At 36.7% G+C, this 72,089-nt stretch overlaps 4 protein-coding genes and 1 long non-coding RNA gene across 6 annotated transcripts; 4 read left to right on the forward strand and 1 right to left on the reverse strand.

Moving 5' to 3' along the window:
* Positions 1 to 15,550: 15,550 nt before the first annotated feature.
* On the forward strand, positions 15,551 to 26,894 carry fscn2b (fascin actin-bundling protein 2b, retinal). Of its 2 annotated transcripts, XM_058793942.1 has the most exons (5): positions 15,551 to 17,897; positions 24,343 to 24,499; positions 24,728 to 24,849; positions 24,961 to 25,128; positions 25,968 to 26,894. In XM_058793942.1, exons 1-5 carry the CDS (start codon positions 17,078 to 17,080, stop codon positions 26,171 to 26,173), a joined length of 1,473 nt encoding a protein of 490 aa, XP_058649925.1. In that variant the 5' UTR covers positions 15,551 to 17,077; the 3' UTR covers positions 26,174 to 26,894. The 2 variants fall into 2 exon arrangements, with proteins under 2 accessions (XP_058649925.1, XP_058649924.1); XM_058793941.1 differs by having other exon boundaries at positions 24,728 to 25,128.
* Positions 26,895 to 27,764: 870 nt separating this feature from the next.
* birc5a (baculoviral IAP repeat containing 5a) lies at positions 27,765 to 30,048 on the forward strand. Its single transcript, XM_058794028.1, has 4 exons — positions 27,765 to 27,972; positions 28,066 to 28,175; positions 28,355 to 28,472; positions 29,643 to 30,048. The coding sequence occupies exons 1-4, from the start codon at positions 27,865 to 27,867 to the stop codon at positions 29,733 to 29,735; spliced, it is 429 nt and encodes a 142-aa protein (XP_058650011.1). The 5' UTR covers positions 27,765 to 27,864; the 3' UTR covers positions 29,736 to 30,048.
* Positions 30,049 to 30,809: 761 nt separating this feature from the next.
* Positions 30,810 to 37,505, forward strand: tmem235b (transmembrane protein 235b). Its single transcript, XM_058794398.1, has 5 exons — positions 30,810 to 30,981; positions 31,634 to 31,690; positions 31,886 to 32,023; positions 37,061 to 37,359; positions 37,470 to 37,505. Exons 1-4 carry the CDS (start codon positions 30,810 to 30,812, stop codon positions 37,294 to 37,296), a joined length of 603 nt encoding a protein of 200 aa, XP_058650381.1. The 3' UTR covers positions 37,297 to 37,359; positions 37,470 to 37,505.
* A 2,054-nt stretch (positions 37,506 to 39,559) lies between these two features.
* Positions 39,560 to 50,633, reverse strand: tha1 (threonine aldolase 1). The gene is made up of 7 exons (XM_058794715.1): positions 50,126 to 50,633; positions 48,168 to 48,251; positions 47,760 to 47,848; positions 46,636 to 46,821; positions 46,208 to 46,345; positions 43,280 to 43,472; positions 39,560 to 41,581 (listed from the first exon to the last, which is right to left on the reverse strand). Exons 1-7 carry the CDS (start codon positions 50,370 to 50,372, stop codon positions 41,274 to 41,276), a joined length of 1,245 nt encoding a protein of 414 aa, XP_058650698.1. The 5' UTR covers positions 50,373 to 50,633; the 3' UTR covers positions 39,560 to 41,273.
* Positions 50,220 to 56,452, forward strand: LOC131551636 (uncharacterized). The gene is made up of 3 exons (XR_009273810.1): positions 50,220 to 50,314; positions 55,243 to 55,340; positions 55,481 to 56,452. It is a non-coding gene; the product is annotated as an uncharacterized LOC131551636 (long non-coding RNA).
* The last annotated feature ends 15,637 nt before the right edge of the window (positions 56,453 to 72,089 follow it).

The raw sequence follows: 72,089 nt of genomic DNA on the forward strand, positions 1-72,089 counted from the left end.
ATCAATGACCGTTATCTCTTGGCATGAATCGAATGGCAAATTCGATTCAAATGAGGAACAATTTAAGATCCAGATGTGGGCTCCCCGGTGAACGTCTTTGCATGTGAGCTTTGCCTCTATTTCTTCATTTACTGGTGGCAATAAACCTTTATGAGTGCAGTCAGGACTGCCATGGCTTTAATGGCATGTGGCATCCTCTAAAATGGGCATCTGTTAATTTAGAAACGACGGAGGGGACTGCGTGGGTTGCTTCGCCCCATAATAAGCACACCTTCAGAAGCCTTTGTCGTATTGCCTGATCCATTATTTTCTTCACTATTTTAATTTTGCTCTTAATGATTTTCTAGAACCCCTTTTCCAATTTTAGCGTGCTGAGAGTCATAATGGATTTGAACAAGGTGTGTTTGGCGCGCGCTAATCATCCCGAGCCATTTTCGACGGGTCCGTCGCCAGGTGTGGTGTCAGAACGTGCTGACCTTCCACTAACGACCCGTTCGTGATGTAATTATAACACCAACTGTCCACGCCACCACTTGTTACTGTCATTCTGAGCCTCCGTGTCCCAGCCGGTTACTGCTTGGTCTGTTCATTCCCACTCTGTATTGAACAATTCTAATCCTGTTCTGCTCACCAACAGTGTGGAAAGCACTGGATCATTACACCTGTTTAGAACAAATGTGCGATGTGGGCTGGGTGACCTGATCTAGTCTATTTCTCCAACTCTTTCTTTCAAAAGTTATATTATCGCATTGAGGGTGGTGGGTATTTTCTTTTCTCGTCTTTACTTTGCACAAAGATCCAGCATTGGGCAGGTGACTTCAATGGAGAATTACATCTTGATAGCCCCTCTAGGTGGTCGGTTTTGTAGTAGTAGACATCAACAAGTATGCACACACATGCACTGACCACACACACCTTTCGTTATCAACTGAGTACAAACCCCAAGGGATAAACGCACACATATTGTGGTGTTGGGAGTGGGGGGTTGGGTTTGTGTGAAGCTCCAATGGAAAAAAAATGCCTTTTGAAGGACCTAGCGAGGACACCTTTGGAAAGATGCAATCTACTTAATTTTGGCTCTTTTAATTGATGATCTGGATTCTTGAGTAAACAACGCTTTGATTTACAGCTGTTTTTGAAAAATGTCTGATGACAGTGGAGCCAGAGGGTTGTAAACTGTTCTGAAGTTCTGAAGAAATGCTAACCCGGCATGCCCCCCACCCACCCATCAGACAATCAGTCAGGAACAGCGGGCATGCCGAAGAAGGCTGGCAGCAAAGCCCTAAGCAGCCGTCTTGCGCATTCAGAAACTCATACGATAGCCCCCCCCACCTCCCCCTTGAGTTTCAGCCAAAACCATGCTGGCGAGAATCAAAACTTTCAGTTATTGACTTTTGCCATGGTTTGTTGAATATGTACATATACACCCACCTCACACAAATTTCCATGGAAGTCATACGTTTTCATAAAATAAGCAGCCTGAACCCTGAACCTATGCAAATAGGCATGTAAAAAGCCCTAACTTAGCCGATCTATGCGCGAGTTAGATATCAGAAGAAAATGACTATTGCAAATGGCTACGTGAATTCTTTCACAATGCTGTTTTGGCCTGCAGCATAATGTGAGAGATGATATGCACAGGAGGCCGTGAAAGGTCTCTATGTGCTCCGTTTATGCGGGGCGCAGTGCTCATAACGATTGATTTGCAGTATGTTTGGGGTTTCTAAATCTGCAACATGGTGTGTTTTATAACCCAGGGAATGAGCTGTGAGACTACTCTGAACCGAGGCACTTACTGTATTACGAAAAATTGATGAAACTCTGAATTTCTTATGGAAATGTGCCAACTTGGCTGATTGATTTCTTTATAGATCCATTAGAGGTGATGATTTATGAGCATCTTGGAAGATCTCACAAATTAAAACAAATTTAGCCATGGACAACTGATAAATTGATATTCAAAGTAATAAAACAACAACAAATAATGTTTATTTAATATTGGCAACCTGATGGAATCAAATAACAAGTATCAAGGTTGTCCTGTGGGACAACTGCGTAGCCTACTATTCCGGGTAAAGTGAATTGAAATTAACACGCAGCGCTGGGCTCTTGCTCAAGGCGACTATTCTCCTTCAGCAGCACTGTAGATGACAAACAGAAGGAAGTAGTATCAGGAGCAGACACTCGTCAATGCAAAGAAACCCTGACACTGCCTCCAATCAAAGCCGGAGGAAAAGTCATACTTAGCATGGACGGATTTGCCCCGTTTTCCGCAAATCCCGCAGCAGCGTGGAGTAATTGAAAACAGGGGTGAATAATCAGTGAAACAACTCTGTTGAAAAGCTAATTGATCTCATATGCAAACAGAATTAAGTTAAAAGCTGTTGGGCTGTGTCTGGTGCTCTGTTACCCTCGATTCCAAGCCTTCACTTTCTCACTTTTCCAGACAGAGAGGGAAGGAAACGTTCGAGATTCTGGACGAGGGACAGAGCGGATGGAGAAGGGGAAAGGCTGGATGGATACAAAGAGAGAGAGAGGTAAATCCACCCCAAATGATACATTTATTCAATTCAAGATTTCACAAAGCTTGAAGAAAGGGGGTGTCTCATAATAGAATCACTTCATCAGGAACTCAAGTGCTTGAACGCAGGATCCATCTGTTCGGTGTATCGTCTGATTTCCCCCTCCCAGCACCCTCCTCCTCCTCTTTTCCTCCCTCACCTCCCATTTGCACCACGTAGGCCTGATTTATCAAGAATTGGCTCTCAGGTATGTGTGTGTGTGTGTGTGTGTTTCTTAACAGAACTGAGGGAACGTATAACTGTGTTTCATTACCGCTGTAAGAGACGTTAAGATAATCATTCAAATCGCTCAGAGTCGAACCCCACCCGGCTGCTAATTCAATCTGCCCACAGCAAAACATGCCAAACAACATCCATTATGGTCACACAGTTAATTGGCAGAGGGTGGGGGCTCAGACTTGAGTCAGGGGGGAAGCGTTGCAGCGGACAAAAGCAATCTTGTCTTTTCACCGGTTTGAGATGGCGGAACACAGCAATGCTCTTGCAATGCTTCGTATTGTCATTAGACAACAGACAAAGACACACAGGACAATAATATAAACAGCTGGTGGGATGATGTTAGAAATATGTTTCAACAGTTCATTATGCTGTTTTTGTACTTGCATCAATATATCAAATAATTTCAGACTTAAATAAGTCTGAAAAAGTCTCTGCCCAGCATTTTTAGACTGACAAGTATAGTAATTTTTATATATAAAGGATTTATTTTTAATTATTTTCTACAATTTTATATATTGAAGTTTCTATTTATAATATTAGTAAATATTGTAATTGTGCTTCTAAAATATCACTGCATTTGCAGCTATTAAAGTTAATTAATCTGTTTAGATTTAGGTATTTAAATAATTTATTTAAAGGCCCTTGCTGTTTTAGATCCAGAAAAATACTATTCTGGTTAAAAAGCTTTCCTGTAGCTCAAATAGTAGAGCATGGTGCTAGCAACGGCAAGATCATGGGTTCGATTCCCAGGGAAAGCAAGAGCTGATAAAATGTAAAAACTGTAACTTGAATGCAATGTAAGTTGCTTTGGATAAAAGCATCTGCTAAATGTAAAAAATAATAATTGTATGATCTAGTTAGTTACATATATTAAATATAATTATCTTTAAATATAAGTCTTCAAAGTAGTTAGCTAGTATTTGTTATAAGCTCTCACATTTGTGAAAGAGACTCTTTTAGAAATGAAATACTTCTAAAAATGTACATCCACCTTACAACTATAAGGGAAGGGCAAAATGTAAAAAGTCTAAATAAAACTTGACCTCTTATATTTTGTTAAATAATTGTTAAATTAAAATGATTTGGGTAAAATTCTTGATTGAACTGAAATGTTAAATTGCCAGGACTTAAATTCCATTTAAATGAACTTGTGAACTAACTTTCTAAATTGTGTATTGTATATATGCAAATTGTTCCCATTATTCATAGTATCAATTTGTTACATTTTATTTGCTTCATGTCTTTTTTCAACCCATTTTTATAGGCTTGTTTGAACATTAATTCAACTCACCTGTTATGTTTGTTTATTTGACTAAAAATGAACTGTAATTGAATGCATGGAGATGGAAGTACCTGTGTTCCTGAAATGGTAAGTAAACCAAAACACCCTTAAACATAAGTTAATCTCTAGTTATTTTTTTAGCATTATTTATTTAATCTGTGTGTGTGTATGTGTGTTTTACACACTCTGACCCTCAAGCACACAGCACATGCTGCAGGTTTCCATCTCTATTTGATCCCGGGCACATGGCCAGCTCTCTCCTAGGTCCACAGCTAAAAACAAACAAACCTCAGTGTGCCATACACAGCTACAAGAATCCGCCACCACAACCTGTTCGCCTTCCCCACCAGGTAGTCTAGTGTGCTTCAGCCCTGTCAAAACGTCCTGCTTTTAATGGCCATCCAACACTCTAATTCAATCAGTCTTCTGACTCCTAATTTCTGCTCTTTTTCTCTCTCGCTTTCCCACCCTCTCGTGTGTCGAAGTGACAAAGGCCTTTGAATGAGATTCTTAAATGTGAAACACTCCGTCGTACAAAGCCAGTGAGGATGAGGCGGTGTAATGCAGGGACGGCCGTAACGAGCAGACCGAGGGTGACAATTAAGACCAAACAAAAATAAAAATAGCGTCACTGCTGCCATGGTATTAAAAACGGTGACATTTACAGACCTGTATTTAATTACCAGCTCATGCTGTTCGCCAGGTACCCCATTACACCATGTGATAAATCTTTTATAGCTGGAAGTGTATGTGTGTGTGTGTGTTAGGTTGGGTGGTGTTCTACACTGATGAATGTATATAGGCATTGATCAGCAAAATAAATACATGTATAGGAAGAAAGGAAGACAAATATTTGGGTAAGGAGCAGGGAGCCCCTTGAAAGGTGCATGAATGCTAAGAGCGTTTGTTTTTGCATGGTGGTGTTGCCTATTGAGGGACCGTAGCTTGCGGCTATTCACTGTCAGTAGACTTTCTGTAGATACTGCTTTTCAGCACTGTAGTTCTGTTTTCAATGGAAGTGGAGTGGATCTCGCCTCCACTGTTTTTTTGTGCCAGGGCCAAAAGCATGGAGAACATTTTAAGCGTGTTCATAGGCTATCATCACCCATATGCTTGTGGTCTTGAATGGCACGAGCATGTCAGCTGTGGCAAGTGCTGGAATTCATTCAAGCTTCTCCGCACTCTCGCATCTTTCTCAGGACAACAGATGGGAAAAGTATAAACACGGAAATTACATGCATGCAATTCTCTCTCATTCACGTTATTTTGCTAAATGGTGGTTCTAAATTCTTAATAGTTTGGTTCTTTTTAATAAAATATCATATGTCTGATTTCCACACAGAGCACCTGAGATGCATATCCAATGAGCAGATGTTTTTGTAAAAAAACATATAAAATTGTGAGATATTTAGTCATAATTATTTGAGAAAATCTCAAATGTATATTTATTAAAAAAAACAAAAAAAAAAACATGTACATCATGTACAGTCATATACTATGGAAGCTGTCTCAGAACATAAATAAAAAAAGATAATTGTGTGTTTAAAATTAGACATTAAATTACAATTGAGAGATATAAAGTCACAGTTACGAGAAATAGAGCTACAATTACATTTTTTCTGATATAATTACAAGTTTCTCTAACCAAATAAAATCTTTTCAGTGATGTGAAAAACACGTGTGCACATGAAAAAAAAAAAAAAACGGCTGTTCATTTCTGTGCATTACTTTTTCTTTTATCACCCTTTTTCCTCATTATTATCTGTTGAATTCTTAGGGAGCATCCCTCCTGCTGTACCCACCTGCCCCCCTGCATATGCCGGGAAAATGAGAATAGATTGGCCCATCCATGGATGGTGCCAGGTGGCATTTAGACCCCCGAGAAGATACGAGTGCAGTCTATCTACCTCACAGTGACAGACGTTGGGCCTGGAGAGAGAGGAAAAGAAAAAAGGAAGCAAGTCGGAAAGGATGAAAACGGAGGAGGGGGAAAGCAGAAAAACCCTAGTAGGTCCAAGCAAATGTGTTGTCCTGCTGAAGGCACGCTTGTTTTCTTGTCATTATCTCAAGCTGCTGTTGCACAGCGAGCCAGATGTACATGTGGGAGTACGCAAACGGGCTAGTGACAATAGGAATGCGCTTTTTTGCATTGCCATGTAATCTTAGCCTTTTCCTTGTTTTGAAACTGTACTTGAGCTGGATTTGAAATCCTGTTATATGGATTAGTGAACACTTAAACATTCCGGAAAAGAAAATTCAGGGACCACAGATGTGATTTTGCAACTCACACATGCCTAAAGGAAGATTTCAGATTTAACACAAGTTAAGTTCAATCAAGAGCATTTGTAGTATAATGTTCATTACCACAAAAAATATTTTCGACTTGTACATTTTCTTTATTAAGAATTTCGGGTTAAATTAAGAATATTTCAGGTTAAGTTCAGTCGACAGCATACATGGTATAATGTTGGTTATCACAAAAAATACTCAAACTTTTTTTTTTAAAGCAAAAATCAAGGCTACATTTAGGTACTTATAATTGAAGTAAATGGCACCAGTAATTTAGAGGATTTAAAAGCAGGAATGTGAAGTATTGCTATTTTATAAAAGCACTTACTTTTGTTAAAACTTGAGTTTTATTTGAGCTGCAAAACTGTTTAGATCATAATTTTTACAGTGATTTTGTGGCATTACCTTGTCATGGCAATGAAGTTACAACTACAATTGTATATAACTTTACCAAGAAAAGGTTATAAGCGATTTTCCATAATGAAATAGCATTACCATGCATATTGTTCATATCTTGTGGATATACTTTTGAAAGAGCAAATATTTCAATTCATGTGTTTAAAAAAAAGGAAATTAATTTTTGTCGTAATTAACATCATGCCACAATGGCCGTCGCTTGTATTTTGTTCTGTACCCGGAATGTTCCTTGAATTTTGATGCTTTGTCAACAGGACAGTATTGGACGTCCTGCTACGTTCTGAGCAAGTCAGCTCTTGCAATGTGTGTTGCAAAAGAATATTAATCATGCAGGGAGGATGGTGAAAGAGTGTCATGTCATTGTTTCCATTGTTGGGAAATACCTGTTTTTCATGTTCTGCAATCCGTTTTCCTCATTCAGAGCAAAAGCCATGACTTCCTGCCATCTGGGTAAGCAGTTTTTATTGTTCGAACATGAAAACAAGAACTCTAATTATAGCGTTGGGATTATGCTACAGTATGCCAATGACCATGATACCCCTGGCACAGGAGTGGAACTGTTTCTACAGGCCCAGAATGACCCTTTAGTGGCTAATGTTATATGATGGGGCTTTTTCAGGGTGATTAATGAAAAGGATGGGGAGGACAAGAGATGGAGAGATAGAAAGCGAGGGAATGGGGGAAGGGTGATCGTGACAAATCGTTTGGGGGTTCTTCAAAACAACACTGGGAGATAGATGGTGGCAGTGTGTGTCTTTCATTATCAGTGACCCCCTGTTCAATCAACGCCAGAGAAAGACGGCCACAGTCCAGAGAACAGGGCTACAGGACAAAGTATCATCCCATCATCACTCAAGTCCCCCTCTCTTAACACATACGCACACACATATCTTCTCAAACACTCGCCTCTACCCCTCAAACGACCCCACACACATTGATGAGATGTGAGGGTTCTGACCCCAGACTGGATATGCCCTCTTACCCCTCAGGACCCAAAGAAAGGGCGCCATCCATGCAGGTGCCATGGTAACACTATCGTAGCAGGTCGAGTCTCATGAACGATGATGCTGGTGATGTCATCAACCCAGTGGGTGGAGCATCCCACCAGTTTTCCATAATCACCAGCTGCCTCTTTCCATCAGCATTCAATGCAATTCCTATTGCTTTAATTCCTACAGTACTTTCATCCTCTGGTCTCCTCTAAGAGTGAAACCTCATCAAGCCCCTTGTGGCATTTTTGTAGCAATATTTCACTGTATTGTGCTTTAAGAATGCACTGTGAAAAATGTCAGTTGCTGCCTTATATTTTTAAGTAGAATCAAATTGGCTGTACAAATCATTTCAATTTAAATTATATTAAACTGACTTTAAATATCAAGTGAATTCTCATATAACTTTGGTTTGAAATTGGTTAAATTAATTTGATGAGTTAAAGTAATGGAAAACCTTATGTTGCCATGACTAATTGACCATTTTTTACAGTGTGTCCTTTGTGATTTAAAACAGTGGTTTTCAAACTGAGGTCCACTGGGGGGCTGCAAGATGGGTTATATTTAAGAGATGTATGTATGTTAATTTAAGAGAAAATAATAGTAATTATAACAATAATAAGTGTATTTTTGTCTATTATTATTTTCTGCTTTCTGAAGTATTATTATCATCACAATTATTTTATTCTACTGACAAAAAAAAATTTAAGGTGAATACATGTAACATTACTCTTACAGTGGGTAGAAAAATTACACTGTCAGCTTAATACAAGATAAATATTCTCCAGATAATATGTTAATATGGATACAATGTTTGCTTTGGCTTCAGACCAGTGACAACATAAAAGCCAACTATTTAATAAGGATCCTTATATCATGCTTAACATTTATCTCAGAGACAAGATGAATAGGTCTATAATTACTCTCTCTCTCTCTTTGTGTGTGTGTGTGTATATATATATATATATATATATATATATGTGTGTGTGTGTGTGTGTGTGTGTGTGTGTGTGTACACATATATGCCCTGGCACCAAAAAGTTTGAAACCCCCTGTTTTAACAAACCAAGATGAGGAGGAACAAGCAATGAAGAGACAAATGTTGATGAAGGGGAAAGGTAGCAGGCCAGAGACCTTCTCAGATGTCATCACCAGCCTCAATCGGGCACATTCAAACTGATAGGATGGTTGATTCGTAGTCAAAGAACGCTTGGCTAAATATAAATTAATATTAAGGGAGCTTATATTAGCAATGTACAATAAGTGGAACAAGGGCCAAATAGTGGAAATGGTTTGAGGCAGAAAACGCACACAAACAGGCACGGGAGGAGGAGAACATTTGTGGGCTAGCGCTGACTAGATAGGGTGATAGATTAAGCACTGTGCCACCCTCTGAAGCAGGTATCATCATTCAGAGTGGCAGCCGTTCGGTGAGCACTATAGGACTACCTGCTGAGGATCCTGCAGTAATACAGCTGCTCCACATAATCATAATCTACACTACACCGCTAAAACAGCCAAAGAAAAGAATAAAATACATCGAGAACAGCAGACAGAGTTTGTCAGACAAAATGGAATGTCCAGAGAATTAGGTACAACATTTAACAAACACCAAAATTGTACAGATTTTGTGTAAAGCAAATGCGAGAGAAAGAAATGTACGAGAGGAGAAAGATGGAGCGCTCTTCCTCTCAATCTCGTAGCGAAGCTGTGAAACAGATGCTAGCAGAAGCATTAACAAAAGAGCGGAGCTTCTGACCGCGAGCCCCCGCGCTTGGCAAGTCCTAGAGGTAATAATGGTTAGCAACCTGAAAAATGTTCTTATCTGAAAAAAGCCCCAGACAGTAATAAATGAAATAATTGTACTAAACACATTAATCCATGTCGGCGGCCCCAGGGGGAGGGTCTGTGAGTGTTAGAGGTAGTGAATGGCACTAACCTGCCAACAAAAAGAGTCTCTCTCTCTCGTTCTCTCTCCCTCTCCTTCTCGACCCTCTGCAAACAGTGTATTTTTTGCCCTGCCTTTCGGGAGGCAGGGGTCGTTATTAATCTTGCTGGCTTGCTTAGCTTCAGGCATCACAGCAGGGCAGCATCTGGGAGTGTGTGTGCGAGTGTGTGTGTGATGAGAGTGTCTGAGCCAGGATATGGATAATGCATGGGCAAAGACTGTGTATGTGTTTGTGTGTGTGTGTGCGTGCACTAGTCTGACTCAGAATGAGGCAGACCAAGCATCTTAAGTCATGTGTATCTCTTAATGGATGTGTTTATATGTAAATTACACCAGTGTGCATGCATTCTCATCAGTGTTACGCTGTGCAAGTCACAGGATTGTGCATGTGTGTGAAAAAGAATACAATTCAGGACATTTGACTATGATGAATCACAAAACCATCCCTTATTGCATGCATACTTGCTTAGGACAGTGGGCAAACTGAGAAAGAGAATGCATGAATGCATTTGATATAATCAAGTGTTCTGCATCTGCATGCAGCAAGGTCCATTTCCACTGGGCGGACGTGATGTAAAACCTGGTACCCAGTGGACACTGGTGAGAAAAGAACACGATCACCACGGCAACCATCACAGGAAATATCGCCATGCACTGTGGACCTTAGGCCTTGCATCCCACCAGCAAAGTACAATATTGTCATTTTATTGGAAGCTGAAGTGGACACTAAAATGGACAGGCATGTAAGGGACCACTAAGGCCCTGTTTGCATCTGTTAGAAATAGAACAATAGTAAATACAGGTGTGAACAAGTCTAAAATCGTTTGAGGTTCATCCTCTTGTACCACCTGAAAATGCATGTGATGTTATTGTATGTTTAGTGTAAATTTGTCCTGTGTTACTGAAAGACCATCCTAATGCCACAGTTTGCCAGCTGCTTTGAAAGTAATCATCAAATTGAAACAATTTGGAAAAGGTCATTCAAATATATCTAAGTATGATATTTTTTGTAAAATGTGAAATTATTTTAATTATTTATTTATTTTTTGTTGTTGTTGCTTTTGGACAGTGCCATCATCTAATGTTTTTGATATTTGTTAGTCACATGGCAAATTCAGATGATTTATGTAAAAAAAAATTTTTTGCCATAAGAACCGCATGCTTACAGTGTCATGCACCAGTTGAGCAAGTGCAGCTGAGATGCATGGGAATATTAATTGATAGCTTTTCTAGGAATTATATGGCCTGAACTACATGCATTTACATTTGGCTGATTTGTGTCTCAGATTGATCAGTGATCAGATTGCTATCAGTCTCAAATGCATCTTATAGGGCATTTACACTGGTTTGTCAAATCAGTAAAAATTCAGTAACCATGTGTAAATACCCCCTAACAGTTATGCACTTTTCTGATTCTGGTCTGATCAAGCTACTTTATATGGCCAACGTGTAATTGCAGGCGCACGTCACTTTGATGCATTCTATAATGTCCCATCTAATTTGTATGTTGCCAGCGAAATATAACCTGTAACTGGCCGAGAATAAACGGGATGCATGGGAGCAACACTGAGAGAGAGAATCTGACTCCAGTAATTCCTTGCAGCACAAGCAGGATGAAATAAAACACCCCGGGCTACACGTATGGTGTTTCCAGACAGGCAAAGGCGGAAAATATAGAGTTAAATATCATATCTAATAATCATGTTTTTAAAGGAAATCATATTAAGGTTGTTAAGAGGTGCGGCACCAAATGTCAGAACCGTGTTAGTTTCACGCGCTCTCTGATAGATGCGAAGCGACGAGCCGAAGGCGCTCGCGCTGACTCCCAACTCGCGCAGGGGTATTTCCGCAGACGGAGAACAAGAGAGGGAGAGAAGTGTGAAGCCAATCAAGTGGCTGGGGAGGGGCTTCGCGAAGTCCTCTCAGCCAATGGCAGCTCCGCAACGGTAACGCGACCCACGTGGGCCAGGAATCTTGCACTTATCAACGAACATGCATTGAATCCGCTCTAGCCAATCATCTGGGTCCGAAGTGTTAATCTCAATACGGATTGGCTGGCAGTTTCATACAGTTCTTTATTCATCTGCGTTGTTAACTCATTCCTGCCACACGTTTTTTTTTTTTTTTTGCTGTGACTGCCTCATGAAGCATTTCTCATCCAAGTCCCTTTTTGGGAAGCATTTTCTTGTCAGCAAAATAAATGGCCCGAAGTTTAGGTGCAAATTGTATATAAAACATCCATCCTCTTTTTATAATCTGCATCCATTAGGCCATAAACCATTAGCTTGATTACATTAGGATGAAATTTACATGGGTCCTGTTGATATGGATGTGTCAATTAGCCCACGCACAAAATGAAATGTTCTTAAATAAACTGTCTGATTGAATAGACGGATGTGAGATCTAAAAATACCTCACTACTGAGGGGGAAGCATAGGTCTATTCTAGGTTGTAATAATAAGGCAACAGACCAAATTGTTGAGGGCAATATTTAGCGCCAAGCCTCCCTTGCGTTTTGACTATAAATTCAACAGAGTCGTGGGAAAATGACCGTTGATTATAAAAGCGTCCGAAATCGTGTAGTAGCCTACACTGATGACTTTTAAAGGTGCATTCAGTTAGTTTACATTTACTTTTAGCATCACACCCAAAAATTAAAAAAACATTGAGTGCTTCAGGACTTTATACTGACACCTACTGGCCTGGATGCATGAAGTTTGTTTGCTAAACGTGGCTTCACACTCTGTTTTTGTATCTGTAGTTTTGTTGTTTCTTGAGCACTGGATTAGTTCTCTATAGAGAGTCAACACAATACTATTAGTTGTAGTAGTAGTAGTAGGCCTAATAGTAATCTGGTCAGTTGCATGACACAGTATGGTGGCGCCCATGAAGAAGCAACCCACCCCATGCAGAATAAAACAGCTTTTTAATCATTTTAATGGTATTTCTTTATATGTAAAACTTAGTGCACCTTTAATTGCTGTTAAGATGTAGAAACTGCTTGACTCCGGTTTCACATCTTTCTTTGACTGGAAGGTCCTGTTTCTAGAGGGGGGCTATAAAACAAAGATTAAAAATAGTCAAGTGAGTATAATCCCATCATGCTCACAGTCACAGAGGCACCAAGTCTGACAAACCGAGCATTAATCTCTTATTTTCTCAAGAAGGGACCCTGGTGAGCCCTTCAAGTCAACGTGTAAAGCAATAGTGACACCTAGAGGTCAGCGCAAGCACTGCATTTGATGGAAGGTGCTCTTTCCCGTTTACCCCTTATGAATTATGCAGCAGACATACAATTTAGCTGCTCCCGTGGTGGACAAGGAGGTCACCCACAGATGCATGGCTACTGCAGCTGTACGCTAAAGCTCTGGTGGCATCTTCAGCCATCAACCCTGTGCTGATCTGGTCTGGATTTCTCCATCTTTGTTCAGATGACTCATGCTAAAAGAAGAAATAGAATACATTAAATTTACATTTATTCATTTAGCACACATTTTCTCCAAAGCGAATTATAAAAGAGAATTACAAAGCAGAAGAGCTTAATGCAAGAGAGAAAACAAATGCAAGTAGATACAATAAAAAAATTAAATAATACACTAATGTGGATAAACAAAGAAAAAATACATAAAAATTGCATTTATTCATTTAAAAGATTTTTTTAATGAAAAACAACAGTAATACAAGCAGAAGCAATTAATTCAATTGAGGAAAAACAAGTACAAGTCATTCTAAAATACCTCATTTCAATGGAGTACTAGTGTAGATAAAAAAGGGAACAAACTACCTCAGCCACATTTTAACTGAAACATGGTATTGTTGCTCTGATGACAGGATAAAACAAGGTTACAGAGCCAAAGATGCAGAATTCACAGTTGAGCAGATGAGGGTGGGAAAAAATTGAGCATGGGGTGAGATGGAGGAGAGAAGAAGGGGAAGAGAAGATCACAGGTTAAGGGGAGTGCGGGAGACGGGATAAAAATGAAAGGGATGATGAAGAGGCCGGGTAGAGTGAGAGAGAAGAAGAAGGAGAGCAAGAAAGAAGGGTGTTACGTATATTGGTGGTATTGGGGATGGCAGGGTTGCTCCCGACAGAGCAGGGGAATAGCAGCATTGCGGTTAATAGGGTAGAAAAAGCTGGGGGGCTGTTAACTCTGAAATGTTCCTTTTTAAACTCAAGCTTTTTTCTCCTTCCACCCCCTCCCCTCCTTTCTCTCTCTTTCTCTCTCTCTCTCTCCCTGACAATCGTGCTCCCTCCCCAGGCTGCGTAGTAATGATAGCTATTTGACTGCCATCAGAGGAGCTGGGTAATGGTCTCTAAAGAACCATTTCAGACTCAACCTGGCAGCGCTGGCCTCCCAAAAACATCTGCTTGCCTATCAAGAGGTACCACCGCACCAGACACACTACACACACGTAAGCACACTCATGCACACAGTCATGCGTGGACACGCACAATACTGTGTTGCATAGAGTCATGCCTGACTTAGGTAATGGACCACGGGAATACACTTGTGAGCTGGATCCCAACAAAAATAAAAGAGGTGGTAATAGTGTTGTTGTGCTTAGACTAGATGTTTTGAATGGCGACTGGGGGCTGAAATAATACTGTCAGACAAATCTTGTGGTAATTAAATGTAAAAATGACACTAAGGGGCCCAAACAATGACTTCAGGGGATTAGTAACCAGACATTTTATGGGATGTATAATTCATCTTGAATGTTATTTACTTCCTGTTCATATTGTTTGGACAGTTCTCTTTTGCAGTGAGGACTTCCCAACATGCAAACTAGACTGCATTTTTTGTCCCTGTTGAATATATTGTGGTTAATTCTTGTAGGATTATAAGCTTCCTAATGGAGCCCGGGGACAGAAAAAAAAATAAATCTGATTACTGTACAAAACCTTATAATGCTAAACTTTCCTCATGTCTCTGGTAAATTTCTGCTACTCTGCCTCCCTCTGGTGGCACACTCTAGTACTTTCCTTTCATTCAGAAAATTTTGGATAGATACTCTGAAACGTGCTTTCCATATTAGGCATATTGTCAACCATTCGTTTTTATTTGTCTTCCACCGAAGAAAAGTTCATATATCTGGAAATCTCCTATCTCTTCAGCCATAATTCATACATTCATTCAGACATGTGGAAAAAGATATCGTCAGTGATGTAATGGGAGTTTTTGCGTCAGTGTATTTGCAGTCAGGATAATTAACCTGGCTCACAGGTCATGATAGCTTTTCTCTTTGAAAGTGTAAAGCTCCCAAATGTCAGTCAGGCTGTTAAGGGGATTGCTTGCTATTGACAAGCTCTCAGCTCATTGAAGAAAGCCTAAGTGAAGAGAGATTTGATTATGGTGACAAGGTTAAAGATGCTTCCCACCATTACTGAGTTTTGATAATATATAAACACTTGTTTTTGTGTGTGATAATTCAGCTTTTTTTCTGAAGCCAGTGGGACGTTTTTTTGACTCAGTCTTTGTAGTACTCCATTGAAGGCACATCAGTTGCAACAAGGTACTGTGTTCTGCTTGACTGGATTTTGCAGTTAAATCCTTAGCTACTCACTGTAACTTAATGAATGCAATTTCTTCTACTTTTGTTTTATCATGTCAAAACATCTGACAACAATTTAAAAGTGTAAATTTAAATGTAAGGGTCATAGTGCATGTTTAAGGTTAACATCTCTGCTTAGAGGTTCTCAAACAAATGTAAACAAAGGATAGATTTGCCAAAGCCGATAATGGTTAATGGATGTCTTATTGTTCCCGTGCTTAGAAGAGTGTGTATATGTGTGTGTGTGTGTGTGGTTCAGGCTTACCCGTCCCATACACAGTCAGTCCCCGACAGATGGAAGGTTCTGTGTCCAAGACGCGCCCAAGGAGAGGAGGAGGGGTTTGGGGCTGCTGTGGATTAGATTGGTCTAATAAAAGAGTTGGATCATTGAAAGGCAGATTAGGGGCCTGTGGAGGAGACTGTTTTTCGAACAAACATGCTTGGGATTTGAAATGGATCGACAATATGTGTAGCATTATGCAAACATGAGGCTACACGGCCAGTGAAATGCTAAGCAAACAACTTATGTGACTGGAAATGAGCTAGAGAGATGTGTTCAGTCACAGTAAATTGGTCTTCAATGGCTACATGTCAGGCATCTTTGAATAAGCATCTGTTTGTTACCTCCAAGTACACTCTCACACCCATGCACACATCGCCGTAATAAAGATGACCCACCGAGCTCGGAATCAGAGAAGTCGTGTAACTGTATCCTGAGTGTACACTGGAAAGCCGATCCCCCTCTCAGGCCACTACCACGGGTGCTGGGGGAGGGCTCTGGTTACCCAGCTTTGTGTCAAAGCGCCATCAGCAAAGAGTTAGAAACTGGGGAGGAGGACAAAAGCAGGAGCACTATAGAACGGGTGGATTACTGGGCCTCCATAAAGGGTCTCTAGTGTAAGAATACGTCCAATATAGCGAGACAGGAGAAAGGACGTAGAAAAAGAAAGATAAGAGGATAGGACAACAGGTGAAAGGGAGGTAGAAAAGGTGTTGAAGTATACCTGAAAAGCTGCACTGTACTTCAGGTGGCGTTTGTTGACCTGGCACAAGCTGGCCTGGCAAATAGTGGGCACCTTGCACAGTGAAATGCTGCAATTTCTCGAAGTCTCGGAGGAGAACGATTTGTCTGTTTAAGGGACGCACAAGTTCTGAGGATGTGACTCAAGTAAAGTGACTTAGAAGAGGACAAGGAGGTGACAAACTAATGAGATGTAAACCCGATGGATTGAGACAAGTAAAGCATCGAGAAGTAGAAGTAAAACAGTGCGACTCAGTCTGGAGCATCTCTTTAAGAGATCAGCAGTCCCAAAGGCAGCCACTGGAGAGGACAGAAAAACGCAGGTAAATTGAGAAGGAAAGGGAATGAGACGGGGAAGAGAGTGAAAGAGGCACAGAGGAAAAGGAACCGTTGGGATCAGGGTGACGTCAGCGGCTCTCTGGATTGAAGTGTTGAGTCCTCCTGATTATAATCTGATCTGATTAGGAAACACAGGGGAAAAAATCTCCAGAGCCTCTGCAAGCTCTCCGGGGAGCAAGACGCCGTTTTTATTGAGCGGAGAGGCCAAGGACCAAGAACAAAACCAAAAGAGGAATTTAGGAGCAGTCTACTAAAGAAAGTTAAGGCCTGTATCTGAAAAGAGTTCGCTACACTAAGTGGACTTCACTTTACTCTTCTCCAATAGGAAGCAAATTAATCAGGACAAGTAGGGGAGCTAACATTGTAAGTCTGCAGGCTCTTCAGCTTCTTCTCTGGACTTTCAATACTCTCTGGCTTCCATCTGGGTTATAAGCCAGGATGCCCTCCAATGGCAGTAAAGCCCTCAAGCTACAATTCGGGCTTATTAATTATGAGAATCGCTATCTAACAGCGGAGGCCTTTGGCTTCAAGGTGAACGCTTCAGCTCCGAGTCTAAAGAAGAAGCAGATCTGGACTCTGGAGCAGGATGAGCAGGACGGTCAGGTGGTCTACCTGCGCAGTCACCTGGGGCGCTACCTGGCTTCCGACAAAGATGGCAAGGTAAGCTGTGAAGCTGAAACCAAAGAGAACGACTGCCGCTTTCTGATTGTAGCACAGTCAGACGGGCGCTGGGCCCTGCAGTCCGAGCCATATCTGCGCTTCTTCGGAGGTTCAGAGGACTATTTATCCTGCTTTGCTCAGACCATTGGCGAGGCAGAACTATGGGCCATGCACCTGGCCCTGCACCCACAGGCCAATCTACTCAGTGTGTCCCGCAAACGCTACGCCCATCTAGCATCTCCAGAGGGAGAGATTGCTGTGGACAGTAACATCCCTTGGGGTGTGGATGCTCTTCTAACTCTTGTGTACATGGATGGCAAATATTGTCTTAAGACCAGTGACAGCCGCTTTCTGAGCAATGATGGGAAACTATCCTCTGAAAATGGCCGTGGGACAGGCTACACTTTGGAACTGAAATCAGGCAAGTTGGCCTTCAAGGACTGTGAGGGGAAGTACTTGACCCCCATGGGGCCCACTGGAACTCTGCGCTCTGGACGCTGCTCCAAACCCGGCAAAGACGAGCTGTTTGATCTTGAGGAAAGCCATCCGCAAGTGGTGTTTCAGGCTGCCAATAACAGATTTGTTTCCATCCGACAAGGTAAGTGGTGCTACTTGAATTTCTTTTGACGTTCAGGAGGTCCACATGCTTCAGCGACTAGCCTCATTTTAGCTGTAGAATTGAGTCGATACAATCTTTAAAATTAACTTCTGTCTCTATTTACTCACCTGTCGTTTCCAAACCTGTGTGGCTAAGTCTTTTTTGTCTGTACAATGAAAGACGCAGGGTCTAATGTTGTTTTGGACAATATTGAGTTTTGTTGTATGGACAAAAACAGTTGAAACGTTCTTCAAAATATTGTCTTTTACGTTCCACAGAAGAAAGCAAGTCATACAGGTTCATGAGAGTGAGTAAATGATGGCAGAATTTTCATTTTTTGACTGAACTATCCCTTCAAAGAAGATTCAAGGGAACTCTCAAAATAAGGTTTGTCCCTGTCCCTTAGCACTCCTGTGGCGTCTTGTGTAACAGATGTGAGTCCTCATTACATCTATTAAGTACCTCTAATACCTGTTGGGTAACCAGATATAGAAATCTAGAGTATGGAGTTAAAGCATGTAAATGTTGATTGTAATGGAAAGATTCTGTGAAAAATGGAATTTTCAGACTGAATAATATGCTAAACAATATGATTTTAGTAGTCTGAGAATAATTTGCACTGTTTTGCTGTCCGTTTCGGTCCTCATTAGTGATATTATGTGCAAGCACACCAGTGCATGAAAATACCCTTCATGCAAAATTGCAGCTGCATTGCAAACTATGCATACATAGTCAAATCTATGAAAACTAGCCTGGAGAGCAGGTGAACACTGAGTCACGCCCATGATCGTGACCTCATAGAAATAATATACGGCAGCTGTCTTTTCAGCTGAGTAGGCCAATATTAATCTGCCAGACGTGGACGATTTTTATTCGCTGGCTATGTGCTCTGCTAACAAACACACTGCATAATCGTAGCTTCCTGTCTTGACTGAGCTACTAAGTTCTATAATGTAAATCTTGCATGCTGTAACATTATCCATTATCTCCAGTGCAGAGCTCTTGGTAAGCATTTTGAGCCACCTGCAATAGATAAATTAATGGAGAAACTGAATGGTTTGAATATCCACCATAGGAAGCTGGGTCAGTAACAGATCCTGTCCTCTCCAGTACACTCATCCATCTCTCTCTCTCTCTCAGTCTTACGCTCGTTTTCATTCTCACAGATTTGCATGTGTTTGCACAGAATTTTTCACAGAGTGATGCACTTGAAGTTAGTATTTTTATATAACAAAATAGGAAGAATATGCTCTGATATACTCACATGCACATGTCCACATGCATGCACACACTAGTGGCAAGGTGAGATAAATAATTGAGTGGACAGGGGCATTTCAATGATGGTGGAGTCTGCTTTCAGAAACACAAGCCTTCCGCCGCATTTCTTTATCTGGGGACCATGCAATGCGCTGGGCTACAATGGGGACGCAAATCAGAGAGTCCTTCGGGAGCAGTTGGGTTTTGGCCCGACAGGCAAAAAAAACCAATAGGGGGAAAAGAGACAATGGAAAGTGTGAAAGTATACAGCAGAAAAGAGAACAAGACAGACAGGAGGAAGAAGAAAGATCAGGCACAAAATCACAATGAATAGAGACATAATGCATTATGGGTGTGGACAGGTGGACGGTATGGCTTTTTTTGTCATTGTTACTGTTAAAATATCGTAAATCAGACTTTAGCAGCAGTTCCTCTGAGGAGGACATGATGTTGTATTGTCAGTTTAGTTTACTCATGGGATAGAGTCATTTAATGTCATTCAAAAAGTTAGTTTGTGGTAGAAAAGCATGTGCACCAGCACAAAGAATTTGAATTAATTTTACCAGCTAAGTAGGTTGCAGGGCAGCTATTATACAAATCCTCCAATAAATTGTGAGGCCTTCAATGTTAGCAGCTGAAGCCATAGTCAAAAGCTCTGGATTGTAATCAAAATTAAGATGTGAGATATTTGAGTCACACATTATGAATCCTACATGGTGTGTTTCTTTTGCTTCAAATGGTTCAGTGTCGATTCAACATTAGGAAATATCAAGTATCAACATATTACCAAAAAAAATCCAGGCATTTCATTATGGGTGAAAAAAGACAGGGAAAATGACACAGGCCAGATGGAACATTTGTTCTTAATGAACGAGAAGCATCTCTCCCCATCTATTGCACATTCATTCTGTGCAAAAAGCAATTAGGTAAAGTAATTTTGCTAATGGATGAAGCAGTTCATTTCTTTTAGAGAGTCTCTACATGATGAAGGGAACCAGAGATGCCTTCAGACAGGACTGCCAATCAGCTCTGCAGGTCTGACGTTCATTAAACCCCAGGCCTCTCGCCCTGGGATGCAACACAAATTCACAGATGATCTTTTAATCAATAATGTGTAGTAACATTGCATGGTCGTTTTTCAGAAATATCGCTATTATTGGCTGAGATATGAATGTTTATTCGCTTGCTTTTGTTGTGGTGTACTTTTTTGCAGCAGCTATGGTGCATGTTGTGTGGCACACATTCTTGAGTCGGAAAGATGGCATGCACTCAGACGGGTGGATCTGTTACCATGTTCTTCATCACCTCCACAGTGTTCCCTGGAGCATTCTAATCCGGCCTGGAAGGTGAAAAAGAGATGAGCACAAAGGATGAGATATAGAGAAAGGAAAGGAAAGGAAAGAAAAGAAAAGAAGCTAACAAAATGTGAGACAGTGGATTGTGGCATCACTTTACCATTAAAAATTAATCTCAGACTGTCTTGGCACATTTGGAGATCACAGCTTTAGTTTTGGGCCGAATACTTCTAAGTCAACAGAACATAGAATGGGATCCAAATGTTTGGGACCACTAGTGGAAATGCTTATATTTTGCATTTTTACAATTTAATCTTTTTTTAAAAAAAAATTTTTTATGACAAATTGTATTATCAACATGAGTGAATGCATGCACTCCAGATGTTTTTAATGTATTTACTTTTCCAGATTTCCAATGTAGCCTCAGACTTTTGAACCCCAGTGTATACATGCATGTTAAACCAAAACCTATGCATACTGTAGTCACCTTTTGTAGTGTTCTCTTGTGTTCTCCAATAGGTATTTGACCTGGTACGCATGCAGCAATGTACTTGCCCCAGTTTTGAGAAGGCCCTCTCACTGTCTCCACTGTCTCTGTCTCTGGGTACTGTTACCATACCACAGAAATGGGTTGGTAAATTGAGAGGGAGCATTCTGTGATGGGAGTGAGGTCATTCGCAGGAGTTCAGGATTGAGCTCAGTAATCACAATGCCGTGGATGAGGAATGATCAACAGAGGAGATAGAGTGTCCTGCCCCAGCTGGCCTCTCTTCTTCTATTTTTGGTGCAAAACTAAAGCAGAGTCAGACGTGAAATTGGAAAATAAAGTGTAACGGGCCGCAGAAATGAAAACCGCTGCAGCAGAGTGATGTCTGATCTGAGAAAGAGAAACATCTGAAGCTGTTTCTTTTTCGTTATCCCTGATTTTGTCTTGATTAGAAACGAGACTTTGTTTTTGGCGACTTTGGCTGGTAGTTGTGGTTCCATCAAAAACAATGCACTAACACTGTGTTGTCTTAATCCTGCAAACCACATGTTTCTATCACTTAAATCCATTAGGAATCGGATTATAGAGCCCAATTCCAAAGTAAGACCAGGTAGTGTCTATTGATGGGCCAAGATAATTTGTAAAAGTAGTCCATGCAGTGTGAGAGAAAATGATAGGCAGAGGGAGAAACACAAGCTCACAGATAACCTAAATCCTAGCAACAACAAAAAAAAAACATTCCACGGTGGAGTGATCGATGGCAGCAGATTCTGCTGATAGGCCTGGTTTCTTTCCCAGCATGTCTCAGGCACCCTGCAGAGTTCCGTTGAAGCAATGGTATTACTTCAGCCTCCCGACTGGTTTTCCTCGGAGATGGAGGATTGTACATACGCTACTCCAAAAAGCTGCTTACTGGGCCCTACGGTGCAACTTTGTGTCTCTTTGCATGCTGAGAATTAGGAGAGGTTACAGCATTAGAAGGGGAGGGGCAGGAAGGATGACAGGGTGGAGGGAGGAGGGGGTAAGGTGCAGGATCTGGCCTGTTAAAGGCTTAAGAAAATGATCAAGGGATATTTTCGGATACATCCACTTTGAGCCTTAGCCACGACAATCTGTCTTGCACGATGCTGTCGGTTTTGTTTGATTATGCAGTTCAATCATTTATTTGCCCTACCAGACAAAAGTTCTTATCTTGAAAAGCGTTTGAAGACCTCTTAAAGTTGGTTGGCTGCCATCTTTGAAGAAGTTCAAATAATATACAATAGTTTTATTGATTTATTTACCAATTTTATGATAATTAATTTAGATATTTTTAAATATGCCTTATGATTTTAAATTACTTGCACTACCAAAAGTTTTAAATAAGGTTTTTAAATGTTTTTGAGAGAAGTCTTTTATGCTCGCCAAGGCTACATTTATTTGATCAAAAATACAGTTAAAAAGTAATATTGTGAAATTAAACCAGAATATTAAATTGTACCACATTAAACCAATATATTATATTGGTTATAAACAGTTTTTGCTGCTTAATAATTTTGTGGAAACCATGACACATTTTTCAGGATTCTTTGATAAACAGAAAGTTCAAAATAACAGCATTTATTTAAAAAATAATCTTTTGTAACATTATAAATGTTTTACTGCCATTTTTGATCAGTTCAATGCGTCCTTGGTGAACAAAAGTAAGAATTTCTTCTTTTTTTAAAACTCTTACTTGCCTCAAAATTTTGAATGGTAGTGTATCACAAAACAAACATCGAGCAAAAGTTGTTTAAACATTGATAATGATAAGTATAAGATGTTTCTTGTGCACCAAATCATCATATTAGAATGATTTCTGAAGGATCATGTGACACTGAAGACTGGAGTAATGGAGGCTGAAAATTAAGCTTTACATCACAGGAATAAATTACATTTTAAAGTATATTCAAATAGAAAATTGTAATAATATTTGAGAATAGTACTGTTTTTACGTTTTATAGGAGACTTTATTTGAATAGTAGTGCATATACATGTTTCATTTCAAATAATACTTTTAATAAATAGCAAATAACATTTGAACTAACCTCAAACTTGAACTATTTAACAGTCTCTTAACCTAAACAAAATTGTGAATTGATTGACCGTACTTGCGATTGCCACTTGCAAGTAAAGCACTCTCTTGGTTCATTTGTGTCCTGTTTTGAAGATGTTTCTTGAACACAGCTACGTCTTAAATTCTGGACTAATGAATGCCATGACAAAGTCCCAGAACTAATTGGCATAGAAACCCAGCGGGGTGCAGCGAGGCCTCTGACCCTGCCAAGGTCGCGGTTTCTATGCCAAGGTTTTATCGGTGCAATGGGAAAGATACAATCACAAGCGGTTTTGTCCTACTGCACTGAATGGTAATGTGTTGTTTGCGAATAAGAATGCATAAATGTACTTTAGATACATAGACAAAAATACACAAGGTTTTTTTTTTATATAGAAACACACAAAGTCTACATCTGTTAAACAACCCAATAGCTTAATCAAGATGAATGGCTTGGATATAAATAATGTTTCAGACCACAGCCAGTGGTCTTGTTGTGTAAATGTTAACGTTACAAATAATACAGTGACTCGGAATGAATCTGTCATCGTGACTGAATGAGTAAACCTTCTCATTTCAAAACATCAGTGATCTTGCATTGAAATAAAGGATGTTTATAGACAGCAGAGTGACATGTTTGGGCTCCATTAACTATAGATGTGAGTCTTAAATAAACATGGTCCGCTGTAGACGTTGCGCCAGAATAGGGCTCAGAGTCAGGTTGATGCCTGTTGTGCGTGGCAGTGAAGTTAATCATGCTGGTGCTTTTTCTCCCTTCAGGATTCCAAACTAGGGGAAAGTTCAGAACAAACACACGCTATCTTGTTTAAGCAGATGTATTTGAAACGTCCTCGGAAAAGCATGTTACATATTGTTCTAACAGTCAACTTAAAAATTGTTTTCAGCATTGAAATCATTAGATATATGGTTTTTTTCCAGCATGGTTTTTGAATGTGACACTGAAGACTGGAGTAATGGTTGATGAAAATTCAGCTTTAAAATATATTCAAATAGAAAACATGTAGCATCAGTGAGCATAACTTCTTTCAAATCATTAAAAATCATTAAAAATTCTTACTGACTCCAAACCTCTGAACTGTAGTGTAAGTTCACATAAAATATATGAATTGAAGGTTGAGAAATATGTTTTAACTTATAAAATATCAAATAAGACTGTTAATAATATGTTTGAGGCACAATTCCAAAGCTTTATTCTGAACATTATTTAAATAAATAAGCCAAAATGCCCTGCTCTCCCATATATGCCTGTTTTAAATGAAAAGCAATGAATAACAGTTTTGTCTTATGTTCTGTTTCTCTGTGTTTCAACAGGAGTGAGTGTCTCAGCCAATCAGGATGATGAGACAGACATGGAGACATTTCAAATGGAAATTGATAAAGACACAAGAAAGTGCAAATTCAGAACTAATGAAGGGAATTACTGGACGCTTGTCACTCATGGAGGCATCCAGTCAACAGCCACAGAAGTGTAAGATTTAGCTTTACTTTCAAAATTTTCTATTCTTTTCCACTTATATGAGATATGACATGAAGGCAAGCAACATTACTATTATGTAACTGTGATTAAATGCATCCACAACATCTGTAACACAGCAGTAATATAACAGAAATTGTAAAGCCATTTAATTTACTCCTGTTCTCTGTGGGTGTACATGTTTTATTAACACTTATATATACAATCTTCCACTGTGTGCAGCGGTGCCAACACCATGTTTGACATAGTGTGGCTCGGTCGACGGGTGGCACTGCGAGCCAGCAATGGAAAATACGTATGCACCAAGAAAAATGGCCAGCTTGCTGCTGTCAGTGACTCTGTGGGTGAGTTCATACTGATACTACCCACAAACAAAATCAAAACATCTAAATCAAATCTAATGTTATTTGAGAAATGTACAAGAATACAGTATGTCGCCCTGTTTTTTCCTTCAGGTGAGGACGAGCAGTTGATTTTGAAGCTGATCAATAGGCCCATTCTGATCCTGAGGGGAGAGAATGGTTATGTTTGCCACCACAAGAACTCTAATACGCTGGATGCCAATCGTTCAGTTTATGACATATTTACACTGCAGTTCAATGACGGCACATACCACATTAAAGGTGAGTTTTAATCTGACCACATTGTCCATCATTTTTATTCTGTATGTCCTGTAATAAACCCGAAAGCAGGTTTCTGGAAAGCAAATAACAGCTTTTATTCCCTGGAATTGATTTATGTTGTAATTAGTTGTCAGAAGTGTCAAAAAAATTAATCTGGTGAAACTGATTTTCAAGGGAACTAGTTACCTGTAAGAGGGTGTACAGTATTATCTTTTAACCATAAAACTAGAATAAATTATGATACATTATGAACATTATGATGCATACCAAATGTTAAATAATAAAAATAAGAGAAACATAGAACTTTTTTTAGGTATTGTTACAGTTTTACACCCTTTATGAACTTCTAGAATCTGACTCGATTAAGTCATTATTAAATGTAATTTTATGACAATAAAACAATACATTATGATATACACCAAATGTTAGATGATGGAAAAATAGGTATATAGAGATTTTTTCAGTCAATGTTATTAGTAGCTATACAGTAACTTCTTGTGAAACTGAATATGACTCGATTAAGTTATTATTAAACGTAATCTGTGTCAGAAATGTCCAAATATATTTAATTAATTTACCAGGTGGAAATTATTTTCATGGTAACTGATTTATCTACATACAGTATTTTCTTATAACCATAAAAGAATAATACAATATTATGAAATATACTAAATGTTAGGTGACAAAAAAGTGAATTTCAACATTCAACATTTTAAATATGCAAAAAATGTTTAAATAGAATTTTTAGCACTTTGTCATTTTTTCTTGTGCTAATGAAATTAACCAGGGTTCAAGTCATTTATGTTATGAAGCTGAATTTATGTATTGAATTCCAATAGGTGCTGGTGGAAAATTCTGGTACGTGTCCAACAGTGGCTTGGTGTGCACTGATGGAGACACACCTGAAGATTTCTGCTTTGAGTTCTTAGAGCATGGACGGATAGCTATAAGGGGCAAAAATGGCAAATATCTGCGTGGAGACCAAGGAGGCAATCTCAAAGGCGATGGAGAGAATGCAGACAGCTCGTCCCTCTGGGAATACTGACACCATGTGGACATTTAAGGAACTGTCACTCACCTGTGTTAAACTCTTGGATTTACAGATGTGAGAAAACAAATTGGTACAATTAAGGTTTAATATTTGGACAGCTGTTTTCCCATCAGTCAGCATTTTATGTAGAGTCAGTATTCAGCATTACGCATGTATTATTTACCATTTCTGGTTTATAGTCCTATACAAAATGAGCCTGTATAAACAGAATACAAACATGACAAGAACCTTTATCATACCAGCTCACTTTTGAGGTAATGATCTAACATAAAACTTGCAAAGCATGCTATTACTGTGTGAATCACTTTTAACATCTCTGTTCATTTTCAAATTGACAAATTATAATTTATTACTGTTGTTTTTGTTTATTACTTCTTTTTTTTTACTTTAATGACCCATTATTGTCTTGTCTTTCATGCTATTATTTATTATCATGTCAATGTTTGTCAGTTCCAGTGAAGCTTGTTTTATTCTCTGGGGTTACAGACTGCTGTGTTTGTAATACATGGACAAACGTGGCATTTAAATATATTTAGGCCTGGTAAATTAACTCTTCTTGTTGTGTCTTTAAGCTAACTAGCAACTGACAGGGAAGCCAAGCAACCAAGAATAGAACAGGATACACACTAATTACTCTGTCTCACCAAAATGAAAGGTACCAGGATTAAATTAATTTTATTCCCTATTGTGATTTATTTGCTTTCACTTTCTTAAGACCACCTGGAAAGGTTTTACAGTTATTACAATAAAATCCTGTCTCTTAATTCTGGAGGAATGAATCTCATTTACTGTAACCTGGTTTTAGGTGAAACAAATGGATTGGTTCTGTTCTAAATTTAATTGGCTGCCGAGGCATCAGAACTGAGTCCTAGGCAAGCAGTATTTGCTGTATGCTTTACACAGTACGCATTACTACCGACAGAGAGAACCAGTATTGTTTGTAAAGACTTGCATGTCTTGCTATAGAAATAAACTGCTGGTAGCTACAGTCAATAAGATAACTATTTGAAACCCAATAATTATTGAATGCTATTGTTAACCAGTTTCAGAACAGCAGCCTTACAGAGAATATAGTAACCAGTTTCCATTGAAATAAAGTAACTGACATGTCCTCCATTTAGCTCGTTTAGGATTCCCAAAGTTTGCAACAGTGCACTGTTCTCTAAGTCAAGTCAAGTCAAGTTGTATGCTTTTAACTATGCTTTTGTAAAGTAACTATGTAACTATGCTTTTGGTAAAGATACAACCGAATCCTACTGAAATTCCATTCAGTATTGTGAACAGTTGTTGAAAAACATGAAAAGGTCTCATGTGTCTTATAAACGTTTAACACTTATGAGCAAGACACAAAAACATACTGGCCATTTCACCAAAGAGCTCTAATAAACCACGGTGCAATCTCTGTGCAAAAAAGAAAAAAAAAAAGAGTAAATTACGAGTTCCATAAAATGAAAGTTACTTTATTATGAATATTATTATATTATTAATAACATTATAATGTTACATATAATAATTCATATGCAGTTATGCAGGATATTCTCGATCTGCGCATGCGTGGAAGCTGTAGCCAATCAAAACTCGCGCTCAAAAATTTAAACTTTAACCGGAAGAACAGACAACAACAAGCAAGCCAAGCGTGTGTCTGCGTCCTTTATCTTATTATTTTACTCTCCATATTCCAGAAAATGGCTCTTAGTAGTGACGACCAGACTAAAATGTTCTTTTATGAGAACAGACTTCAAACATTCGTTGGTTGGCCGTTTGAAGAGGGCTGCATTTGCACTCCAGAAAACGTGAGTAAACCCTTTGATCCGTCAAGATGGAAAAAAATGGTTTTGTAGGTGCTGAAATGCAGTGTTTTCATCTTTTATACTGCTGTTCTATAGATGGCCAAAGCTGGATTTATTCACACCCCGTGGGAGAATAGTCCAGATACAGCGCAGTGTTTCTTCTGTCTGAAAGAGCTGGAAGGATGGGAACCTGAGGATGACCCTGAGTGAGTCCGTGTCTGTTAAACTTTCCACTATTGCATTAGAGAGCTGAGAGAGGCTTTGTCTATGTAACTTAATGAAATAAAACTCGGATTTAAAGTCAGGGTTATTTGATTTATTAAATGTCATCAGTTCTCTTGTTATGTATTGTTCCTGATGCGCTGTGGTTTTCTTGCATGATCAGGAAAGAGCATAAGACACATTCTCCAACCTGTGATTTTATCTTGCTGAAGAAGACTGTGGATAGTCTGACAGTGGAGGAGTTTCTGAAACTTCAGAAAGAGAGACAGAAGTTTATCATCGTAAGTATGAGCTCACTGACAGATAATGTAGTTACTTTAATTTATATAAAGCTTTATACAATACATTCAGTTTCAAAGCAGCTTCATATTACTAAGCTGGAACATAAAAGTTCATCTTCTAAACTTCACCAATTATGAAACAAATTAATTTTTTAGCTGAAAAGCAGCTCTACAAAAAAATAATAGTGTCATTATTCATCTCAAATTAGTTTAATGTTTCAGTTCGATATGTGTCATATGAAAATGAGAAATGTTGCCTTCGCAACTTTTATTTATTATAAATTTTAACTGAAATAAAAGTTGTCAAGGCAACATTTCTCATTTTCACTTAGTTTATCTTGATGTACTAAAATAAATAACATTTAATATATCTAAACTAAATAAGAAAATGATAATCACACAACAAAATTGCTAAAACAGAAAATATAAAATAAAAACTAATTCAAAATATCAATAAAAACTACAATAATATCTAAATTATACTAAGATAACCCTGTGTCAGTTTTGCAAAATTCATCAATTGAAACAAGTTAAATTCAGCTATAAGCACCTTTACAGACCAATGGTGTCATTTGTAAGGCAATAATTGTCATTCATCTCAATGTTCAATGTTGATTCAGTTCAATATTTTGAAATTAGTGTAATTATCCAGCTTAATTCAGTTCAAATTTCATTATCATCAGGTAATGTCGGTGCAGTTAAATCAATGAATATTAATTTATCTTAAAACCACAACTCAGCAAGCCAAAAGTGACATGGGCAAGGAATCAAGTCTATAAGGTGACAAGATTTTATATATATAATTTTTCTATGCCTTAGTTTTATAAACTTACCCCTCTTACGGGACATTTAATTTATTATACTTTAAAATGTTTTATTTCTAGGGATTTCCTTGATTATTATGTAAACAACTTTTAGACATTGTTTTAAATGCCACTCAACATTTATCCTAATTTTCCCCAATAGTAATTGAATGAGTAACATAGATAGTTGTATTTGACTTATATTTTCTTTGTTGATAAAATGCATCTTATTTGGAGTCTCAAGTAAAAAAAATTTGCAACAGAACTGCTTCTTCAAAATTTCCATAGCTAAATATTAGTATGTTTACTTGATTGTCATTTACATGCTAAGGGTATGAATGAAGTAACATGTTTTTTAATCTTTCAGAAAAAATCATGTAAACAGGCGATTGATAAATTTGAAGAGGTGGTGAAGGTCAAGAGGGCCCAGATCATCCAGACTGCGATGGGGGAGGAGTAAAGAGTTTCATTTTGCTGTGGTCTAATTTTTTTGTGGACCTCACTTTCTACTTTTCTTTCTTTTGTACGTCATGAAACGCTGTATGTTTTATAAATGTTACCTGTTGAAATTGTCCATATACACATTCCTCCTTTTATAGTATTTATTTTAAAATGATCTTAATAAAAAGACTCTCCCATGGCACCTGTAAAATGTTTAAGGGACATTTTTTCAGTCTTATCTCTTGTTCTTAAAGTCTTTTTGTTTGTTTGTCTGTTAAGTATAAAAACTGAAATAAAAAATCTTGTAGCCTACCTGTAACAAGAGTTTTCTTGGGAATGGGAAAACCTGGAAATATCAGAATTTTCAGGTCTGGAGAAGGCAATGGGTAATGGCAGCTTAGCTCTAAAATATTACATTGTCTAAATTGCTTTTATGGTGCACTCTCAGAAATAAAGGTACTGGGGCGGTACCTTTTCAAAAGGTACATGTTTGTACCTGAAGGGTCCATTTTGGTACCTTAAAGGTACATATTTGAACCTGATAGGTGCAAAAGTGTACCTTTTGAAAAGGCACCACCCCAGTGACAGCATTTGTGCCTTTATTTCTGAGAGTGTGAGACAAAACATTCTAGGGAAACCAGTGTGAAAAGACTGTATTTACAAATAGATACATACTTGTATGCATTTGATATATATTTTGAATAATAGATGTTTGAATAATGTCATGAAGGGTGTTGGTTATGCACTGTACGTCATGTGTCCTCTGTACCAGTCATGCGTAATCTTGCGCTCAGTGTTGGTTGGACACGGACTGCACACACCGGTGAGAAATAAATGTCCAAGCAACCCACCTTTTTTCTTAACGCCACAAACTTTTCTAGTAATAACACCTTTCATGTCATCTTACGTTGTCCGCATCTTGGATGGACAGCCAGCATCACTTATTCCAGCTGTTGGGAGCGCGTGTGATTTATTCCATGAGCTCCTGGGACCCATCAGTTTAGCATCTGATCGCGTCGCGCGGCCAAATGGTATGGTTTTCAGCTTAGTTTTTGGGTTGTTCTGAAGCGGAATCGCATATATTCTGACAGATATGAAAATTACATTCGGTTTCGTGGTCGTCGGCGGGGGTTTAACGGGTGTTCTCAGTTTCGTCTCTTTAGCGCTTGCCATTGGAACTGAATACTGGTACATCATCGAGGACAAGCGCACGAACCACACCGACCCGGCGCGCATTAACTCTGGACTTTGGGGAGTTACAGATGGTATGACTCTCAATTTCATTCTCAAGTCTTTACTCGTGAGTATCTGTGATTTGCCTCTAATCATAGTCCGGTTATTTTATTAACTGGTAATATCTTGGGCTTTAACTGGTGTGCGCACTGTTCATTTGACCAATGGATTTCCAGGACTTTTCCTGGTACAGCTGGATAAGTATTACAAATTAATTTAATAGAGATTGCACCCACAATACAACATCTAGCCCAATAATACGTTTAAAACTGACCATTTAAATTGCATATAAAATAAATTATTTAAATCTCTAACTTTCTTGGCGCTTGAAGGTTCTTATGCAAGTGCAACCCAAATTGTCTTTTGGCGCCTCAGCTATCTGAAACACCTTTTAAACAACACACTAGCTACTTTTCAGTTATATTTGTGATGTGTAATTTTTTATCGATCTTTAGTCACTGATCGAGCAGCTGTTGCTATGGTTACCTCCTCAAGCAAAATCGAATTTTGTTAGTTCTGAGCAGAAACATAGCGCTACGTAGACCTTATTTGGTCACTGAAATGTTTGAAAGCGCTGCTGAATAGGAACTACAGCCTACAAAAAATAATATTTTGAAGAGTTCGAGCTTTACAAGAAGTGCGGTCATAATTTTCACCCTGGTGATTTGCTTTGTGTTTTTGTAGATGTCCAAAGTCATGCAGAAGACACTGGATATTCAGAATCAGAAAGGCAGATGAAAAGTGAGTGTTGTAAACCCTTTTCATAAACTCCCTATAAAAACTGCTTATTGTGCTGCAGTGTTCCATCATGAAATCCGGCTATAAATGTATCACTGAGCCATAATTTTGTACATTTGTATGGATAAGATGTTAGTTGGTTTAGTTATACAACAAGTCATTTCTGTGTGGATAAACAGCTATGATTTATTCATTCAGTCATGCATAACGTGATTGCCATCTTGCTGCCCTTGAGTCTGGTGATGCTGGTTTTTGGAGGTATCTGTGGTCTCGTCAGTTCCCTGGCCAGAAGCCGGACACTCCTGATCGGATCCGCTTCATATTTCCTCCTCTGCAGTAAGTTTGACCCACTGAATGCCATGGTTACCTCAGTAAATCTCTACTGTTATAAAATCAAAGATACCAGTTTATATGCTGCCTGCAAAAAAAGTTTGTCAGCAGAAAACACAAACTTCTGAAATGCATTCATAGGTGAACATACAATACAATTAATAGCTTTCAGTCACGTGACCGGCTCAAAGAACTAGAGGACAAAACATCCATAGAACTGCAGCACAAGCCTGTCAATTTTCCTTCTGTTTCCAAGCCGCAAATATTTAAATCACCCCTCAAAAGAATAAAATAAAGATACGTGAACAAAATGCAAGTTTTGGCCATTTGCAATCCATATTATATGCACCTGCATGCTGCAATATTTCAATCACTTAACAGCGCAACAAAACTTCATGAAAAACACTTAAAGTGCCTTAATGTATTCAAAACAGCGACATTAAAAGAACAAATTCAGTACACACCTTATTGGTTACTTTATATAAGCAAGCAGATGAGCCCATAATATGAACGTAATGTGCTAAATGGTTCCATATTTTCGTTATAATTTTGTTCTCCAGGTGGGCGTTCCTGTAAGGGTGTGACGTCACGTGAAAACTATCAATACAATCAAAGTCTCTATAGTCTTTGATACAATACAGTTGTAATTCCTTTTGAAAATAGTCCGAAATGTCCTTCCCTTGTCTCCACTACTTTTTGAAAGCTATTGTTCTGTTAAAATAGTTTGAGATAGGGTTGTTTCACGTAAATACAATCCTAATTAAATGATATATACATTCACTTGTCGCCACCTACTGGAGTAGCATATTTATAGAGTTAGCTATAAAGTTAGATTCTCTGTAGAAAAAGGAACTGCAGAAATTGAGTACATTTGCGTAATTTTTAGCGTGTTCCTAATCTCAGGCAAATTCAACTTTTGTCTGCAGACTGATAGGGTACAACACAGATAAACAAAGTTCAAGTTTAAACAGTTGGCTCTGCAGTTCTCTGAATGACATTGAAGAATGGAAGACTGGAAGACTGAAGGCATTACTCACCTGGAATTATTGTAATGTCAGAGTCTTATGGGACTGAAGTTATTGCGGTTCATCGTTTTCCTCTCATGAAATTGATAGGATAATAGAGAACATCCCCCCAGCTATTTCTATGATTGAAATGGGCAATCTTAAGGTGAAAGGGAAAGGTGAAACCAAAAAATATCTGGGTTGATTTATGTAAGGAATAATACAGCCTTCAGTAATTCTGACCGTGCATCAGTCTCTCATTTAAATGTGATTTTATTTCTTTTGTTCTTTCATGAACGCATGCTTGAGCAGAAGAAAATAAAACAGAATAATAATGCATGATGAGTACAACCAGAGCTCATTTCCTGAGACCCCTGTAAGAAATCCCAAAGCAACTTAAGTATCACAGGCAGGAGAATTTTGCTTTGATCTTCAAAAATACACACATAGGCATTGTTGAAACATAGCTGGCTTGCTCTTTACCCCGACACTAAACAGCATCTCAAAGCCACTATCTGAGAGTGTTCTCTCATAATGTAGCCTGAAGACATATGACTTGAATAAAGGTTTCCTTAAAGGAGTCAGCCAATGAACCCCAGCATTTATCACCGTGGTAATAAGGAGCGCATGGCAAGTGTTTAACACAGTGAAGCATGGAATGTAAATGTGAGGGTAAAATTTTGGCGCCTGCCTTGTTACTTATATTATCTTTATTTTTTTGGCATGTCCTCTATTTTTTGGATTGGTTATCACAGACAAGAATGCATGGTAAAATACGGATGCAATTTGAAAATATTTTTACATGAGAGAATTTCACATGGACTGAATTAGATTAATGTTCTTCCTCTCATAAGGTGATGCCTTTAAAGTGATAGTTCACCCAAAAAGAAAATTTTCTGAAAATGTGCTTACATTTAGGTCATCCAAGATGTAGATGAGTTGGTTTCTTTATTAGGAGAAATTACATCACTTGCTCACCAGTGGATCCACTGCTGCGAATGGTTGCCGTCATATGAGAGTCCAAACAGCTGATAAGTGAGATCAGGAACCGTTATTATGGATTATGTACTTGTATTTTGGCCAGAAGCGACAGTTTAAAATTAAAAACACAATGGATTTGATTAGAAATATGCAGCTTTTCACTTCAGAGGACATTACTTGATGGACTAGAGTCCTGTGTATTATTGTGATGCTTTTATCAGTTGCTTGAACCCTCATTCTGATGGCACCCATTCACTGCAGATGGTCCATTGCAAGTGATGTAATGCTAAATTTCTCCAAATCTGTATCAATTAATAAACCAACTCATCTACGTATTGGATCCTTGAGTGTGAGTAAATTTTCAGCAAAGTGAATTTTTGAATGAATACTCCTTTAAGAATATCAGTGCATCCATTCACCATGTTGTGATTTGTGACTGTGACATACACACAGTGCTGTACAAAATAATCAGTAGTTCCTGGATAGTACAAACTGTTCTAAATGAACCGTTGTAAGATCAGAAACAAGTCAGTTTGTTCCTGTCTAGACTCTTGCCCATGCTAATTAGAAACTGTGTTACACTCTCTGTTTATTGGCTCTTAATTTTATGTGCATATTATGGCTGATGTGGAAATCCATTCTCATTTTGTCAGTGTTTAATTAGATGTGATTTCTGCTGCTGTTTATCCACATCAGCACATTCTGTTTTAATGAAGATTTGGTAATAATGGCTCACGTCTTGGAATCATCAGGCACCACAGGGTGCCACAGGAAGCTAGTTTGACTTCCTCCCTGTTTACATAGCTGATGCTTCTCTTAATTTTGAGAGTGGGTGTCGTATAGTCGTGTGTTTATGGCTCTCTGCGCTTACAGTAAGATCAGTGTTTAGGGAGACAAACTGCGCATCTGGAAGAATGTTTTTCATATTCAGTTCTGGTTCAGTTGATTACAGAAAAAGATTAGCAGTTTTTGGCAGCTCAGAATATGGGTTTATTAAAATAAATCACTGTGATAATGCAAACATTAAATTGGGAGCTTTATTAGTAAAATATGAGCTTGAATGAGTGGGAATAAGATCACTGGATCGAGACAATGCAAAAAATGTTATCAGCATTTAACAACTGAAAGAGAAGCTTACTATTAAAGACCTGAATCAGTAAAGTGAAGCAGCCTTGTTTTTTTACTTAAAGTATTTGAAGACTTATGTCACACTTAAAAGAATAGTTCACCTAAAAAATGAAAATTTGTTGAAATGTACTTAAGCCTTCCAAGATGCATAGGAGTTTGTTTCTTCAGATTTAAAAAATTTAATGTCACATCACTTGCTCACCAACAGATCCTCTGCAGGGAATGGGTGCCATCAGAATTTGTTTTGTGAGGCTAAAAGCTGCATGTTTGTAATAAGCAAATCCATCATTAAAACTTTAAACCATCACCAAAATACCATAATCTATAATAACACTTTCTTCAGTGAAAAAGTCCATCCCCTGTTGTTTTCTTACATCAAAATCACATCTTGTTCTGTCCTGGCTGGACTATTGCAATGCTCTCTTGGCAGGTCTTCCAGCCAGTTCTATCAAACCTTTACAATTAATCCAGAACGCGGCAGCAAGATTAATGAGCCAAAAAGAATGCACATCACACCTCTGTTTATCAATTTGAACTGGCTACCAATAACTGCTCGCATAAAATTCAATGCTTTAATGTTTGCCTACAAAACCACCACTGGCTCTGCACCCCTTTACCTAAATTCATTACTTCAGACTTATGTGCTCTCTAGAAGCTTGCGTTCTGCAAGTGAAAGTCGCTTTATTGTACCATCCCAAAGACGCACAAAATCACTTTCACAGACTTTTAAATGAAATATTCCCTCCTGGTGGAATGACCTGCCCAACTCAATCCCAGCAGCTGAGTCCTCAGCCATCTTCAAGAATCGGCTAAAAACACATCTCTTCCATCTTTATTTGACCCTCTAACTCTAGCACTCTCTATTCTAATTCTATTTTTTTTTTATTTAAAGCTTTTCTAATCTTTTTGTATTCTATCTATTTGTTTTCTTTTTATTTATTATACAGTTAACAAAAGCAAAAAAGGCCTCTAACACTATGCTCTATTCTTTTTCTATTCTATCTGTTTTCTTTTTATTTATTATATAATGATAAAAAAAAAATCTAACCTAAGCTAACTGAGACTTGTTATAGCACTTGCATATCATTGCTCTTTTGTTGATTTTGATTGCTTCCATTGTCCTCATTTGTAAGTCTCTTTGGATAAAAACGTCTTCTAATTGACTAAATGTAAAAGATTTTTGTTTAGAACTGTCTTTTCTCTTATAAACAGGACTTGATCTGTGCACATTTCTCTCCCAATTCAGTCGAGATGACTTTTTCACTGGAGAAACTTGTGGATTATTGTGATGTTTTTATCAGCTGTTTCGACTCTCATTTTGATGGCACCCATTCACTACAGAGGATCTTTTGGTCAGTGATGTAATGCTACATTTTTTAAATCTGTTCCGATGAAGAAACAAATTCATCTACATTGTGGATGGCATTTAAGCTGTACTTAAAAATATATGAATGTAATTGCATTAAACAAAATATCAAACCATGCGTTATTTTCTGTTAAAGCAATATAGCATAAATAAGTTTTTCATGCAAAACATTTCATGAAAGTTGTTATAGGTACAAACTACCAGTCTTTATGCAAAAGAAAATGCTGCCTGCATTTAGGCTTCAGTTCTCATGACTGAATACAGATATGATTATGAATGTGGCATGGAAGACATCAAATCCATCACAGCCCACGTACATCCAACGTTCTATTAACTACTTGTCATTGATTAAAAGAAATTGCCAAGCAAAAGACTGCTTACTGTTTTTAGCCCACGTCTAAATATGTAACTGTCTTTTTAAAATCCTTCTTTCTAGAGTACACCACAAAGTGAAGAATATCTTGTAACCTCTGATAGAACAACAAGGTGTAGTCTAAGTGATGCTTAATTGGTTTTATTTGTGTGTGCGTGCATTCATGCGTGCTTGTGCATGTGTTTTCTCAGGTCTTCTCACTCTCTCTGGGGTGAGTTTGTACATCAGGTACTCTCAGAAGGCTCTGGAAGAAACTGAAAGGCGGATGGGCCGTGAGCAAATGGCTCAAGTGCACACATCATTCGGCTGGTCTATGGGCATGGCCTGGATCTCCTTTCTTCTGGAGGTGATCACTGGTCTTCTCCTACTGCTGGCTGTCAAGCTGGTGCCTTTAACCCAGTATGAAGAGTCTGTCGCTCCCATATAGAGACTCACCACCTCCTTGAACCATACATGTCCATTTCAGGCAAGGTAGTCAGTATTTGTCAAGGTAAGGTCTCCTCTCTATCTTACATTGTTAGCAAAAACGCAGATGTACATTAGTGGTCCAAAGTTTGGACACATCTATTAATTTCTATGATGATTGTTTCCACATTTTAGAATAATAGTAAAGTCATCAACACCATTAAATAACACAAATGGAAATAAATTGAAATGGAAAAAAGACATTCATACAAAAAGCATGTTTTCTATTCAAGACTAATTTCACACGCTTAAGATCATGAAAAACATTTCTTTCATTGTCATTGTGTTTTTAATCTGAGCTTTTACATTTTATATAGATCAATTCAAAGGCCAACTGTCTGGCTCATTTTCATATCTTTTGTTGATAATTGCTACTGTAATTGCTAGTAAATTTTTATGTGTTTGCACAGCTGTAATGTATTATCTTTTATGCTGAGCTTCTGCTTTCCAGTATTCGTGTTTCACTGTTGTTGTTTTTTTTAACTTGCTGTTATTATCCTTGATTTTACATTATGTACGGACCATGTAACAGGAAGCGTGACCTAACTATGTTTTACAGCCATCCATTGTTCATTAAATATGTGTAGTTTATCAAAAGGCTTTTCTGAACAAAATTCCTTTGAATTCTACAATTTGATTTGCCTTATATTTGTCTTCTTTGATGTTACTCAGGCTTCTGAAACTTCACATTTCATGATTGTGGGTTTGAATGTTTTACCTTTGATCTTTTTATGAGTCAGGCTGTCCCTTTAAGAAAATATGTGTTAAGATATATCATATCTAATCACAGTTATTTGTCTTCTCGCATTTCTATCCATCAAACCCAAACAAGCAGATTCAATTTGCAATGCCAAGAGACATCTCACAATCCCTGCAAGCTGAATGTATTGTGAATGCTGTTGTTCTTAAAATACTGTTCTCGTAAACTATGTTTTGCTTTTAATACAATCTTTTCATTTTAATGTATGTTTGAGTGCTTTGCACTTTTGATTAGTAGCTCTTGTCATGTAGTTGTTACAGATTTCAGGGATAGTACTTTATGGAAATATCTTGGGTTGACTTTATTTAAATTTTTATTATCATGATTTTGGTTTATGGCAACAGTGAGGAACATTATGCCTTTAGATATTCATCTAGATTAAAGCTTAAATGAATTGTCTGTATGTAAGTTTTTTTTTTTTTTTTTACTTTTCTGGACCTTTGTTTTACAAAGATGTTTAAAGAATAACATATTTGTGCACCAAAAGGCTGGGCAAACATGACTAACAGACAAATAATAATAAGCAGGGACAACTATAATATTTCTAATTCTTAGCATACACTCTGTTCATACGTGGAAACACAGCTTTAACAGATCAACAACAACAGAAGAAATGTGACTCACAGTAGTGACTCTAAAAGTGCTTTTGGCACAATTGGATGAATTTATGAATCATAAAGAATGCATTGTCTTAAATGAGCACCCCAGTGGGTTTAATTTTTTTTCTATGCAGGATAACAGTAGCCATAGTCGTCAGAGGTCTGCTTTAACACTTTCATAGGGTGACAAGCTCTGGCAGAGGCAAGAAATCTTCATTTTCAGGTGTGGAAAGAAAATTGAACAAGTGAGTGATGAGACTGCCTTTAAAAAAAAAAAAAAAAAAAGTGGTATTAATTCTTCTATCCAAACTAAAATTGATTATTGTTCATTTGTCTTTATTATTTGTGTGAATTACAGCCATTTCATTTAAAGACCAGGCTGGTCTGAAAGCACAGATTACCAAATGCTGCATCCCAAACATATGTAAATGTTTTTGTTGAATTATTCACAAACTATAAACTATGCTTTGTTGCCATCCCTATTTTTGACATCTTTTAGATGAAAAAAATTGAGTCCAGTAATAGCACTCAAGCCCTCACTGAATAATTTTGAATTTCTGTTGGAGCCAATCTGCTTTTGTGGCCTCCTCCATAAGTAGCTGATTAGTCCACCCCATCAACCGTACACGGCCCCATCAGAGCATTAGCAGACCACACAAGGCTGAAATTAATGTTCCTTTGGGCTGGCCTTGTGGCTTACTCCATAATGGCACATGCAGTATTTTTCCATCATGAGATGTTTCACCCATATGCAGTCAGTCTATCAATGTGCCTATCGATTCTCTGGTATTTATGCAACCACATGCAGCATATATTTTTCTTTATTAAATACAACCAATAATTAATTCCAATAAGCAGTCAACAGTTTTACTATTTAAGTTTTTAAATATTTCTCTCATTTTTCATTCTGTGGTGTAATTTCATGTGCAGATTTATTATAACAGACTTCACACTTCACAGAAAATAAATACCGCAAACAGGCCAGTCTCACAAAGCCACTCAAATGTCCACATTTCACCATAGAAATTAAGCCTATATTTATGAGCATACAACATTTGTAATGTTATTTTTAGCACATTTTTACCCCCAATTCTTTACCATAATGCACTTAACATTTTACTATTTCCATTAATGACAAATCTCTTACTGTATAGTAATTGTTAACTTCTTTTTATTTTTCAAAACAGTACTTAAAAATACATTTACATTTGCATAAATTCAAATCATCCATTATGCATTATGTTTGAGTGTCAATTTTTCAAAATTTTGATTTTTACATAATCCGAAAGCTGAATAAATAAGCTTTCCATTGATGTATGGTTTGTTAGGATCGGACAATATTTGGCCGAGATACAACTATTTACATATCTGGAATCTGAGGGTGCAAAAAAATCTAAATATTGAGAAAATCACCTTTAAATTTGTCCAAATAAAGTCCTTAACAATGCATATTACTAATCAAAACTGAAGTTTTGACATATTTATGGTAGAAAATTTACAAAATATCTTCATGGAACATGATCTTTACTTAATATCCTAATGATTTTTGGCATAAAAGAAGAATCGATAATTTTGACCCATACAATGTGTTTTTGGCTATTGCTACAAATATACCCCAGTGACTTAAGACTGGTTTTGTAGTCCAGCGTCACATATATGGTAATGAGAATATGAAAATAAGAATCTGCTTTGCATTACGAGAATATGAAAACTATGAAATGTGCTTAACTGTCATGAAAATGTCAAAAACAAAATCATAAGCAAAATGTAATTTTTAAATTCTTTTTATTTTAAAATTGGCATATAACCTAGACACTTTCCTGATAGGTTTTGTGAGAATCACCCACACTCATTCTATGAATGTTGTGCACAAGATTCTGCATAAATTCTGTAATTTCTGCAAGGCAGAGCAAGATATTGGCTTGTCAGCTGTGACACTGTTTACAATGTCTTAACGGTAAATTTCGAGGGCAACTGGAAACGGCAAATAAGCAGCAGAATAAATGAATATGCCCAAAACCAGTTTAGGGATATGTCATTTAAAAAAATGATGTAGATCCAACCAATTCATTCCTCGCGCATGCTATAGCAATAAAGTTAACTGCATTATCAGCCAAGACTAGACAGTGGCCCTAAGCTCCTTCCAATATCAACAGCAGTAAATCTTTGCATTGTCGTCATGACGATGCTTCTCTAAACGACTACATCTTATCCTTATGGGGAATACCTATATAACACTGAATGATAAAAACAATAAAACTTGCCATAATGTAGCTTTTTAAAAGGCCTCAAACAGCTTCTGCTGCTTAAAGAATGCATTTAAACAAGATGCAAATGTCAGTCACAATAGTTTATTGTGAGAAACCATTAAATGTGTGTACGATATGTACACACCAAGTGGGTGTACTATACGTCTCACCACTGAATTAAGTGGGTAAGTCTTGGCAGTCCAACTGGAATGCAAAGTAGCGAATATAATTATGCTTTGTTTTGCAGTTTTACAGTTTTAAAATTGAAAAATTTAAAACACAAAAGATTAGTGTGACTGTGAAGACACCTCTGATTGGTCAAGGGCTCTTTTCATGCTGCCTTGATAGACTTGAGCTTGTGCTGTTGGGCCACAAACTGAGCCTTCAGTATAGCCAGCTGAGTGTCTTCCTCGCTGATACCCAGATGCCACACAGCCCTGACTGTTCCCCCAACGTGGGGGAACATCAGAACCTGGACTCCCTGGCCCAGAGCCTTCACCTCTTCTTCATCTACGCCTGCCATCCGCTCGCAGAACTCTGTGGGGCTCATCTGGGTGTCCTGCAGACAGAACCTCAAAATGTTGGTTTCCACAGTGTTCAGATCCAACTGGTAAAGAGGAGGGTCACACTGTAACAATGCTACAAGAGAAAAGGGAAAAGACATTCCGTCAGAATTTTGAAATGGAACTTTGGATATTTAAATTTGGCTCAGTGGAACACAGAGGGGAAATTTAAATAATAAAATTTTAAATGCACTGAATGGGGACTGAAACGTTCAAGCTTCAAAAGGGGAACTATGTCCATATATGTGCATTATATTCCAAGGCTTCTGGAGTCATACAATAGCTTGTGTGAAAAACAAACTATCATTGCGCTGAACTTAAGGACCAAATCTGTTCGATTTGTCAACAGAAGCATTAAAATGATCTTTTTTTGCCCTTTGAAGCTTGAGAAAGCCCCTGTCTGAAATTGAAAATAGGAAAGAAAACAAAAGTCACCTTTTGTCATCCCTGTAAGAAAGAATGTAAAATGGGTTTCTAAAAATATGAGGGTGACTAAATAATGACTTCTATTTTTGACTGAACTGTTCCATTGAGTTTATTTATTTTAAAAGCTTCATTTCTGACTAACTTGTGTTTTCGTTTTATGCTTTAATTTTGTTTCTGATTTCTGAAAGACCCACTGTGGTAAAAATCAAGTTTGTAACATTAAGTGTTTTTTCCAGTTATTTAAGTGTATCATCCTTGTATTTAAAGTGCACTTTCTTCATTTTCGTTGTGAACTCACTACTCACACCATTTATACACGGTACAGAATAATGCATAAGTATGTGAATTGGGACGCACCTATGGTTTATGTAACATTAGCTGTTTGATAATGATATCAATTACCATTATGTGTCTGATGTTGTAGAGAGTGATAAATAAAATACATTGACTTGTAGACAACCATGTATAATTCGCTCTTCCTCTTCAGTTTCAAACATGTATGGCTGAATCGATCCAATATTGCAACTTGTCATTGTGTAGCGTTTACTACTCAAGTTAACTGAGTGTAAGTGGAGGTGGGGACTAGTTTGCATATTCATACTTACTTGTATACGAAAAGGGAGTTACGTTAAAGCCATTATATGGCATTTAGAAATTATTTTCATGAGAAAAAAACTTTTAAATATCATTTTAATTATGAAAGATGAGTTTTAAGGGATAAAATTGGTGACTGCAGGGAGACTTTAAATAATCTACGTTACTAAGCATTATGGCAAAATGTGAACAGGTGTAATTAGATTACTAACAAAACGGTGGTGCTAATGAACTAATTCCAGCTACTGTGAATAAGAGTATTTTATATGCTTAATATATTCCTTTAATTCTTTTATAATCATTATGGTCTTACATTAAATTGGAGAAATTAAGGTTTATGCTTCAAGGTTCCCTTAAAACTTTCAGTAGCACCTGGAATCCCTTCTTGAATTTCATTAAAGGCTTGCTCTGTCCCTCTGATACAGATTCGGATAGTACTTAAGAAATGCCTTTCTTAGTACATCTCAGAATGCTAATTTTTTCTGTTATGTTTCGTTTTGTTTTTCCTCCCTGGGTAGGGATGGTTAAGGTTTGGGGTTTGATACGGTAAGGACATTTTGTTGTATGTTGATCAGTTTGATGTAAGTGTATTTCATGCTGTCCTGATAAAATGCAAATTAAAAAAATTGGAAATATAATTATTATGGTCTAAGAAAAGGTCTTCATCATGCAAAGGCTAACTAAATCATTACTCCTACGTTGCTTGTGTAGTGTCGTGCTGAAGGGTTGAAGGAAATCTATAAGGTTCTGTCACCTTGAGCAAAGCTTCTGGCGTTCCTGTGGTCCTCCTTCAGTCTGCCAATCATGTCTGACAGGGCAATTTTACCAGCTGCTGCCAAGACACCCGATTGGCGCATTCCACCGCCAAGTGCCTTGCGGGCACGTACTGCTCTCTGTATGAAATCTTTTGACCCACCTAGCATGGTGCCCACAGGTGCCCCGAGTCCCTGCCAAAGAGCAAATCAGATCAGATTTTCAGCTCTTCACATGAAATTTAATAGACAGGGACAGAGAAAACAAAGAAAGAAACCATTCAGTACAGTACAGTTCAGATATAATTATTGTATTAAATGGATGCATGTTTACTCACCATCCACCATAATGCACTTAATAGGGGGCTTTCACACAAAACATCTTTTTTTGTTAAAAAATCATTTTCCTAAAAGGTTCATGTCATACTTTTTGCACTGAGGTAGTGTTATTTTAGTATCTTTTATATATTATTACAGTATTTATTAGTATTTTGAATTACATTTACATTACATTTAGTCATTTAGCATATGCTTTTATCCAAAGCGACTTACAAATGAGGACAATAGAAGCAACCAAAATCAACAAAAGAGCAATAATATGCAATTGCTATGACAAGTCTCAATTAGCTTAACGCAGTACACGTAGCAAGGGTTTTTTTTATTTTTTATTATATGATAAATAAAAAGAAAACAGATAGAATACAAAATGAATAGAGATGCTAGTGTTAGTTAGTTTTTTTTATTTTTAAGAAAACAAGCAGTTAGTAAATGAATACAAGTATGAATACAACTTGAGTACAAGTCTAAAAGGGGCACGTTTTTTTAAAGAATAGAATTAGAATAGAGAGTTAAAGGGTCAAATAAAGATTTAAATTAAGAATTGCTTTTATTTTTTTTATTTCTATTTAGTTTTTTTTTGTGTAATTATAGTACTTAAACTTTAGTTAGCTGCCAGTATTTTTAAGTTGAATTATTTCACGTTTTATATTTTCTTGTTTTCTTTTATTTTTAGCTTTATTTTTATGAAAACTATGTTTAAAACTTAAGTTAAAAGGTTTTATAAAGTAAAAATAACAACAATATTACCCTGAAGTCCACTCTTTTTTTTTTTTCATGCCAAAAACAGTCAATTTGTTTTTTCATTTTCCACCCTCTCTCTGAATTTTAAACTTAAACGTAATCATGTGATCTTAACATGTTGGTTTTTATAAGGCAACCTGCTACATGTAAAATAAAACCTGCCCTCTGTGAACACCCCAATATGTCTTACAATTATATCTGTATTTATGAATAAAGTATGAAGTACATTGCACAACAAAAATGACAACTTACAAATCACTCAAATATAAATGCATCAAGTATAATCAAACAGCTGTTATAATATATGAGCAGGCACACGTTTATAAATGACACCTGGAATACATATGCTTGCTTTGTCTCTGAACGTCTGTATAGTCAGGACAGGCAGAAGTGATTTGATATTCATATCGGTGGTCTTTGTCTATAAGCCCCAATTACATTTAATGTCTTTCAGGGAGAGGGAAAGAGGAAAGTTCTGTGACGGGAGAGTAGCCTATTTCCAGCTAGATGCAAACAAGTTCTGTAATTAAAATGCAAATACGCTTGTTGACATCTACTCCAAGGATTTTGTTGAGAGTGATTAAGTTTTACTTCAGGGTCTCTTCAATCGACTTTGTGTGTATGTGATGATCTGAGTTGTGATGTTGAGTTCATTCCACGGGGAGTAATGAGGAGGACATTTCAAATCCTAGATGATACGATGTGATTACAGGTGTGTTATCAGAGGAAAGTACCATCACATTTGATGATATGAATGAAATATGACTTGATAATCTGGATGTGTGAGACACCTTGAGGGTGCAGGTTATAAAGCATATGAGCACTGACTTTAACAAGGTCATTTTCAATGCCTCTCACCAAAACTGATTTCTCCTGCTTTTGGTGGAAACTCTACAGATTCTGTTTTTCACTGCCCGGAGTTGTTTTGTTCAAAATTACTGTGCTCTGGAAAAGCACTTTCTACTAGAGCATGAAAACTACTGCTGGTTTATAATAAATACATTTCTCTATTATGAAAATCTCACTACTGTTCAAGGTGAATTTGTTGCTGCATTTTTCTGTGCAGTTTCAATTTTCAAATTATGTTCTCTTTCCTCTCACATAAAGATTTTATTGGCCTGCTGGCAGCCATAATAAAACAACCTACATTGTGCTGAAGTAAAGACTAGTCATTCCCAGAAATTAATCAAAATAAATACACACACTTCTGTTCAAATGTTATGTGTGTGTATATATATATATATATATATATATATATATATTTTTTTTTTTTAAATGTAATTTATTTATGTGGTGGCAAAGCTGAATTTTTATCAGTCATTACTCCAGTCTTCAGTTTTACATGATCTTTCACAAATCTTTCTAATATAGAAAGATAATAACATTTCTTATTATTATCAATGATGAAAAAAAAAGTTGTGCTGCTTAATATTTTTGTGAAAGCTGTTTTTCCAGGATTCTTAAATAGAAAGTTCAAAAGAACAGCGTTTTATTTGAAATAGATTTTTTGTAACAGAGTTAAGTTTTTGTAACTTTCAACTGTAAAACTTGATCAGTTCAATGCATCCTTGCTAAATAAATATCTTTAAAAATAGTACTGACCCCAAACATTTAAATTGGAATATTTTTAAATAATTAATTATACTACATCAACATGTTGAATTAACATATGTCCTATTAATATTCAATTAGCTTTATATCAGACATGCAATGTCATATATAGCAGATCTGAATGAATTAGAACAGCTATCCGAGCTTCTTATATAAAAACAGCCATACTAGAATAACAATAATTGTATTATCATACAGTGGACCATAAACAAGCACGGTTAGAGAGTGTGAGGGCTCACCTTGGACAGACACACACTGACAGAGTGGCAGTGCTGCAGTATAGCAGAGGGTTGGATGCCCAGAGCCACAGCTGCATTCATCACCCTCGCTCCATCCATATGCACAGCCAAACCAAACTTATCAGCCACAGACCGAAGCTTTGAGTGAGAAACATATACAGTTATGCATGTCCAATGCTTCTACATTTTTTTTTTTTTTTTTTACTTTTAACATAAAAGTGTAACGTGGATTTGCCTCATTTGTCAAATCTGATTAATAAATCAGTCTATGTTTAATCACTAATTTACTAAATGAACATCACCAGGAGGTGTAAATGGAGAGATTGTGTCCCATTGCTCTGCCCCAAGTTTAGCCCCAGATGTCTGGCTGCCTTAACATATTCTCTCTCTCACACGATTAATGAACTGATGTTTAACCAATATCTAACCTCCTGCAGGAAGGAGAGTGGGAGGACGCGGCCTCCCTGAATGTTGTGCGTGTTTTCCACACAAACCAAGCGGGAGCGTGGGTAGTGTGGGTCAGGGTAACCGTGACGGATCTTGGAGATCAGCTGGTTGAGGTCAAAGGTCCCATCGCCAAGGGTAGTGACTGTTGCAGAATGGATGCCTGCAAGCTATGAACAAAAACAAAAGCACATTGTATTTCAGCCTACAGATAATGTGGTATATAGGTGCTTCTTCAACTGAGGGCACATTTGGACTTTTCGAAAATAAACTCTTTTAAAACACACATTTCATACCCCCACTAGTTAATTTAGTTGGTTTGCCAACAAAGTTCAACAGTAAAAATACTCTACCATTGAAAAGTTTGAGGTCAGTAAGTTTTTTGCTTTTATACTTCTATTCAGCAAGGACCCATTAAATTGATCAAAAGTGACAGTAAAGACTTTTACAAAATGTGTTACAAAAATGTTTCTCTATTTCAAACAAATGGAAAAAATGCATCAAAGTTTCTGCAAAATATTAAGCAGCATAATTCTTTTCAATACTGATAATAAGAACCTTTTTCTTGAGCACTAAAGCAGCATATTAGAATGATTTCTGATGATGGCTAGTGAAAATTCAGTTTTATCATCACAGGAATAAATTACATTTTAAAATATACTAACAAAGACAATCATTATTTTAAATCGCAATAATTTTTCTAAATATTACTATTTATTATTATTATTAATTATCAAATGAAGTCAGCCTTGGTGAGCATTTCTTTCAAAACAAAAAAATTAAAATAAAAATCTTACTGACCTCAACCTTTGAAATGGCTGTTTAAATGTATCACAGAACAGATTACATTTTTTAAAGCATCACGATAATTTCCACCACATCTCCAAATTATGATTGTTTTTAATAGCATTCTGTGGTGGAAATTACATTTTAATATTTTGGAATAAATTGGCAGGGTCCATTATATGCTATGTAAATAATGTTGTTGTCAGGCAGTATTTAATTAAAAATTATATTTATACAGGATTACAAGAATAACAAATGGAATAACATGAGAGACAAAGAACATATAATATGTAAGAGACAAATGCCCCCCATTTGTTCATACCTGTGCACTTCCTCCCTGTTCGTAAACGAGAGTATGAGAGAGATCACCTACTATCATCTCATCACCTCTTTCTCTGCAGTGCACCATAACTGAGACAAAAAAAAACAAATATGAGGGCAACATATGTGTTGGGAAGAACAGCTCTGCTATATATTACTGCAACATCTGGTCACTAACAAGAAAAAAATTCCAAGAATAGTGAGCTATTTCTGTGAGCTACTGCACAAATCAATAACATTTTTGAAATATCAGATTTTAATAGCCAGAAGCAGCTCTCAGGCAGTGACAGAGACCACAGTGACACTGGAAAACAGCATTATACGTGTCCATTTTACCTCAAAGCTTTTACCAAGTGACAACTGTAAACAAGTTTTATTAATAGCCCTGGGCAAAACCCTGCAATCTCACCTGCAATCAGGTTACTCATCGTTCCTGTGGGGACATACAAAGCCGCTTCCATGCCAAACATATCAGCAGCTATTTTCTGCAGTTCTACCAAAAGAATGGGGAAAAAAATATCATGCATAAAATACCTAATGCAAGAACATATGTAAACAGCCGTTTTGCGTATAGCATATATAAACACTGCTAGTCAAAAGTCTGGACTTGCAAACTCATTTTTTAAAATATATTTAATAGTACAATGATCAAACTATAAAAAATAAGTATGAAAATTATGTATTTACAATAAATAAATAAATAAAAGTATCTTTTTTCATATTCAAAGCAGTTGGTGTACTAATAGATTTGAACATCATGAGGTGAAACCGACTTTCTTTCAGTCTAATTCGTCCAATTGAAAAATAAATAAGTTTAAGTTCAAGCATTACTGTAAAAAAAAATCCAACTTTCAAAAAGTTCTACTAAAAAATGTTAAAAACAAAGAATTTTTAGTAGAATCAGTTTAATTTTTTATGTGAACCCAACAAAAATACTCATATCGCTAGCAAAAGTTGTTTTGTTTACCTTACTTAGATACTTAGATACAAGTATTTGTTCACAAAATATCCAAATGTTCTCCCAACTTTTCAAATTGAGTCATCTGAACAAACAATTTTACATTAAACAATATTGCACAAGTTCTCAGCATGCATTGCAGCTTGAAATTACTTTATGTTAATTATTATTAAAATATTATCATTGTTTTACTGGCTTAATTTATGCTGCTGCTGCTGCCACTGTCAGTTAGCTGTCATGTGGATCAGAGTTCATATTTTACTGATTTAACATTTGTTCATCCTCACCATGGTTGAGAATCATGTGCTGAGGTTAGGGTTCATCTCATTGCAAGTGCTGGTTTTAATACATTTGTCTATGAGCATAAATGTTTGCCTTTAGTTTTAAGAGGCAAATGCCACCCATATTATGTAGTGGGCTTTGAAAATAAACATAAATCTAAAAGAAAGAGAACTGTTAAAAAGATTAGCATTGCTAAATGCTAAAAAATATTTGGCTGATCTGACAGATGTTTTAAAACTCAATAAACTGACTTTTATTCATTAGATGAAAATGTTTTTAAGTTGTCAGTTGCTAGTTGAGTTTTCATTTTTATTTAAGTTGAGAGCAATAGGTTGCTAGGTCAACATTTTTATTTTTATTTTTTTACAGTGTATCCTTAGGGCAAAGGTTAACTGGAAACATGAATCTCATTATTTTCATATACTATATCTCCTTAATACAATTTAACATAACTACTTTCTATTTTAATAAATTTTAAAATGTAATTTATTCCTGTGATGGATGAATTTTCATTTGGTGCTCAAGAAACATTTATTATTAATGTTGAAAAACAGTTGTGCCAATATTTTCATGGAAAAAAAAAATCATTTTTCTCAGAATATACTTTGATGAATGTAAAGTTCAAAAGAACATTTGAAATAAAAATCTTTTGTAACATCAAAAAAAAATGACTGTCACTTACATCCTTGTTGACTAAAAAGTATTAAAAGTATTAATTCCTTTTTTTAAATAAATATATAAATAAAATAAATAATAAAAATATTGCTGGTCCTCTTGAAAGCCATGTACAAAGTATTTCAGTAACTAAAAAAGGTGGTTAACATCTTGTAATTCTGAGAAACATCGTATTATTAGCTGATGAAATGTAAGTAATTATTATTTAACAGAAGATGCAAAGCATAGCCTGCATTGTCTGTAACTGTTTTACAGTGTAACGGATGTGTAACTCTCTCTCGTGGCCATTATAGGAAAAGCAGGGAAAATGCAGACCATGCTGCATCTACCACATCCGTTTTTATGTATTTAACAAATGAATCACAATTAAGCACGACTGGAACCTTTTAATTTATCAGAATATGAGTCTGACATAGCAGAAGCACGCAACTGACTGTGTGTCAATCTCTAACCGTTAACCGTAGGGTCTTCCCCGAACACATCGTCTCCGACCTCTGCCTCGGCCATGGCTCGGCGCATGGCTGCTCCGGGTTTGGTGACTGTGTCGCTGCGGAGGTCCACGGTGCGAACGGCTGATCCCGTGACCACCTGCGGGGACCCATAGTACAGCCGCACCGGACCCACGTGAAAAACTCGACTAGGTTTGTGGAGACAATGACGGAGCAAACGAGCTGGAACCGTTAGTGTTTTGGAGCTCATGTCTTCTACTTTGCGCTGTAATGTATCGGTATATTCCGCAGTTCACAGGCCTTATACTGAACTTTGTTTTACTGTATTCGATAATCATTGATGTAAGCGGCCTTAGGTTTATAGACATGAATAGTAGAAACTCGAGGACATCGATCAGTTTACAGCAATCCTCTCAAAACTACAAAACTAGTCGAGGTTGTTGAGTCAACCACTTGCAGTGTACAGTCTGATCTGTAATATTGATCCCGGTGAAAAATCTTGTAGCCTGACCCATACTGAGTGATGGACAAGAAAAAACAGTTTGTATTTAATACAGTGACAAAAGTTACATTAACTTTGTCCACTTGTGGGCGCTCAAGTATAACATTTGTAGAGGCTTAGCGCTATTAACAGTTATTGAGGACTAAACTTTGGCTTGTGGATTTGAACGTGTCTGAACTGCATTTTGTAGTAGTATATTACATTTTCTTTGCTTTTCTTTTGCTATGTATCTAATTTATCATATATTGACCTCAAAAAGTATTTGGGTACACTCAAAATGCACTGCATTAAATTAAAATACCATAAAGCGGCTGTCAGCACAAGCGCGTAGTCATCAAATTTTGTGTAAAGTATTTAAAGTTAAAATGATGAACTAACGTTAAATCTATGTTTACTTTACACCTCTTTGTGAACTTGGGGACTTTGAGGAAACTAACTTAGTTCTAGGAGAAGCTCTTGCGTCAATTGTTTGCAGATATCTTGTTGGATCTAATGCAATGACATCCTTCAATGACCTTTACATGTGACTTTTGGAATAATATTTATTTTTTTAAATGCTCACCATGGCTACATTTTTATTTTTTTGGGGATGAAAAATACTGTAAAAACTAATGTAATTCATTCCTGTGATGGCAAGTTTCATTTAATGTGTGCGTTTATATATATATATATATATATATATATATATATATATGTGTGTGTGTGTGTGTACACACACACACACACACATGTTGGTATTTGTGGTTTACGGGAACTCTCCATAGGCGTAATGGTTTTTATACTGTACAAACTGTATGTGCTATTGCCCTACACCTAAACCTACCCCTTACAGGAAACTTTGTGCATTTTTAGATTTTCAAAAAAACACCATTTAGTATTTTGGGGACATAGGCAGTGTGCGTCATAAACCACCTTAAAATTGTAATACCTCTGTCATACCCATGTCATTAAACAAATTTGTGTCCCCGTAAACCACAAATACTAACCCACACACACACTCCAAAATGAAATGTTTTCAACAACTTTTCTATTATTTCAACAAGATTTGTATTGTTTAAAGTTAAACAAGTTTATTGTTTAATATTAGAATGTAATTTGAACATAATGCATAACATAAATTAGCACGTAATACACTTAGAAGACAGGGACGTTTAACAATTTGGACATCTTGACTGCATATCATGCTTCTAACTCATATGTAACTAGAAACCGTTAGACTTAACAGTGCATCCACCTACATGTGGCCACTAAAATATTCACATCCCATTAATAGCTCTTAATTGCAAATAAAAAATAACATCACAACTGGTATGTCAGCAAGGCTCCTGATTCCGCTGATGCTCTAGTGTCACACTCACATGCTCAGTGCCGTGAGTAACACGATCTTATTTACACTCGCTGCACTCAGACCTGAAAGGCCTGTCCACCCGCTGCAGTGATGTCATACGGTCAGCAGCGGAGGTTTCCTGGCCTTTACTGGCTGTGTTTCCAGCAGCTGAGCTCTGCCAGGCCGGCTCTAATAAAACCCTGCGGGAGGTGTCAGGAGAGGTTGTGAAAGTGAGTCGAGCAGCTGTCTGGGTTTCCAGTAAGAGGCAGGAGGGTGGGGGCAGGTGAGGGCTGGGGTGTGCCAGATGGCACCCGATTCTTACATTATATTCAAATGAGAGCATTTGTCATCCATCCCATACCAGGCTTCTCTGGCTGTAGGGCATGGCTTGTGGTGCAGCGGAGAGATCTGTGTGTGGCGAGAAAACTCCCATCATGATTTCTTGTGCATTCCCTATGTTTGAATTACTTCTTAGTTTGATTTAACATAACCTTTGAGGTTAGTAAAGGGATTTTTTTGACACATGAGGAAATTGTTTGGAGAGCTCCACAGGCTGATGTATTGTTTGATGGCGGTAAAAAAGGATGCATCATATATCACAGAGTGCCGACTTAAAAGTGCTAAATAAACATGTAAAGTGGGATTGTTTTTAGGCACAGCACGTTGTACCTTAATGTATCAGCGTGTGTCTTTATATTTATCTTTTACTGCAGCTGCTGGATTAGTGCCTGTAAATGAGCTGCATATGATTTTTTTTTTCTTTTTTTCTAGTGTGTCTGAAGAAACAGCTCCCTGTTGTGAGAGAAACTGTTGCAGTAAGAGGAGGGTTTACTGGAAGTCAGTTTGAAAGAGTTCCCTTCATTCTTCTATTTTTTTTACCACGCTAAGATTCTCCTGCTGATTGCATTGCATATTTCCCCGACCAAAACTATGCACGCATAGACTGTATGTTATTGTAAATGCTGCATATTTACTCTAGTGGAGTGGGCTGGGAAGATGTTTCTCAGAAAAACTTGAGCAAGTGTTTAGACCAGCAATTTGTGTATTTCATGATTTTTATATACAGTACATGTTCTGGGGTTTTTGTGGCCATTTTCAGTTCAGTGCTGATAAGCACTGTGCCTGCTGGCATTAGCTTTGTGCAAATATTGAAATGGTTTCCTTTTAGGAGTAGAGGCCAGCTTATCTGGGTTACTTCATAACAATGTCTGTCAGGAACAAAACGTGTTTTCAAATTAATTTTCAAATATTGTTAGGTTTTTCTCACTTTTTTTATTTTACAAAAGTATTTAAAAATCAGTTGTTTTTGTCATGTGATAATTATTTTCAGCTAGCTTTGTTTCATTTAGTTTTTTGTTTACTTTGCAGATTTTATTAAAATGTGTTTTCATTGCAGCTTTTTTCTGAGTAGTTTAGTTTTTTGTTTACTTTGGATCCTTTCTTTCAGGATAGGAAATTGTTTTCATATGAAACATTTCATCATAATTTTGTTTTGATTATTTATTTTTTTATTTTTTACTTTGTATATTTTCTTTCTGTTTATAAAAAATGTTTTCGTATAAACTGTTTCATCATAGTTTATTTAGTTTGCACATTTTACAAAAATGTTTTTTATATGAATTGTTTCATTGTGGGTTTTTTTCTGTGTAGTTTTGTTTTTGTTTTGTTTTGTTTACTTTGGATCTTTTCTTTTAGGTTAGGAAAATGTTGTCATATGAATCATTTCTACTAGTTTTTTGTTTGTTTGTTTACTTTGCATATTTTCTTTCAGCTTATAACAGATGTTTTCATATGAATTGTTTCATTGTAGTTTTGTTTAGAATTTTGTTTACTTGGCCTATTTTCAGTTTTTTTTCAGTTTACAAAAATGTTTTTAAATCAGTAGTTTTCATCTTATTTTTTTAGTTTACAATAATAACCCTCTTCTGACTTACACGGTTTCATTTTTAAATACAGCTAATATTAGGTTGTTTGAAATTGTGGTCGAGCGTACAGTCAGTTTGACAGTTTGACATGCAGCTGTCATCAGATCCATCACTAAACCTAAAAAGGACAAAGCCAGATACTGCCTAGGGCTCATCATTTCCCGGTTTGAGTCTTAAATGAAGGCACAAGCTAAACATAGAGTGCAGGATTTAGCACAATCATCACAGTACTGTGACATCACAGGCCCTGGGATCTGTAGCTCTATTTTGGTGGTGTTTACAGCAACAGTACAGACAAAACACAAGCTGGACATGCTGGTCAAGTGAAACACCAAAACCAGAAGATCTAATTCAGATTCCACTTGGATTCAAAACCATTGTATTGTGAAATTACAAAAACTATGTCCTAAAGTTCTTTTTCCACGTATACACATTGTTTATATTTCTTACCGGCCATGAAACTTTATTTTGCATAATTCTTTTATTTATTAAAAATATAGATCTATAACCTTATGCTATAGGATATTTCGGATGTTTTTTGTTTTTTTTTGTTTACAGGTGTAAAGCACCTGTTCCAAAATAAAAAGGCCCATTGTAATGTTGTTTCTAACTGGTCTAACTGGTTTCTAACTGTAAAATAAAGAATTCCTACACTGTAAAAAAAATAATAATAATAATAATAATTAAAAAAATTTATTTAAAAAAGAGAAAAAATATGTCATTAAATGAAACAAAATGAGTATACCAAATTACTCAAATAAATGTTTAATCTTAATGATATACTAATAGAGAAAGAGACAAAGAGAAAGCCACATCCTGATTCAAAGTACACACCTGGCACCAAAATAATGTAATCAAACATTTAACATTAAACCCTAATGTACATAAAGTAATGTAAAAAATGTAAATTATAAGATGACTTCTTTTTTTCCCTTCCAAAAATTGGACATTTCACAGTATTTTACTGGAAAATTACTGGAAATGTCCCATCAGATCTACTATAATTTTTCACCATACTTAGATACTTACTATATATTTTTTTTTTTAATTTGTTACAAGTGATAACATGTAAAGTAGAACACTTTCCCATCATTTGTCAGATGTTTTTAATATATAATCCAAACGACTAAATGAATATTATGGCATAGTTTAGGATTAACAATGCATATAAGACTGATTATGCTTAAGCTTTATACCAGTTATACTGGTATTCTTCCTATATCATGTTACTACCAGTAAAAGCAATGCACCCACATGCTGATTTTATAACTTTCACCACTTCTGCTCCTTCAAACTGTGCTTTTATTGTTTACTCATGTTTTTTTTTTTTTTTTTTCTTTAAATACCATTGCTTTCTTCCTGGTAGAAAGTGGAATCCTACAGCAAGTGTTCCAGTAAAAGCTGGAAGGATCACATGTCACAGGCTGTTTTGATGAAATTGCACTGAAAGTCTCATGAGTACAGGTGACTGTAATTCAGAGTCATGCTTTAATCCATTATTGTTAATCTCGCTTTTATTGGCAGAACAATCAGAAGGGAAATGCTGTTCTTTGTAATTTTACTGGAATCACGATTTGTATGTATGTGTGTGTGTTTGTGTGCAGGTGTGTTTGTTTGTACAGGCTGAGAGAGAGATAAAGAGAGTGAAAGCGAGCCTGTCATTTGATCTGGTGTGGTACCGTGTGTGATAAGGAAGCCCGGCGTTGCCGTTGGACACAAGTTTTCCATTTCCTCCCAGATCCTTCAGGCTCATCTGCATAATACTGATACAGCGACGTGATGCGACCATCACAAACACAGCTGCTGCATCCTGCTTCTGAGTGCAGGAACTCGGGATAACAAAACTGCAGCGACAGACAATAGAAGCGACATTCAAGAAGAATTGCCTGTCAACCTGCATTTGCTCTCAGCTGAGGAGGCACAGCTGCTGTGTGTGTGTGTGTTTGTGTGTGTGTGTGTGCACACATGTCTATATATGCACTGTCCTATATGTCTTAGAAATATGCCATTCCGCTCTCAGCTGGACCGTTTTTCTGACATTAAATTGGATTAGCTGTGAATGGAGGGAGAGACAGAGAAATATTGACTCCTTCTCGGAAAGGAGAGAGAGGGCAACGCCTTTCCAATAACCATAAACCCTGGGGCTGAAAATAGACCATACAAATGTGTATATCACAAATGAGCTGCTGTTGTTTGCGGACGGTGGGTGGTGTTCTTCCACTTTCTCTTTCAAGGGTGCAGTCTGTCTCTCTTAAGTCAACACACTCTTAGTAATGACCTCAATCAAAAGAGAATACGGTAAATGAGGTGTTACTCTCAATGCTTGGCACCAGAGCAATGTTTGCAACACACACCTCCAATAAAGTTCGCTCTTATCTTTGGAATTGCCATGTAGCCTGATGTTCGTTGTGATCCGTGGATGGTGTTATAGATTTCCTAATTAGTCAGAAGATGTTGTTTAATGATGCATGTGGTCAGAGGTCAGGCCTTCTTGTTAAACTCAACCATATACATGCACAAGCACAATTATATGATAATATAATATACACTATTACTCAAAAGTTTGAGGTCAGTGCTTTATTTATTTTTATTTTTTGGATGGAATGAATACTTTCATTCAGCAAGGACACATTATATTGATCAAATATAAAATCGATAGTAAAGACATTTATAATGTTACAAAGATTTATATTTCAAATAAATGCTGTTTATTTGAACTTTCTATTCATCAAAGAATCTTGGGGGAAAAAACTTTTCCACAAAAATATTAAGCAGCACAACCGTTTTCAACACTAATAATAATATAAATATTTCTTGAGTGCCAAATCCGCATATTAGAATGGTTTCTAAAGGATCATGTGACAATGAAGACTGAAATAATGGCTGCTGAAAATTCAGCTTTGCCATCACAGGAATAAATTACAGTTATTTTAAATTCTAATAATATTTCACAATATTGCATTTTTATTTTTTATTTTTTTTTGTGATGACTTGTTTAAAAAAAAAAAAAAATCAACCCAAAACTTTTGAATGTTTTTTTTACATTTTTTTTTAATTATATTGTATCTTGTTCTTGTTCTTTATTTATTTACATCCCTGAAGGGCAAATGGTTGATATGAATTTGTTACATTATTCAGTATTTTTCATATTAAAGCTGAAGCGTGTCATTTCTGTTTAACTAGTGTAACCAGTGAACAAACAATATGTGTTAACTTGCACAAATAATGGCCATGTATTTTGGGAAGTTACACTAAAAATAGTGTATTTATAGTTAACTCTTAATATTAACTTTAAAAAGGTTATTTTTGTGATAATAAATACGACACCTTTTTTCAGTGTTCTTAGTGTAGATGTTAATGAGAATTCTTAAGTCTTTTAATATATTTTGCTTAAAAAATCCAAATGAAATCCTAAATCTAATTGCTGTTTGGGTAGTTTTACGTACGAAAGGCTCGACTGTTTTTGGATGTTTGCATTCATTAAAACAAAACACCTAGATTAGTCTAGAAACATTAAAGGTTGTACCACCTCCCTTGTAAGCTACCCAGGATCAACTTTGTAACCTAACGTCCATCACAGACATCCTGAGGCTTGTGGTACCTTTGTTTTCAATTCCGTAGAGGAAGTCAAATCTCAAGGATTTTTGGTAATGCTCAAAAATGCCTTTGTTTTGCTCACTCTTTTACGGTTAGGACATTCTGTCGAGAAACTATGATTATGACCCGCCTACAGTCACGTGACTTCTTGGCTAATGAATGCTTGTTGCACATGAGTACAGTTTTTTGCAACAGACCAGATATTGTGGTGTAAAGCTGCTTCATGTCCCAAAAGTGACTGTAATATTTTGAGGTCCAAACGAAACTGCTTACGAATAATCTACATGGCTGACTTGGCGTTTCAATTTCTGTCAAAAAGGTTTAGAAGTGTGTGCCAAATTTCACCAAGTTTGCTGGCTAATTTTAACCTAAAGTGACAATGTGATGGGATTATGCTATTTCCCTAGTTTTCGTAAGCATGTTTTCTCAAGGCTGTGCCACAAAGTACATTTTACTTCCCCAGAGCTGGTCTGAAACTTAGGGCCGGCAATACAATGCTTGGCGCCTTTGAAACTCTCTAGAGTCTGAACAGCACTGCTAAAACAGGCTTTATGTATGGATGGATTACATAAACATTGACAATCCAGTAAAATTGACAAAAGTAACTCTGACTTGGCATAATTTGTATTGCCTTATAAAGTTTGCAGACTACAATCTGCTAAGTGAGCCACATAGATTTTCCAATTGTATGTTCTCGTTTTTCTGCAAAATAGCTTCCATAGAAAGTGAATAAACATCCTCTATACTTCCTCTTTGTAAAAAATTTTGAGCAATAATTTGCTTTTTTGTTTCTATACATTTCATAATCAGGCTCTTTCTTATGAATTGGGAAGTGGAAGAAGGACTCTTCTTTGAATTCTTGTATCTGCCTGTCCAAATTCTTTTCTCAATGCCTTCCACCCTACGAAACCTCAAACTTGCAAAATCCAAACAAATGAAATGAAAAACAGGTGAGTGCAAACATGCAAACTAGGCAAGTTGGGTCAGTTGGTACAGGATGCACCACTATATAAAAAAAAGAGGTATAGATTGGTATTTTATTAATATTAAAGTATAATAAAGTAACCTTACGTGTCAAGTGTTTATGGTTCAGCCACTATTGCACCATTGTATTCGGTCAGCTCGAGTATTGCATTTTTGAGAATCAGCTAATATGTAATTGATATTTAATAGCAGAGAAATCGGCTGCAACGATCTAGTGACAGCATAACTGATTTTTTATTTTTACATTGCACAACAACTTAGTGGGTTTTCATATATGTGCAAGATGTGTTTTTCTACCTGTATGGTTTTATTTAGTGAGTTTGGGATCTTGTGATCAAGTTCTATATATCCTTTAAAAATCTCTTTTATTCAGTGTGATATCTAATCATGCAGATCCCGTATTTAGAGATTCTCTGCCCCATTTTGCTCAGACTTTTATATGTACTCTCCTTTATTCTTACCTTTCTCCGCTCATGTGTTCTTTTGCCAAGAAATCCATCTTCAAATATCCCTTTCTGACCCTATTCCTCTTGACCCTCCCCACTGTCTTTCTTCTTCTCCCTCCCCCCTTTTCTCGCTCTCCCCCTCTCTGGAAAGTCACATGGTTTCCCTGAAGTGGAGCACCATAAAGCGTGGAGCGCAGGGGGCTCACTGCCCTCATTTATTTTCATGCTCTGCTTGAGCAGTCCCCTCATTGGTCGAGACAGTGTCATGTGACATTTTGTGTCTGCCTGAGGTAAAGTTGCCAGGTGCATTTATGCAGCACGTACCAAAACTTTCAGGGTATGTTCTGTATCGCACTGCAGATTATTTGGCATTAAATGGAGGGTATTGCATTTTCTGAGGTGTGAGTGGCAGGTAACTTGTGCATCTGTGATTTGCTGGTAAGGAAGAGGAAGTTACATAGGGGTGTTAGTATTCAAATAGCATTTAGTTTTAGTGGCCTCAAAAGACTAGAGTTGCACAGTTTGTCCACAACAGCAAGCAGCCTGTATGCTAGGAATCAAAATATGCTTTACAAAGGCAAATAAATGGAACATTCCAGGAATCTGCAACAATCATGCCATAGAATAGAGATTAAAACCAGTTTGTCTGTTGTTCAGCCTGTAAAGACTGTCATTATGCTATTTGTGCCACTGAATGTAGCTTGACTCACTCCTGCTAATTGCTTCCCGAGAAAAATAGGTCTAGTTTCTCATGCTGTTACAATGGAATCAAAGAATTGTGCCGTTTAAACAATCATCTTTTCTTTGAACACTGGAAATCTCAGAGATGTAATTTAAAGGGAGTATAAATGAACTGGAAAAATTCTGCGAAGGGAGAGTTACAAAGGCAGGTTTCTGTGGCCCTCAGTATATCCTACTGATAAGTATTGACAGGCCATAGGCTGTGGTTTTGTGATGAGGTATCATTTTACAAACATGGAAGTCGGGTTTTGGCCCAGCCGTTTACAAATCTTCCGGCCATACGCTCCTCAGATGGAACTGCATTGCAACCAGCAAACCAACATGCTTGAGTGGCTTTTTTTCCAACACTTACTCATATTTTTATTCCTCCCTTCTTCTCAATCTGTCATGGTCAGTTAATGGTCTTCTGATTTTCTTCCAGGAATTCTTAAATATTCTGTGTTGGGTGATGCTGTTATTCCATATTTATTTCTGTGTGTCGCTAATGGCTTTATCACATCATTTGTAAAATACCAGACATATTAAGCATTATATCACAGACTCCGAAGCTGTGTACAGAGATATTATGATAAGTCACAGGTGATCATCTGGCATGTGTACAAGTACAGCTAAAACCTTCAAGCTCTTAAATTCCTGTTATTCTCCTAAGGGATTCAAGCCCTAGGCCAGGGGATTCCTGAAAAGACAGATACAAAATATCAATCTAATCCAGTTCTGTAGAAACTGTGTTTAATAAATGATGGAACAAGAAGAATCTGTGACCAAAACAAATGTTAAAAACAAATCAGACAACTTTTGGAATCAAATGAAGCAGCTGCTGCTGGGAAGTTGATTGCTGCAGGCCACATTTTAACAGGTTTGCTTAAAACGGCTGTTTGTTGAGTGACACTATTAACTAGTTCAAGTCCAATGATTCACTAACAGGTTTTACTATTTCTAAAGCCAAGATCTTTAATGGTGATGCATGCTGTATAGCCAGTATCAGACTGAGAGTTCATACAATTATATACTTCCCTGTCATGTAAAAATTGAATAAATGTAATTTTTGACTGGTAATGAAGTAGTAATCGACCAATCATGGCGTGTGAGAAGGCCAGTTCTACAGAGAGCAGACAAAGCAATGTGGCTGTATATAATACATGAGGACTATAGAGAGAAAAACAAAGCCAAAACCTGAAAAAAGCAGTTATTTATAGCGGAATGTTCAAGCTGAACTTTTTCAAACAGTGAAAGTAAATGGTGACCATGACTGTCAAACAAACGATTTTTAGGGCAAGATTTTAAATGTAAACCTAAATATCAGTCTGTTCCTCGCTGTTTTCATGGCTTCCAAAGATGTAAAGAAATGCAGTGCATCTAAAATGTTATTTTTTGAGATTCTAGTGGTCCCTATCTACTTTCATTGCAGCGTAAACATTCTTCATAATATCGCACTAGGGTTTCACAGAAGAAAGTTAGTCATGTAGGTTTGCAGTTGGACTAATATAAACCTCAAGTATTTCCTAATATGAAGATATGTATGCCCTGTGGGTCAGAAAAAAAATGCTTGAATTGGCAGACATTGTGCTTCTTTTAAAGTCCTTCATAGGCTAATGTAATTGAATTCTTGCACTTCCACAAATTGCACTTTATTTTGCCGTTTAACTGCATTCACCCCATTCCGCTTCCCAAGATTCCTTTGAACACATCTTCTTCAGCTCATAGTTGCACAAGTCAGTCAGATAACCCATCATTCAAGTTGCAACAAGAGGCAACATTCAAAACGCCATACAATATCTGATGCTCTTTTATGAGAATTACAGGATATCTGAAAGGACTTGTTGTTTTGGAGTTCTCCAGTTCTTCTGATTTGAAGCATGTTCCAAAGAAGAAGCAGTCAGTCAGACGCAGATGCTCAGAGGAGGAATGTGGCTGAAAAGCCTCTGGTTCCTGGAATGCCCCTGGCTTTATCAGGCCATAATGGAATTACCTCAGATCGGGCCCACAAAGAGGGGTTACTGGAACTGCCGAGGGCCCTTTGTTTTGACAGCACTCACACGATTATGATGTTCATGCTCGTGATGGTTTGACATGTATACACAGTGCGTGTTGGTTTTTTCGCATATTTTGCACGTCAATAGCACATTGCTTTGCTGTGAGCATCTGTTGTCTTTTGTGAAATTTATAGAACAATGGAATGGAGCCGTTTACATATTTTTTCTTCAAAATGAGATTTATAATTTGGTAGTTAGAAAGGTTGAGAGAGGACACAAAAACAGAAGCAGATTTCTAATTTGTTATTCACAGCCTGTTAATGCCAAAACTATTTGCAAAAACAATTGCAACCTAGGAATCATCATTAGCGAGAGGATGTGAAGAGCTTCAAGATGGAACTGTCATTTGTGTGCAAATGCTCACTTACTGGAAATGTCACAGTGACCCAGTTAAAGGTGATGAGTGTCATTTTTTTTTCCAGTGTTAAAATACTTTTTCTCTCCTATCCCAGTTGAATATGCAGAGACAACTATAAATAAGCCATTTGTAGGCTGATTTCCCTGAAAACTGTAAACACTGTGGCTCTGTGGTGCTATTAAAACATCGCTCTGTTTGTTTGAGTGGCCCCACACAGCAACATCGGCTCAACCAATAGCGTGAGTTTGAGACAGAAGGGGGGCCCCAAGAAAGTTGTAACAATAGGTTGGGAGGATCTTGGTACATATTCCTTTTTATTTATACATATGCTATTCGTAATATTTTATGAATGATACTTTCAGGTATGTATAGGTTTCTGCAGGCACTGCAGGAAAGAGTTCAGTAATGATAAAAGTCAAGAGTGTGTATTTTTACCTCACACCAAATGGGCGCTAATGAACAAGTTGTGTTCACAAAAAAAGAGGTAACCATAATGACAATGTTGCTCACATGCATTGTTTTGCAGTCTGTTTTGTTCTGTAGAACTGTCATTATGAATTACAATATAGTTTGAGAGTCAAACCCATGACCTTTGGTGTCAGTAGTGCAATGCTGTACTGTTTGAACTACAGGAACTTAACTTAAATTAAATTAACTTGATTCTTTCAGCTTAGGTTCTCACAAACCCTGTAAAATTGAAGATTTCACTTCTTTTTTTTTTTTTCTTTTTTTTGAGCAATTCACTGCGGCCTGCCATTCAGAAATGTTTTCTAACTTTTACACTTGATGCTTTCAGGGAACTTAAAATATTTGGCTGTTATAAAACAGAGTAAGGAAAGATGTGCTCTTGTCCACTGAGGTATTTGTAATGAGAAAAGAGTTTGCCAAAGTTTGCAATGCAGGGAAGTCATGAGTCATGATTCTTGGTCAGTTGTTTGGCATGATCCAGAATGGAGGCTTTCCCTCGAACATCTCTCATTCTGAAAAGATCTTCACACACCTCAGTCAATGTGAGAGCAATGAGGATTTTATTTATATTGATTGCCTCTATTTCAAACTATGAACATCTTTGTTTAAGTCTGAAAAACGACCAAATAAACACTGACTATCAAGAATGCGTCATAGTAAATGCAGGGGGAAGTGGGAAATATTGCCATTGCTCACACAAGAGCTCGAGCCCAGATTCCACTGTTAGTCATCAGACAATAAAAAAAGAGACTCTTTCATAGACTGGAGCTCTTCTGGTGCTGCTCAAAGCGCAACACGCCGAATACTTTGTTTACTAATAGGTTGCCATGTCCTCTTTGATTTGGAAACAAAGCAAATGAAAGAGAATACATTTCTGTATTAATTCAACATTGTGTCTGTCTATTGTTACAGACCTCATAAAAGCAGACATAATTCACCCACTCAACAAGTCACATATTGTAATGATGGCAACATCTTTAATTTCCTCTTCAGAGCTTGGTTCCACTACGTACGGCTTGTGTTTATCAGCTCAATAGCTGTGTAACTTCTTAGACCATCTGAAACCAAAAATGGGGAAATATTATTAAAAAAATATTCTTAGTCATGCTTCCATTAACATGAATTATGAGAGATATGAAAGATATGTGAAGGACTGAGAGAGGTTTTGAAGGTTCCTCTTTGTGATGATGAATTGATGATTTGTATCAGAACATGTCTTGTTTCAGGCACATTTTGTGGTTGGAGGAAGGAGATCTTACTAATGGGGTGTATGCGTCATTTCTCTCACTGACGGAAAATAATTTCTTCAATGAGCTAAACTTGTTTGGACATCTCCCAACATCACCCCTGTGTGGTAACTTCCACTCACGCACACACGACTATTTGATATAACCACGTACACTGAGAAAGCTCACACCCTCCAGAGACCGCCAACCATCAAATGACGGCTGATGGTTGAGGACAGCCACAAAATACCTCAGATAAACAGTTCCTCAATCTCACTATGTTAAAGCCTTGTCTTTAGACTAAACAATAGAAAGTTCGGAGACTAACTTTGTTATATTCTCGGTCTGGTTTAATTTGCGGCCTGTAAGTTGAGAAAGTAAGTCTTCATAATCGAGGGACTTTTATTTTGTGCATTCTTAAAATTGAAGTTTTCAATTTGAAACCAAAAAGGGTTTTACAGACTTATGCCATTATGGAGAACCTTTTGAAGTCCTATGAAGACTTTTAATTCTCTAGTATTTTGGAAAACCGATTATGTACTGGTAATTTAAAGCAGTGGTTTTAAACTGGTTTCTCCTTTAAATGTATTAAAATGACCAGTAATTACATAGGCCCAGCAGTATATAAAACGTATTAATAAGACATGGGCCGAATAGAAAATTGACTGTTTTTCCTAAACGTCTGTTGAATTTCAAATGGTTTTATGCTCTTGGCAGCCAATAATACACAGTATAAAACACATTGTGGTTGACACAAACCATGTTTATCCTCAGTGAAAGTGAATACATATTTAATTTAGTCAGGGTCATATTTTCCGTTATATTGTTTAGAGCGTTTGTGGTTTTTTTAGATGAGGGTGTGTAAACATGGTCACCTGTCTATGTTGTTATATTTGTCTAATTCAACTAGCTGTCCACTAAGTGACTGATGAATATGCACCAAAATACTGTAGAGTTTTATTGGAAGTGCAACTTTTGACATCAAAAACTTTTGCATTGTATTTTTTTCTTTATTAATTAACATTTTTAATATCCGCAGAACCATATGGCCAACTCAAAACCCCTTTACAACAGAATAGAATAGAATAGAATAGAATAGAATAGAATAGAATAGAATAGAATAGAATAGAATAGAATAGAATAGAATAAAGGGTTATTTCCCAAACCTAAACCACTGAAGTAACTTCATTTTGAAAGTGCATTCTCTTCTCATTTTGGCGTAACATATTTTGCACAAAACAATGTAGCTGTCTTCATTCCAAGAAATGTAACATTTTCAACTGCTTCATTTCCTTTAAAAAAACATTGAGTAATTTATTTCCAAAATTTCAACAGTCCACAGGAAATGCATATAGCTTAGTCACTGAAGTTTGCAACTGATTTTATTAGTCAATATCAGTCAGTGTGAGATTCAGTTGCTGTTATCTGCTTTTGAGGCACATTGACGGAAAACAGGGTGTGTGTGTGTGTGTGTTTGTGTGTTTTCAAAGGCTTTCCTGGATGTAACTGCTGTGTGATTAAAAACAAAGCATATTTTACCAGCTGAACCAACCCTTCACCCCTTGAGTAAACATGGAGTCTCATTCCGGACAACAGTGAACCAATCCTGCGGGTAGCCTTGACCCCAGACTCCATGTCAACAGATTGCAGATGAAGCAATCACCACACATGACTGATGGCCAATAATACAAATGACCACAGGAATAATGCATGAGGAATCGTGTAGGTCATGGGACTGGAAAATGTGTGAATGAACAGTCCAGAAAGGACAAATTCAGAATGTCTTTTTATTTAACATCACTTGAAAGCGTTAGTATCAAGAACATCTGAGCATCTGTACAAAGAGTTCACATGATCACACATTTACAGTTGCAAGAAAAAGTTTGTAAGCCCTATAGAATTAATTGCATTTCTTCACTTATTACTCATAAAATGTGGCCTACACTGGTAAAACTGATGTGTTAGATTTACTTAAAATATATATGCACCATTTTTGCATCACGCTTTTTAAGTAAACCCAACTTGGAACAATTTTACTTAAAATAAACAAGATAATCTTTGTTATATGAACTTAAATATTTTGAGTTCACTCAACATTCTTTACTTAAAACATGCAACATGATATAATCTACTAAGTAATTTCAAGTTGTGTTAATTTAACATTTAAACTCATTTATATTAAAAATATAATTAATCGAGTTGAACCAAAATAACATTTTAACTTATTTTAGATCTTCAACTATTGGTCTGCTTACCGCACTGCTATATTTCACTCAGTCACGGTTTGTAAAATTTACTTAAACAATGTAGCACTGGGAAGAAAACATGCTATTAACGCATGTGATTCACTTACAAACATGTAAGTAAGTAGACAGCTTGTTATCCTTTTAAAATAATATGTTCCCTCAATTTAATTATTATCCAAATGAACACGGAGACCTCAATACCTGGTACACCATACACAATGACGGTAACAATCAGTGGATAGTGTTTGAGTATGAATGGGTCATTTTTGAGTAGAAAATGAACTCCAGATGTCACAAAACAGTAAGATAATAGACCTAACAACAAAAGCAACCATAAAATAGTGTAAATACAACTCGAAAACAGTGAAAATTTAACTTTTTTTTACTATTCATGCCCCAGTGCATGATGAGAAAAACGGGATCATAACTTGAAGAACTCTTGTACACATAACAAACACTTCTAAGTAAAATATACTTCTAAGTTCAAACTTTAATTTCTACAAGCTTAAATTGAGTAATAATATAGAATTTACTTTAATTTTTTAATTATTGCCTGAACTAAATTATTTAATGTAGAAATTACATTTGTTTTTATGTAGTATTTACTTCACCACAAAATCATTTTTCTCAGTGTAGTCTAATTCACAATTGTAGACAAACACAATCTGATTGAACTAATAAAACACAGACGTTTCAAATTTGTATTTATGATATTGACTAATTATTCACAGTGCAGGCTGTAAAAAGTAAGTAAACCTGCATGGTAATGACGTCTCCAAAGGCTAATTTGACTCAGGTGATCCAAGTCAAAAACACATTTTGCCTTTATTTCTTAGTTTTAATTTGTTTTAAAAGCTGTAACTTTGTTTTTTTCCAGATTTAAATAAAAACAGCTATTATATGGTCTCTGATTTGCAGACTCGTGCAGTGCAGTTAGCCATTAGGTTTTAAGTACAATAGCAGTCTCTCTTAACTTGACGGGGTTGTGGCCTGTTTACAGACCTTTGTCCCATAGCCGTATTGTATTTTAGCTTGCTTTGCTTTATCTTTTTGAAAATGTTTCCTGTATAGTACAAATGACATATAATTAGTCTTCCTGTTTGCTGATGCAGATTTAAATATGCACACAAACATGTTAGAAGTCATAGTTGGGCTAATAAAAAAAAAAGGTAAAACATGAAGAAACAGAACAAACTGAGACAGACTAAATCCAGAAGAACTGTGGAGAACAACGTCTCCAAGATGCTTCAAGTGCACCTAGGGCAAAAGCTGCTTTAAACACAAAGGATGGTCACACCAAATGTTGATGTAATTTAGTTAATAGAAGTTATTTGATAAAGAAAATCTATTTATGACATTATTTTTGACAGCATCCTCATTTTACAGCATTTTTACACAAGTGCCTAAAACTTTAACAGTAGCAGGTTTCTTTTAGCATTTTGGAGACGTTGCCACAGTTCTTCAGTTTGTTCTGTTTCTTCATGTCACTCCAGACAGACTGGATGATGATCAGATGTTGTCAGACTCCTTGTGCCAACAAAAATCTCACTGGATTATTACAATTAATGAAAAAATGAATGTTTGGAAATGTAAACTGATATTTCCTACTGACACACTACAGCAAAAAAGATAGAAATAACGGACTTAAAATCTATTTTTAGCTGGTGAAAATACTAGTGTTCTAATCATTTTGGCCACCAATATTTCACAATTGCAAGTTGTAAACTCGTCACAATTTTGACTTTTTTCCTCCGAATTTTGAGTTTACATCTTGTAGTTATGGGCTTTTCATGAGTTTCTCATAGTTGCAAGTTGTAAGGGATTTTGAGTTATTTTCCTCAGAATTCTGAGTTTGCATCTTATAGTTATGAATTTTTCTTGTGTTTGTGAGTTTATGTCTCACAATTGAAAGTTGTAAAAGATTCTGAGTTTACCTATCACAATTATGACTTTTTTTCTCAGAATTCTGGGTTTACATCTCACAATTGGTAAAAAAAAAAGGCAGAATCGTTAGATAACTCCGAACTTAAAGAATTTTTTTTTTTTTTATTCCATGATGGAAATAAGCTTCCAAAGGTTAAAGCTTGAGTCAGGATGAGCGCTGATGATGGAAACGGGTGGCGTGAGAGGGCACATCTGTTCCTGAGGGTGACTCACATCTCTCGCTCGTCTGTCTCATGGCCTGTGTGAGCTGTCCTGGAAATCCAAAGTTCCCAAATCCATGAGAACCAAATACGCCGGCATCCACAGCAGCCTTAATCCATTCTGGGTTCCTTTCTTTCTTTTGTTTGCCTGTGCGTGCGTATTTATACTTACTGTAACTGTCAAAGGTTTATCATCTATTCTGTGAGTCTCAGTGGGTGGTCTGCTAAAATCTCCCACATTTACAGTAAGTTTCTGAGGTTTCTTTCTTTCTGGTGGTTTAGATATGATCTCCACAAACCAGTGTCTCTCAATGAAACTTCAGTGGAGTCCAAAGCTCCGTCTGGGACTTCTGGACCACATGTGTGAGAATGAGTCAGAGAAAACCTTCACGTTTGCCATTGTTAACATCATCGCTATTAAAACCCCTCCTGCTCCCCCTTCTCTTTTTTTTTCGGTATTTTTCTCTTCAGTTAATCATTCAACATCTCTCCTTTCCTGTCCTTGTTGTGAATCCTCAGCTCCACTCTGAACTGGGGTCAAAAAAACATGAAGCCAATCATCAAAGAAATGACGTACCATATTCTCTCCTGGCTTACTGTTACTAATTTTTAAAAAAGCCTTGAAGAGCGTACGCTTAGTAACAATGGGCTGTCCTGATTTTTACTTGGAACTTTATCATTTATGACATAACTTTCTATAATATTCTATATTATCCAAAATAGAATCCAAAAGTCTGACATCTCATTGAAAATGCATTACGTTCACTTACAACTTTGCATTATAATGGAAATGATTGCATTTAGCTTTATTGCAAAATAAAATAAAAACTATCAATAATCTAAGACCTTTGAACTGTAATATGTGCTTTGATGTAATTGAAATAAGCTTTTGCCAAGCATTTTGATCTCACGCATTATTTTTATGGCCATTTGTCTGTGTGTTTTTGTGACATCATCTCTATTAATTCTAACAACCTAAAGAGGAATTTAGAGTTTTGCTCTCAAAAATCTGATATGAGTTGCTTAGAGCTCATAAATGTTGCAACATACATCTCAACATGCTGTAACGCAGTAATTTTCCAGCAACTCGTTTTTCGGGGGAAAAGTTGTGCCATGTGTGCTTTTGAAAGAAAATGTTAAGTAAACAAAGCGATTTACTTGCTCATTTTATTTTTTTACTGTGTGTTAAGAAATCTCAGCCTACATGAAATAGAACTCATTTGTCCCTGTTGCCCCAGCCCTGCCGTTGCCATAGAAACAGCTGTGTTGTTTTGGAGCGTTTGCATATGTTCCCGGATAAATGGACTGCTGTAAGATCAATGTTTTTAAAAGAATGGAGCAGCTGTTATTGGCTGCCCCCGCCGTGGCGTCACAGAGAAAATGCAGCTCTTCAGACCTACTGGCCTGTTACAGTCATCACTGCTCCTTGTGGAATTTGGCCTGTATTTTTATGTGGAGAGCATTATGCTTAATTTGCACAGTTTAGTCTCTCTGAACTTATGTGTGAGGAAAGTATAGAGAACGCTGGCTTTCTGTGATGGTGCCGAGATGTTTGACCTACAAAGTCTCATTAAAATGGCGTGATTGTGGTGATGTGTTGGTGACTATTTTTGACTATTGCAGCTACACCCTTTACTAACAGGTGCATAAAATCAAGCATGCAGCCATGCAGTCTCCTTAGACAAACATTTACAGTAGAATGGAGCCCTTTTTGTTCCAGTGTGACACTGCCTCATGCACAAAGTCAAGAAAGAAATGGTTTACCGAGTGTGGAGTGGAAGAATTTGACTGGCTTACACTGACTGCCCTGCTGAGTCTTTTCTGGAAATTATTCATCTAATTATTATTATTATTATTATTATTAAGAGGAATAATAATAATAATTGTTATTATTTTATGTTGTAATAATAATAATAGTTTTGATTTTTTAAATAATTATTATTATTATTGTTGTTGTTGTTGTTGTTATTATTGGTGTTTTTGACAATGATGGTACATTTTTTTTAAAAGAAATACATTTTAATTGACTGTCATTATTATTAAATATCAAGCAATAATGATTTTGTTATTATTATTACTAAAAATAACAACAATAATAATTATTCTTTATTTTATATATTTACAAAATGCAATGAATACATTTTATTGTATTATTATTATTATTATTAATAATAATGATTATTTTATAATATTATTTTTATTATATTTGATAATGATAATCATAAGAATACATTTTATTAAATCATTATTAAGCATTATTATTTAACATCTAGCAATAATATTTTAGTATTATTATTATTATTATTGATAATAACAATAATAATTATTATTCTCTATTATTTAATATTAATAAACAACTTGTAATAAATGTTTTAATTGATTGTATCATTACTATTTATTATATTTTTAATGAATGACAATGATAAATAAAAGAATACATTTTATTAAATACATTTCAATTGACTGTATCAATATTATTAAACATCTAGCGATAATGTTATTTATTATAACAATAATTGTTATTCATTTTCTTTATTTGATTTATTAAGCATTTGAGAATGTTTTGGAGAATGTACTGGAGAAAGCACACCACAAGGCAGTCACTTTGGATTTGTACAACATAGCTGTTTAACTGACAGTCTGTTGTCACTACAGGAGAAAAAGGAGTGTTCAAGTAAGTGTGCCACGGGTCTCCCTGGGGCCAGGATTTCACCATATTTCTGGTAATTCAGACCAGTCAGATGTTTCTTGTTGCCAATGCACACACGCTCACAAAAGCACACAATTGCAGGATTTGCGGGATTCTGTTTGTCCTAACGTGACACATCAGCATGAGGTTCACGTAGTGCTTTCCATGCTTTGGAAAACTGGCCCAGTTTACCAGATCAAGTCATTCACGATGAATCAAGTGCCAGCTGATCTCATCCTGACCTCCCACCCCACAGGGAACGATCAAAAACAGTTGTTACTTCGTCAAATCAGCTCTAAAATATTTGGGGAAAAGACCAGATGCAGAATACCAGGTAAAGTTAGAGATCAGTGTTTCCAAGAACACATGGCAAGAATTTTATTTTGGTCTTGTTTATTGTGATTGAGTAGAATAAAATGAGAGGAACGATGTGAAGCAAAATAGAGATCATGATGACAGCCAAGTGGGGAAGATGAGAATGATGGTAAACATTTAAAAGAGAGAGAAAGAGTGAGATAAGAGAGCTAATAGAAAAAGAAAGAAGAAGTTTTCAGATTTTTTATGATATCATTTTAGAACTTTATGTGGAAAACAGAGGGTGTTAAAAGCTAAAGTAAAAATTGCAAGAATTTCTTAGACACTTGCCCTGTCTGCAGAATTCATAGCATTACCTCTACTGGTGATGATTGACTGTGTTTCTTTGTTAAATGGGTCAAGACATTAGAAACCAAATTTCCTTTGATCTTTTGACATAGAAGAGATCTTTGTATGCTTAATACATCCTGCAAGTTTCATAACTTAAAATGTCCTCATCATCAATAAGAAAGGATTTATGTAAAAAAAACTCAAAAAAAGGCACGTTTGGATCCGAGGTGCAAGGTGACATCGTCCCGGTGCAGTCGTTTGCATAAACACCGCCTCCAGAGCAACACATAGACATAGGCCCGCCCACTGGCGTTCAGTCGCCTTGACACTTGATTACGCTGATTGTGAGTGTCGTGTCGCGTCAAAAGCAAATAGAAATTACAATCGCTGCTGCTATCGATACTATCGAGGGGGCCTTGATACTGTTTCCTACGCAATGACGTTAGCCAATAATAACAGTGGCAGATTACTGAGAAGCCTTAAAGGAAACTCCCCTTAAAAACAGACAGCTTTAGACAGAGGGTCGGAATGAGGGTTGAAAATAATCATTTTTCAACATGTTTATTTATTTTTGTGCAAAAAGGTTTTGTAAACCTCAATAATAAGTAATGATACGAATCTTCAATGATTATGTGA

The sequence above is a fragment of the Onychostoma macrolepis genome, chromosome 12 (genome assembly GCF_012432095.1).
Source record: "Onychostoma macrolepis isolate SWU-2019 chromosome 12, ASM1243209v1, whole genome shotgun sequence".
Lineage (NCBI taxonomy): Eukaryota > Metazoa > Chordata > Actinopteri > Cypriniformes > Cyprinidae > Onychostoma > Onychostoma macrolepis.

Coding starts and splice junctions, on each gene's coding strand:
- fscn2b (XM_058793941.1), top strand. CDS start 17,078: ATGCCCTCCAATGGCAGTAAAGCCCTCAAGCTACAATTCGGGCTTATT. Junction 17,898..24,342: donor ATTTGTTTCCATCCGACAAG/GTAAGTGGTGCT, acceptor GTGTTTCAACAG/GAGTGAGTGTCTCAGCCAAT. Junction 25,129..25,967: donor CGGCACATACCACATTAAAG/GTGAGTTTTAAT, acceptor GAATTCCAATAG/GTGCTGGTGGAAAATTCTGG.
- birc5a (XM_058794028.1), top strand. CDS start 27,865: ATGGCTCTTAGTAGTGACGACCAGACTAAAATGTTCTTTTATGAGAAC. Junction 28,176..28,354: donor GAACCTGAGGATGACCCTGA/GTGAGTCCGTGT, acceptor TTGCATGATCAG/GAAAGAGCATAAGACACATT. Junction 28,473..29,642: donor AGAGACAGAAGTTTATCATC/GTAAGTATGAGC, acceptor TTAATCTTTCAG/AAAAAATCATGTAAACAGGC.
- tmem235b (XM_058794398.1), top strand. CDS start 30,810: ATGAAAATTACATTCGGTTTCGTGGTCGTCGGCGGGGGTTTAACGGGT. Junction 31,691..31,885: donor ATCAGAAAGGCAGATGAAAA/GTGAGTGTTGTA, acceptor TTATTCATTCAG/TCATGCATAACGTGATTGCC. Junction 32,024..37,060: donor TTCATATTTCCTCCTCTGCA/GTAAGTTTGACC, acceptor GTGTTTTCTCAG/GTCTTCTCACTCTCTCTGGG.
- tha1 (XM_058794715.1), bottom strand. CDS start 50,372: ATGAGCTCCAAAACACTAACGGTTCCAGCTCGTTTGCTCCGTCATTGT. Junction 47,849..48,167: donor GATGAGTAACCTGATTGCAG/GTGAGATTGCAG, acceptor TTTTTGTCTCAG/TTATGGTGCACTGCAGAGAA. Junction 46,346..46,635: donor CACTCTCCTTCCTGCAGGAG/GTTAGATATTGG, acceptor TCTCACTCAAAG/CTTCGGTCTGTGGCTGATAA.